Here is a 72089-nt window from a genome sequence, read left to right as displayed (position 1 = left end):
ATTACGTGCATAGGAGCAAATATATGCAAATAATTGTTCCTTTATTCTTGATATTTCATTAAAAATATTGTTCGTCAATTCTTACAATATTTCGCTTTTACATGTTAGTAGGACTTTTTTTTTTTTTTTTTTTTTTTTTTAGCTAGTTGCTTTACGTCGCACCGACACAGACAGGTCCTATGGCGACGATTGGACAGGAAAGGACTAGGAGTGGGAAGGAAGCGGCCGTGGCCTTAATTAAGGTACATCCCCAGCATTTGCCTGGTGTAAAAATGGGAAACCACGGAAAACCATTTACAGGGCTGCCGACAGTGGGATTCGAACCTACTATCTTCCGAATACTGGATACTGGCCGCACTTAAGCGACTGCAGCTATCGAGCTCGGTGGTAGGACTTTGTAATAGGTCCTTCTCGATAATAAAGTATGGATATAAAAAGGGAAAGGTCGCTATTGTTTATATTAAAGGTAAATTCTGATAGAGGTCTCTCAGACGGGACCCGGGTATTTATGTCCTTATTGTAGTACCCGGGTAGTTAAGGGTTAATCGAATTATGTGCAGCAGGAATTCATTAGAGATTCCAAAGCTAACAACATGTAGTTGCCCTAATAAACAGATAAAAATGCACCAACGTCAATCGGGATCGGATCGAACTTGACAATTTGTAAATAGAATACCTATGTGTAACTGATCGTCCCAATAACATTAGTTAAGGGACACTACAAATTTCAAATGTTGGTAGTATAAGAGTGGCTCATTTCAGTGAAGTAAATTTTGAATTTCTCCATGAATGTCTTCATCGCTTGACAATCTTCGAGCATTAGGATCACCCCATTATTGGAGGGAGAATGTTTTTGTCACTCCTAAGAAACAGAGTTTCCTGAAGTTAAGTCTGGCAGAAGATGTTTTCTGAAGCTGATGGAAGAAGGTTAGTTTGACGCTCCGGTTTCTCACCTAAATCATTTTCCCAACGAGTCGGCTACGGTTCGATTGTCGGCAACAGATTTGGATTTTTGAAAATTTCCTCACATTTCTGTGGTTTCAATTCGTCGTAAAAGTTGAGGTCGGATCGCGTTGATCACTATATCAACAGTCACTTAAAACTTCAAGCTTGTTCGAGTCCCTCGCCAAGCGCGTTTTGTACTTTCACAACATTATAGCTCTTTTGTGGAGAATTGTAGGAATATTTTTTCGTAATTTTATTAGACTACATGTTTAGAATATTTTACAGATTTAATTTTCGTTTCTAGTTAAAGGACATGAATGCCGTAGGACAAGCATTTTTAGAAGTAGGCAGGTTTAAGAGAAGTTGTCTTCAAATGATTAGAAATTCTGAAAGTCCGGTGAACGTACGTTCTGCTTTCTACGAGAACGTGAATTCACCTCCTGTGTTCACTACTGCAAAAAGGTCTCGGAGTAAATATTTACAAAGAGTACACACCAGTAAACACTTAGGTGCGAGATCATACCGGTCTGTCTTGTAACTAGTGGAGAGAGGTTATAAAGATGACTGCTAACGTTTCTGCGGTGCCCTCGGTGCCAGGCAGATCCCTGGAGAACAGTCTCTGTCGGCATTACCACGGAGAGAAAGAAACTCTTAGTCATATCCTGGGATTCTGCAGACGCGGGGCGCTCCAAAGAAACACGCGGCACCACCAGATCAAATCCTTCATTGCCGAAGAAGTTCGAAGAAGGGATTCAATGTACATGAGGAGTACACGGATTGGCCATAAACGGCAGTTTTCACAGAATTGACATTGACACCATAGCCTTTAAAGACAACAGTTCTCAAGAATTCATCTTAGATCGGACAGTCAGAATCGAGCACCATAACGGTCAGCCAGAGGAGGTCAATCCAGAAAAGATTAAAATATACAAACTCACTATCCCCTACGACAAATCAGGAAACTGAAATAATAGGTACCGAACCTCGTCACTTTGTCGCACGTGGAAGCGCTCCCAACTTCCAATGAAGCTCATTCCCGAAATTGCTACACTCGTCCTCCGAGGCTCCTGAGACAACACCTCTACAGCACTGAAATGCCGCATTAATTATACTGTCTACCATATCTCCTTTATAATTTATAGTTTTTTTCATTAAGAGAACTGCATTTTTGATACTGTTTTATATGTTTCACCTTTTTAATGACAGCCTGAAAACACAGGAAAATGTGCCTAAATTAATGGAAATGTATAAGTTAACATATAACATATGCCAGATGTAGGATTCCCGGATACAATCTGCTCAATGCAACGTTTCATAAACAGTACGGAACAGCAACATATGTAAAAAATGATATAGAGGAAGCTGAAATAATAAGCACAAATACTGATAACAACATGTTTTGCTCTAAAACAAAGATTGCAAATACAGAAATTGTAAACATCTACAAACCACCTTGTCAACCTTGGAGCCTAAACGAGACCATCCTGAATATACAGCACCCAGCCGTAATCCTTGGAGATTTTAACAGTCAGAACACTAAATGGGGTTATAACTATACCAACAAAGAGGGACAAGATGTGTCTGAATGGGCTGATGCCGAAGATCTTTTTCTATTGTTTGATGCCAAAGAAAAGGGCTCCTTCCACTCTACCAGATGGAATAAGAACTATAACCCTGATCTTTGTTTTGTATCAAAAGACTCTCTTGGAAGACCTCTACACTGTACTAGGAAAATTCTGAACAACTTTCCCCGAAGCCAACACAGACCAGTGCTTGTCAAAGTCGGCCTGGAAATACCTGCCATCAGATCAGTCCCACTTCCCCGCTGGAATTTTTCCAAAGCCAACTGGTCTAAATTCACCAGCGAACTGGAACATAATGTACAGTGGATTCCTCCTACAACAGGAAATTACGAGCGCTTTGTCAAACTAACATCCGCCATCGCGAAAAAGCATATCCCAAGAGGATACAGGAAGGATTATATTCCTGGATGGAACCCAAAATGCAAAGAGCTATACGAGGAATATATGCTCAGCAGTGACCCTGAAATTGCAGATGAACTGATCCAGTCTCTAGATTCATCTAGAAAAGAAAAATGGTTCAATCTCATGGAAAATATGAGTTTTCAACATTCCAGTCGAAAAGCATGGTCACTTCTAAGGAAACTTGGCAACAGCACTCCCAAATTCGGTCCCAAGAGCTCTAAGATAAAACCAAACGAGGTGGCAAACAGATTAGTTAACCTGACAAGAAAACCAGTCGGCACAAATAAGAAAGAGTCAAAAAGAATTCAACAAGAGCTAAAATCGAGGATAACCCAGGCCAAAGCAGTCTCTCAGTTTTCCTCTGATTTCACAGCTGCTGAGATCTCAACTGCGCTAAAAGAAATAAAGTCAGGAAAAGCAGCCGGATTGGATGGAATATACCCAGAATTCCTTATACATTGTGGCCCCCGAACAACCGAATGGCTTGCCAAATTTTACAGCAATATCCTACATGTTGGACAACTACCATCAATACTCAAAAGAACAAAAATAGTAGCACTCCTTAAACCAGGGAAAAGTGGAGACAATGCAGAAGATTACAGACCCATAGCCCTTTTAAGTGTCTGCTACAAACTACTGGAGAGAGTAATATACAATAGAATCTCAACCAAAATCCTAGAGCACATACCACTTGAACAAGCTGGCTTCAGACCAAGCCGCAGCTGTACCGACCAGGTGTTAGCCCTAACCACCCATATTGAGAGGGGATTTCAAGATCGAAAGAAGACCGTAGCAGTGTTCGTAGATCTGTCATCAGCATATGACACAGTCTGGCGAAAAGGAATGATCCTCAAATTCCAGAAGTTAATCCCTTGTAAGACGCTTGCCACCCTGCTGAATAATATGTTGGCTAATAGAATGTTTGAAGTACACCTACATGGCAACATAAGTAAAACTTACAAACTGAGTGACGGATTACCACAGGGATCGGTATTGGCCCCATTACTTTTCAACGTATATACAGCAGATCTACCTTCAACTAATGCTAGGAAGTTTATATACGCTGACGACATCTGTTTGGCAGCCCAGTCTAGTGATTTTGCTGGAGCAGAAACCATACTCACTAAAGATCTCTGCAGAATTGATAATTATTTTAAAACCTGGCGACTGAAACCAAACATAACAAAAACAGAGGTCAGCTGCTTTCATTTGAGCAACAGACAAGCTAATTATGCCCCTCAGGTTCAATTCAGAGGTCATATACTGAAGTTCAATCCTCATCCAAAATATCTAGGCGTTACCTTGGATCGATCTTTGACTTACAGCGAACATGTACGCAAAACATCTGCCAAGATCAAAACCCGCAATAACATCCTGCACAAACTCACAGGAACAAGCTGGGGCCCATCTGCATCCACCCTCCGAACTACAGCACTTGCGTTAGTATACCCAGTAGCCGAATACTGCTGCCCAGTATGGCTCAACAGTGCCCATACAAAGAAGATAGACACTCAGTTAAACGATACAATGAGGGCTATATCAGGAACCATCCAATCCACACCTTTGGAGTGGTTACCAGTTCTTTCAAATATTCCACCTCCTCATCTCCGAAGATAAATGGCACTGAAGAAAGAATGGGTTAAATGCTGTGACAATCCTCTTCTACCAATACATCAAGACTGCCTAACTGAAGATCTCAGGCTGAAATCTAGGAAACCTTCTTGGTTACTAGGAAAGAGGCTAGTCCAAGATGAATTTCATACTAACACTGCCTGGCGCTATGGGTGGGCAGCTTCAAACCCTGACAGATTAGGTCTAATTTCGGATCCAGTTATGCAACCTCCTGGTTTCAACTTACCCAGAAAAATCTGGTCATCACTTAATCGGATCAGAACTCAACATGGCAGATGCAACTTCTGGAAACACAAGTGGAAGATTACCAGCGATCCTTATTGCGACTGCTCGGATGTGCCTCAGACCGTTCAACATATCGTCACAGAGTGCCCACTCCGAAGATTCAGTGGGACAATAAAGGATATCCACGAGGCCAGTGATGAAGCTGTGAGTTGGCTAACAAAACTGGACATTCAGCTTTAGCAGCAATGCAGATATTGATGAGCCCAAATGTATAAATATAGTTAATAACCAATCCTCATGCCATACGAAATAAATAAATAAAAACTCATTGATTACAAAAGTATCGCGAAATCCTTGAGTAATAACGTAATACAATTCATTTGACTCTTGTGTTAAAATATTTGCCCTGGAAGTAGAACCTGGTACCTTGGTACACATAACTAGTCCGAACGTCAGCGATATATGACCAGTCTACACAACAATGTGTGCTGGGGATATATCAGCAAATAGTGTTATAAAATCAGGCCCCAAGTATACGGTCAGAGTTCCCAGCTTGGCAATTTAATTGCGGACTGATGGCTGGAATGAAGTTCACTAAGAATTGTGACACCAACTTAGGAACTGATGTGAAAGGCGGTGGACCCGTCTGAGGATATCACTACGCTAACCATGTAGCATTCTAATATCTGCTGGCTGTATGCCCGAGCAGCAGTCGTCTTGGGTGTGCCACATGTTTTATTAGTCCTATAAAGTTTAACAAAATGTGCAGAAATATGTACAATTTTTCTTTTCCAAAGATTTCCCATTGGAAATACGTTCTTAGTCAAATTGATTTGGATAAAGAGAATAGTTCTAAAATTTAGTTTCTTTGATATCAATGGCTAGGGTAAAAGTTTGGTGAGCCCAGGTGGATGTATAACTATTTAACAGACAACACATCTGTGGTGGTCTCTTAGTAATAACTCTGTTCTACAAAATAACTACTTCTGGAGAAAAGATATGTGGTTCTTATAGATATTTTAACGTTGAATTCAAATTTGGTTTTAGTTTTCATATATCAGGGACAGTTTAAAGAGAAATCCTATTTTTAAACTTTTTATATCATAGACACACTGACAGAAATCCAATTAAGGGGCCCTAGAAATATTCGGAGAGTAACAGATTGAAGTGCTCATATAATGTTTTCACTGTTTAAACTCATTCACAGGAACGTTTATTAAAAGTGGAAAATATGAACAGAAATTTTCCGCCACAAAGTTTCATGCCTTATTTCTTCGTTTTGTATCGAGCATCCTTCTTTTCCCAAATTATACTCCTGCAATAATCGGCTAATATTATGGGCATCCATTTCCCTTCATTCCATTTCTCCACGGTAGGTATGTCTTTATGTAATCTTTCTCCATGCTCATCTGATACATCACTACAATTCTCTGGAAAGAAGTCTAGATGCTAGTCCATGTAACGTACATTAAAGGACATATTGCATCCTAAGTCTTTATAAGCTTTGTTCATTTCTTTCACAAACTCTTTATATTTAGGGTCTCTTCTACTTCCAAGAAAGTTTTGTCTTACTTTCATGGAACATACCCAGGCTCGCTTTTCTTTGTCAGACATACAGACGTATCGAATAGAAATACAAAAGAATAGAATATTCACAGAAATATTCGCTTGGTATATCTGAAGAAGCCAAATAAATAAGTTTTAAATGGGTAGAAATCGTTGCAATCCGACTGTGATTTTAGGTTAACATTCCACGCTATCTGAACAATAACATCAATGTCTGAAAAAGAATGAGAAACAGTAAAGTTAATATTGCCGGCTATTTAATGTTATTTTTTTTAAATGAAAGTACTATATTTGCCTCAAACAGTGGAACCACATATGATACATATGTTCAGCACCGGAGACACCTCATGGGTATGTGTTTTCACAGGAAACAGCAAGGCTATCGCAGAGGCAGTTGTTTGGAAATGGTGAAAGGACACGGAAAGGAATGAGTGATTATGCCTTGTCTGATCTTACAGGAGACAGAGGATGCCGTGGATATATTCTACCGCTCACCCCCAGCCACCCACAGAAGGTCGGATGCTGTCGGCAAGTTAAGAACATCTGGAAAGACATGTATTCTTTTTTCTATTGCAGCATTTTGCCCTACGCGAGTGTACCATACCAAGGGAAACACTACACTTGGCGCACCTCCTAACAGAGCGAGGAATCGAACCTTGATTCTTAGAACGGAGAAATTTCCTGAATTATCACGGAGGCAGATTCAACTGGTGAAGCTGTGCGCTTCTGAGTGAGGTATTTGATAAGAGTATGAGAGGTCAGTAATTTGTGATTATGCTGAGTGAAAAAATAATTAGTTCTGTTTTCGTTTGCAGCTGAGATCTGTAAAGTTTATATTAATCCAGCATAATTGATATTTCTCCATCGGAGCCAGCCTTTTGTTCCTTCTGGCTGTAATCAGTGGAAAGTTCGACCATTTCCCCTAATTACACTCTGTTAGATAACACAATATATATTAGAGGAAATTAATTTGGCGAAAAGAGATATAGACGATGCGGTCAGACATCCTGGCTGGCCGAGATATCTCCCCCAACTCCGGCCACCACGCTGTCCTAGAGTTATCTGGCACGGATACAAAGATATAACGGCACCCTGCGTGCAGAGGGCGGCCTACGGAGAAGGGGATTGGGAGCTCACAATACCATAAAACATCTGTAATGTAGTGGTAGTGACTGCGGTCCAGTATTTAGTGCTTTTGGGTGATGCTGTTTAGAAGGCGTGATGCGATTATATACTGCAATTGTCGAGAGAAGTGATCCAAATAATTTCTTGACACAAGAACTGAGAGGATTATTTCTTGTAACAAAAAGTCAATGTCAACATGTATTGTACCATTCTGTTGGTTATAAGAATGGATATTTAACGCTGATAAAAGAATGCGCAACAGGACGCTAACTGTGAGGGCGTGATGCCATATGGAGAGCGGGAATCGAGAAGGGGATTCCCGAGGCAAGGCGTGGTCGTGTGCGATAAAGAAAGAATATAGGAGGAAGAAAGAAAGAGAGAAGGGTGCTGTCTGGGGGAGAGACGTGCCACCTTAACAGAGAATTTCAGCGGGAACTGACAGGCTCACCACGCTATGGAAATTGAGTCATAACTCCTATATTTGAAGGTTTTACAAGAAAATAATAGGTTGGGAATCGGTGACAGAATTTTCTGAAGCCAGAGACACCTCAAAGTCTATCAATATATAGTTGAATAAAGAACTACGTGGGAGGCCGACTGCCGTGAGAAAATGTTTCGAGGCCACATGCCAATCTCAAGTTGTTACCCGGGACTTCCCAGCGAGTCGCGTGGGTTCCTGGATTCTATAAGAGCAAGGAAGGTGGAAGGAGGTGATCAGTCCATGATAAGGCCGCTGTCCGTGTGTGTCGCGTTCTGCTGATGCTCGCGCCAGAAACCTTTGTTTATGACAAAGATGGTGATTACTTTAATACGGTTGTGCTAAGGTTTATTCAGTGAATCGGTGATTCATAAACTTTCCAGTAACTATTCAATCGCATGATTGTATTTAGACGCTTTACAAGTGAGGTCGCAAGTGCCTAATTAACCGACTGTAGACAATGCAGTACGTGTAGACTTCATCATGAAGAGGTACGGGTAACCACGTAAATATATTGTGAGGTGTGGAAGAAGTGCAAATATAAACTAAAGTCATTTGTGCTATTCCTGATATACGTATGGGTATGAATCAGTCAACCATGAGATAGGGACAATTTGTTCGACTGAGTAGGCTGCTGATTTCAGATAATAGATATTGCCTATATACCTTCGTGCGCGGTTAAGTAGTTGAAGGGGAACGATGACTGAAACGTCGCAGATCGCCAGTACTGATTTTTGCATCGAAAATTAAATAAAAGTGCCGGGAATGCTGTGCTGTTAATAAATTAGGCATTTCATTCCAGTGAAGACGCGTGCTGTGTTTCAAGAGACGTGTGATACGAGACCTGCCGACCACAACCTCAAGAAGAAGGCCTCATGAACGAGTCATCCCTCATGAAGACGGCTTCATGAACGAGCAACCCATGGAGACTGGACGCAGAGGATCGACCCAGGACCACATTGCTACCATGATGGGCTGAGCAGGGCTGCTTAACCCCGACGGAGGGAGGAAAGAGGTCTCCAAGATGATAGATAAGTGAACAATAATTAATATATATGTGTAGGGTTGGGGGGTTGTTATGCAGAAATACGGTGATTAGTTTGTAAAAATAGTAAGGAGTAGGATTACGGCCCATTAGGCCATTTATTAAGATATTTCCTTTATATAATTTAGGCTAGGTATACACAATTGTATTTTTTATTGTCTATAGGTAAGCAAGGAATAAGGTAGCATATGATAGTAGTCGTAGGGAAGCTTAGGCATGAGCTTAGATCAATGTTTCTTAGTGCCCGGCATCTGTCGATATCTGCTTGTATTTATAGGTTAATCATGATAGAGTACCCATATGCTGGGAGGGGAATACGTATGCACAATGTAGAGCACGTATGCAAGAACAGAAGAACAGGTAGGTATCATCCTGCAGTATTAATGTGCCCTATAGGGTACATATAAAATGGCCCCCAAAGGCGTGTGGCGAGAGTATCATGAGGGAGGTTAACAATATCGCTGGTAACGTACTAATTTGATTTGTTGTGTGTGACGAGAGTATAAGATGCAGACGCTACGAATATCCAAGTTAGGATACAAAACGCGGCTGAATGAGTGTGGATCATTAATTATGAGTTTTCTTTGATAAATGAGGAACCAGGACAGAGAAGCTAGAGTTTGGCATTGAGTCTGTCCGAATCTTAGCGCATATTTAGTAATGGCGAATATAGGTACAGGTGATGGTTGTCAAAAATAATGATAGGTTTTATTGATCTTTGTGAGGATGATTTCTTTCAGATAAACCATTTTTACCAGATTACACCTTTATTTCGGTCAAATTAAACAACATATTATTTGCATTTATTCAAAATTTGTCAATTTGTGGTTCATATGTATAGTGACAGAGCATAAGTTGATGGATAGAAATATAATGAAATTTGGAGCTATGGTGTCGTGCGGAGAAAGACCTCAGATTTCTCTCCGGAAGGGTTGGCGTATTCTCAATGTAATAGAAATGTCTCTGACGTTAGAAAGTTTTCGGGAGTTATTGATGGAGGAGTTAGGACAAGTCAAAGCGCAGATCGCTGAAGTCAGGGAAGAGCAGAAAGTGGAGTTAAAGGCTCAGATGGCCGAAGTAGAAATACAGATAGCCGCTGTAAAATCGCAGGTTATTGACGTAAGTGAAAAACAGATGAGTAAAATTGAGGAGCAGAAAGTCGAGTTAGAGACTCAGGTAGCTGCGATAAAATCACAGGTTACTGACGTAAGTGAAAAACAGATAAATAAAACTGAGGAGCAGTTAATAGGACTAGAAGCCCGTACGAAAGAACAATTAACGGCTTTAGAAGAGCACACGAATGCTAAATTAGACAGGTTAATGGCGGACAATCAGCAGACGCAGACGCGGCTCGGAAAATTGAATGAGAAATTAGAGAATGTACGCATTTGCTGTCGGAAAAATACAGAGGAGTTGAAAAGGCAAGTGTCAAACTTGAAAGAGGAAACTGAAGAGCAAGTCGTTGCACTGAAGAAGGCAGTTGAAGTGCTAGAAGAAAGGACGATGAATAATGAGAGTGCAAGTGAAGGGACTAAAGCAGAGGTGGATAGTTTGAAAGCTCGGGTAGAACAATTAGACTCGATAACGGTCGGTAATCAGCAGACACTCGTTAGTGTGGTAGAAGCAGGTCAGAAAGTTGAAAATACACACCCCAGCTACATAGCAAGTATGAGGAATGTTGAGGACACAGTTAATGTAGAAAGGCAAGGCGAAGCGACCCTAGCTTCTCAGATAACCAACGAGGGGGAGAACAGCGCCAGTATGTCTGAGGCGACTAATGCTGCCACGATGACAGATGAAGGTGACAGCCTACACGGAGCAGAAGTGAAAGGGAAGTTCAAGGCCGACAGAGCTAATTTAAGGCGTGAAAGAAGTCCAGCTGAACAGCGTACCAAACAAATGACGGCAGACTTGAAAGCGAATCCAAATCGACCCACACTACACAAAAATGCCAGCCGACGGAAGAAAAGGAAGAAAGGTTTGCAACTTACGTTGAACGGACGTTACTCTAAATCGTACCGAGGGTCGAGTAAGAAGAGGAGACGGCAAAGAAGAGAAAGGCGGCTCCATAGAAGAAGAAGGAGATGGATACTGGTACCGCGCGCGAGACGTAGGACCAAATTACGGAGCAAGAAAGACCGGTATTATTATGGGAATTCCGGTAGAAAGCGGAAGAAGAGAATGGAAACTTTAAACTCTAAGCTCAAGAAAAGGAAGCCACGGATGTTAAATTATAGCCCTTGTCATGAAGTGCCACGAGTTGAATCAGAGACGGATTAGACCAAGAGTACTGGGATCGAGGCTAACGTGTATCATATGTGAATGTAATGTTACCATAGATATAATTACCTGTAAATACTTTATAAGAGGATGCAAGAAACTTAGAAATTACTCCAACACGAGATTGCTAGTAGGGATGAAGAAGAAGATGAAGAAGAAGAAGAAGAAGAAGAAGACATGGTAAATGCAGACGAAGTACCGGAGACGCAAGACGGTGAAAATGAAACCCTTGACCACAATCCAAATGAAGTATCCCTAAATGTAGGAATGGTAGAAGAAGTCTCGCCGCAGAGCAGCGCAATATTAGAAATGGCTGCAGTGGAGTGCACTGAATGTTCGGGAAATAATAGAAAATTCTTGGCTTTGTTGGATACATACTATAGAATTCGAAAGGAGCGTGAGGAGCTACTGGAACAAGTTCGGAAAATGCCACAGGATGGCTCTGAATGAAAGAAATACCCACGCGAGCGTTAAATATCTGACGCAAAGAAAAATACAAAAAAATATGATTTTTTCATATTTTTCTTTAGTGTGTGGGGAAGCAAATGTACCATTCTGTTGGTTATAAGAATGGATATTTAACGCTGATAAAAGAATGCGCAACAGGACGCTAACTGTGAGGGCGTGATGCCATATGGAGAGCGGGAATCGAGAAGGGGATTCCCGAGGCAAGGCGTGGTCGTGTGCGATAAAGAAAGAATATAGGAGGAAGAAAGAAAGAGAGAAGGGTGCTGTCTGGGGGAGAGACGTGCCACCTTAACAGAGAATTTCAGCGGGAACTGACAGGCTCACCACGCTATGGAAATTGAGTCATAACTCCTATATTTGAAGGTTTTACAAGAAAATAATAGGTTGGGAATCGGTGACAGAATTTTCTGAAGCCAGAGACACCTCAAAGTCTATCAATATATAGTTGAATAAAGAACTACGTGGGAGGCCGACTGCCGTGAGAAAATGTTTCGAGGCCACATGCCAATCTCAAGTTGTTACCCGGGACTTCCCAGCGAGTCGCGTGGGTTCCTGGATTCTATAAGAGCAAGGAAGGTGGAAGGAGGTGATCAGTCCATGATAAGGCCGCTGTCCGTGTGTGTCGCGTTCTGCTGATGCTCGCGCCAGAAACCTTTGTTTATGACAAAGATGGTGATTACTTTAATACGGTTGTGCTAAGGTTTATTCAGTGAATCGGTGATTCATAAACTTTCCAGTAACTATTCAATCGCATGATTGTATTTAGACGCTTTACAAGTGAGGTCGCAAGTGCCTAATTAACCGACTGTAGACAATGCAGTACGTGTAGACTTCATCATGAAGAGGTACGGGTAACCACGTAAATATATTGTGAGGTGTGGAAGAAGTGCAAATATAAACTAAAGTCATTTGTGCTATTCCTGATATACGTATGGGTATGAATCAGTCAACCATGAGATAGGGACAATTTGTTCGACTGAGTAGGCTGCTGATTTCAGATAATAGATATTGCCTATATACCTTCGTGCGCGGTTAAGTAGTTGAAGGGGAACGATGACTGAAACGTCGCAGATCGCCAGTACTGATTTTTGCATCGAAAATTAAATAAAAGTGCCGGGAATGCTGTGCTGTTAATAAATTAGGCATTTCATTCCAGTGAAGACGCGTGCTGTGTTTCAAGAGACGTGTGATACGAGACCTGCCGACCACAACCTCAAGAAGAAGGCCTCATGAACGAGTCATCCCTCATGAAGACGGCTTCATGAACGAGCAACCCATGGAGACTGGACGCAGAGGATCGACCCAGGACCACATTGCTACCATGATGGGCTGAGCAGGGCTGCTTAACCCCGACGGAGGGAGGAAAGAGGTCTCCAAGATGATAGATAAGTGAACAATAATTAATATATATGTGTAGGGTTGGGGGGTTGTTATGCAGAAATACGGTGATTAGTTTGTAAAAATAGTAAGGAGTAGGATTACGGCCCATTAGGCCATTTATTAAGATATTTCCTTTATATAATTTAGGCTAGGTATACACAATTGTATTTTTTATTGTCTATAGGTAAGCAAGGAATAAGGTAGCATATGATAGTAGTCGTAGGGAAGCTTAGGCATGAGCTTAGATCAATGTTTCTTAGTGCCCGGCATCTGTCGATATCTGCTTGTATTTATAGGTTAATCATGATAGAGTACCCATATGCTGGGAGGGGAATACGTATGCACAATGTAGAGCACGTATGCAAGAACAGAAGAACAGGTAGGTATCATCCTGCAGTATTAATGTGCCCTATAGGGTACAGTATATACCCTCTTCAGACACAAGGCCAGGGAAAATGAAACAAAAATTCATTTACTTCCATATTCCCAATACTTCTTCTTCTGTTTCTTCTTTTTTGAATCTGTTTTGAGATAGGTATCAACTGGACATCCTCCATGATTTTCTGCCCTGAGCATCTTGTTTCGGTTTTTCATAGCTTCCACCTTGGTTGACATTTTTAACATTCCACACCTTCTTCTTCCTCTTTCTCTTTCCCTTCTTCCATCTTTCTCTCCGTCACGCTCTGTTGAAGACAATTTCTACGTAGTATGTGACCCAACCAGGATATTTTCCTCTTCCTTATCGTTTTCTCTTCTCTCCTACTCTCCTTAGCACTTCATCATTTCTCACTTTATCTGTCCACTTCACTTTCTCCGTTCTTCTCCACAACCATATTTAATAATAATAATAATAATAATAATAATAATAATAATAATAATAATAATAATAATAATAATAATAATGTTATTTGTTTTACGTCCCACTAACTACTTTTTTAAGGTCTTCGGAGACGCCGAGGTGCCGGAATTTAGTCCCGCAGGAGTTCTTTTACGTGCCAGTAAATCTACCGACACGGGGCTGTCGTATTTGAGCACCTTCAAATACCACCGGACTGAGCTAGGATCGAACCTGCCAAGTTGGGGTTAGAAGGCCAGCGCCTTAACCGTCTGAGCCACTCAGCCCGGCAACCATATTTCAAAACTTTCTATATACTTTGTTTTTTTTCTTTCTTAACGTCCATGTTTCAGCTCCATATGACAAAAAAAAGACCTTTGCTAACCTCTTTCTTAAATTAATAGGGATTGCTTTAGATGTCAAAAGCCCTCTCACCTTTACCTTTTCCTCTTCTGTACAGCTTGCATGTTAACAAAGTCCCCTAATATGTGAATGACTTCACTCGTTCCAATTTATTTCCCTCTAGTGTTATATTAAGGCGGCACTCCGGAGATAAAAATATATTTTTACCTAAGGCATGAACTTTCACGAAACTAAGTCGGAATGTCACCTACATAAAAGTAGAGATATCACAAACATTTCTTTCTTATGCAATTAATAGTTTTCCAAAATAAATGTTTGTTTATGAAATTGTTTAAATCCATGTTCTCCATGAAATTTAATTAACATGTTAATGTAATGTAAATTTGTAATTAGGTAGATAATACTTATTTGAAAAGCACTACGTTATCGATTTTTATGTACATAATTTATATTTGTGTAATTTTTACATTCTAAAATTTTGGACTTAAAAATTCCTACTACTTGAAAAAGTTCTCCAATCAAAAATTCCATATGCAGGTATCTTAATATAGCTGTGATGCATATGTTATACAAATTTTGTTACATTTGGCAGAATATTATAGAATAAAATGGGATTTAAATGTAAAATTACAATTGGCAAACAAAGCATTATTAAAGTGATAAATTGTTTGAATTCAACGGCATAACTTCGTGACAAGAAGAAAAGAAACTTAACCCCTTCAATTTCAGTCATAAAAAGTCACCAAAATGATCACAATGTAGATATTTCTCTCCAGAGTGTCGCCTTAACAGCAGTTTCCTCCTTTTCTACTCACATCACCTTAGTCTTGCCAAGGGTCTTAATTACTCAGATTGATAATTAGAAGATGTATACATTTTACCCGGTCTAGAAAGCCAAGAATAACGGCCGAGAGGATTCGTAGTGTTGACCATACGACACCTCGTAATCTGCAGGCCTGCGGGCTGAGCAGCGGTCACTTGGTAGGCCAAGGCCCTTCAAGGGCTATAGTGCCATGGGGTTTGGTTTATACATTCTACAGGACTATTGTGACTGTTATCATTCAGTTTTCAAGAGAGAGGGTGCTGACTGGCTGAAGTAGGCGACGTTTGAGGTGTTTAAATGCGATAACTCCCTGATGATGGCGTTCAATTCGTTAAAGAGTTCCTGTGAAACATAATTTAGCCAATCTGGCGTCAGTTGAGACTATTTAAGTTAGAGTGGTTGTTAAAAAACTCCAGAGTGTAACTCCCGATCTCTCTTAAATTCTATAGTGAGTGAAGTTGTTTCAAATTATTTCTTTAATTATTATTATTATCATTTTAGTTTTTATATCCAGATAATTTTACATATAATCGTCGTATCTAATGAATAAATAAATTAAATAAATTATGGCCTTATACTGCCACTATGGAAGAGTAGCAGTTGAAGGAAAATATTATTGTCAGATGAAATGAAATGGCGTATGGCTTTAAGTGCCGGGAGTCCAAGGACATGTTCGGTTCGCCAGGTGCAGGTCTTTTGATTTGACGCCAGTAGATAACCCCCGCGTCGTGATGAGGATGAATGATGATGACGATGACGATAAATACACCCAGCCCCGTGCCAGCAGAATTAACCAGTAATGGTTAAAATTCTTGACCCTGTCGGGACCCCTGTGACCAAACGCCAGGGTGCTAACCATTTAGCCATGGATCCCGGTATTGCAAGATGATGATTTTGTATTTAAAGCTCGAGTGGTGTGAGAGATTCGAGCCATGGTTCGAATCACGGCCAGTGTATGTTCGATTTGTACTAAACTTCAACTGGAAGTCTAATGGATCTGATTACTGGATATAGGGTAAAGTTAAATGCATAATTTACAAGAAAATAAAACGGATTATCTTATCGTGTTAATATTCATCTAGTCTACTTTAAATACTATGTATTATCCAAACTTCCTGTTACAAAATATGAAATATTATTGTACATCATAAAAAATCCCCCAGTAACAAACACTCCTACTACTCCTCTCTACTTAGAATCAACGTCCAACTGCAGGTATGCTGCCTACAACTGACCTCTGTGGACTCTAGTGCACTCATGTCTCATGTGCCTTAACATTCTTTCTTTTTACTCTATAATCTCTTGGAGAGTGTACAAATTCCTAACCGATGTGGTTAGTTTATCTGTCACCTCTAAAAATAGCCAACTCTTTAATGGATTTATTGGATGCATAATCATATTCTGTTTTCCGAAGACTCTACTTCGCCTGACTGTAGTTTATAGATGAATCTTTTCCGTTTGTTTCCAACATATCTTGAACCACACGTGCAGTAGCGGTGATTGGGAGTTTGAAGTGAGGGGGGGGGGGGGGGGGGGAGGTGAGGTGGACACCAAAAAAATGAAAAACTCCTCTCTCGTAACGGATTTCTATAGATACGTAAGGTAAGATACGTAAAGGTTGAGTCTATCAACTGTGGCGCGGTAAGAATAATAATTTCGTTCGGCTATTTCTAGCCGAGTGCGGCCCTTGTAAGGCAGACCCTCCGATGAGGGTGGGCGGCATCTGCAATGTGTAGGTAACTGCGTGTTATTGTGGTGGAGGATAGTGTTATGTGTGGTGTGTGAGTTGGGGGGATGTTGAGGACAGCACAAACACCCAGCCTCCGAGCCATTGGAATTAACCAATGAAGGTTAAAATCCCCAACCCGGCCGGGAATCAAACCCGGCACCCTCTGAACCAAAAGCCATTCAGCCAACGAGTCGGACAGTGCGGTAATAATCGTGCTACACAATAAAACTTCCCCCAAAGGAACAATAATTACGCATGTATTACAATTAAATAGATGGTTGGCGTGATTATACAATTAAAATGTTATTTGGTATTTTATTGCCGGCCCCCCGGTGTAGGGGTAGCGCGTCTGCCTTTTACCCGAAGGTCTCCGGTTCGATTTCCGGCCATGTCAGGAATTTTTACCGGCATCTGAGGGCTGGTTCCGGGTCCACTCAGCCTACGTGATTACAATTGAGGAGCTATCTGACGGTGAGATAGCGGCCCCGGTCTAGAAAGCCAAGAATAACGGCCGAGAGGATTCGTCATGCTGACCACACGGCACATCGTAATCTGCAGGCCTTCGGGCTGAGCAGCGGTCGCTTGGTAGGCCAAGGCCCATCAAGGGCTGTAGTGCCACAGGGTTTGGGTTTTAGTACTTGATTACACACTAACAAACTAACAGACACATTTACTGAGTGAGACTGTCAGACTGACGAATGCGCGCGGCAAGCGGGTGAATTTTACCAAATACAAGTGTCCGTGACCTTAGCAAAAATACCCTGCTACCCTTCCTCATAGCTGCGCGAGTATCCACTGATTGCTGGGTCGCTGTACGAGTCGGTTAGCCGTGACGAACGCGACATTTTGTGCGTATTTCCGCTAAGTATCTTTCTTAACAATTAAAGAAATTAAAGTAAGGAATTACCTGAAAAACAATAGGGATTGTACAAATTGCCTTGTTTATTATTCCTCGTTTCAGGAGGTTTGTTAAATTGTTACGTTTGTTACATTGTTACATTTTTCAGTCTGCCGAAGTTAAAAAATATCAGGTGGCTAAAATGGAATAAAAATTACTTTTTCTCCAAAAGTGTGTGGGGGGGAGGAGGGAGGTTGACTGCCCCCCTCTCCCGCTAATCATCGCTACTGCACACGTGAACTAAATAGTTTTATCGCAGCTCATACTGTATATTCATTTCAGTACTTCAATAAAAGGAAATTCTAATTCATTTACTTCATTTCTTTCTTCCTTAATCCGTTTACCCTCCCACCTCTACCACCTCAGGGCAGTGTCCTAGAGTGTGAGACATTGGGTCGGGAGATACAACTGGGAACGATGACCAGTACCTCGCCCAGGCGGCCTCACCTACTATGCTGAACAGGGACCTTGTGGGGGGAAAGAAAAATCGGAAGTCATAGACAAGGAAGTGGGAAGGAAGTGGCCGTTAAGTACCATCCCGCACTTGCCTGGAGAACTGGAAAACCACGGTTAACCACTTCGAGGATGACTGAGTTGGGAATCGAACCCACCTCTATTCAGTTGACCTCCCGAGGCTGAGTGGACCCGGTTCCAGCACTCGTACAACTTTACAAATTTTGTGGCAGAGCCGACAATCAAAGCCGGACCTCCGCGGGTGGCAGCTAATCACATAGCATTCATTAGTGAAGATATCGTCCATCATCTAGTGAGGAGTGAAGATAGCACTACTCATTAACCACTACACCACGGAGGCGGGTCATTTACTTGTTTACAGTTCAGTAAAGGTAGAACCAACGGTTCCTTAGCTGTAAGTATCTGCCATTATAATTTAAATTATTGAATTACTATGCGATAGTATGAAAGCTAAGCTGATTGGAAAGCGTCGCAGCCTTCAGTTTACAGAGTCCTAGGTTCGATCCCTGGCCGATAGGGGATTTTACAACTGTCTGCTTAATTCCTCTTGTTCAAGGAGTGAGCTTTTGTGTTTATTTCAGTACACCTCTTCATATATACACGTCACACCACACTACCATCCACTATAGAACCACACAGTAGTGAATATATTTTCCATGTAGGTTTCGCATCGGGAACTGTAAAGCGTGAACAAGTGTAAATGTGCAACATTGAGGGAAGAAGTGGCAGATGGAGAAGGAAATTAAAATTATACAGGGCAATTCAAAATGATGGACCCGATTTCATAAATTTATTCTCTAAAATCTAATAAACATATCGTAATGTGAGACATGTGCTATGAACGGTAAACTCTCAAAGTTTTTTCAGTCATATCATAAATGTTCTACGTGACCACCTCGCGTAACACGGCATGCATCAAGCCGATAATCTGTCTCCTGCCAAACCTTGTGTAGTGTGTCGCGGCCAGTCTCTGCAATGGCTGCTGTGATGCGGGCACGAAGGTTTCCAATGTTAGTGGAAGAGGTGACGTGTAAACATGATCCATTACGAAACCCTACAAGAAGATATCACATGGGATTAAGTCGGGGGAACGCGGTGGCCAACGAATGAGAGTTCGATCATCCTGAGATGCACGACCTATCCAGCGTTGTGGCAGTGTCTCGTTTAGATGACTCCGAACGTGGTCATGGTAATGAGGAGGGTCACCATCCAGTTGAAGGATGAAATCTGCACAATCCTCTTCGAGCTGTGGAGGGAGCCATTGTTGCAACATATCAAGAAAAACATTTCCCGTCACAGTAGTTCAATGAAGAAAAAGGGTCCATGAACCTTCTCACGGGAAATGTCACAAAACACATTCACCTTGGGAGAATCGCGTTGTTGTTCCACACCTTGGTGGGAATTAGAAGTTCCCCAGATCCTTACGTTGTGTCTATTCACAGTCCCGAAAAGGTGAAAAGTCGCTTCATCACTGAAAATTACCCTTTGCGAGAACCCATCCGCTTCCATTATTGCGTGAAAATCAGCACACAAGGAGCAGCATAATCAGTGTCTTTTAAGGCGTGCGCCAGTTGCACGCGGTAGGGTTTCATTCATAAACGTTTCCGCAGAATGCGCCAAACCGTTGGCTGTGGAAGTTCAAGTTGCCTCGCTGCCCGGTAGGTGGACTCCGCACGAAACTGGCGCGAACACGTTCCACTGTCTCTTCCCCGGTCGAAGTACGGCCAGTCGACTTTCGCTTACAGATGCAGCCCGTGTCTTTGAATTTTGCATACCACGCATGAATGGCTTATCCAGTACGTGGGTCTCTTCCATACCTGGCACGGAAATGCCGTTGAACACTAATCACAGACTTGTTTACGTGGTAATCAAGCACACAGAACGACTTCTCCAGGCACAGCTATTTTCTTTACTCGCTTCCTGCGCGCTCGTAACGGCTGAAAATGAAACCACGTGGGGTGAAATCTAAACTCAACTAAACTTTGAGAGGTTGCCTTTCTTTGCGCATATCTCACAGTACGATATCTTCATTAGATGTCATAGAATAAATTTATGAAATCGGCTCCAGAATTTTGAATTGCCCTGTATAATATGAACATTAATTTAGAGCAGTGAGCCGCAAAGTGGGGGGGTGGTGGGGAAGTTGCGGCGCCCCACCAGGGGAGCGTAGAGCATAATAGAAGTGAGCGCGGTTATGATATGACTCTTAATCCACATGAAAATGTTGTTAATGATTACATTTTCATATTGTATATACACTGCCTAACAAAAAAAGGTTAAGCGCCCAGAAGGAGTTGTTGAAAGTGAATGAAACTACATATGCTGAAAGATCATGTGCCTTTATTGAACTTATTACAATATGGGGTGAAGGCCGTTGGCAGGTACAGGTGTAATGTTGGCACCAGGTCAGTAGGGTGTCGCAGCCCCCCTGGCCACAGTGCTTGCCTTTGTGCGGTTCGGAATGGTGTCAAACAGCTGTTGACAAATTCATTCAGAGTTGTTGCAGTTGTCTCTCCGGATCCCGCAGGTTCGTACTGGAACCTTCCAATGTCATCCCACACGTGTTAAAGGATGGTGAGGTCCGGCGATCTTGTTGGTCACGGGAGGACCTCAACATGCTCTAAGCAGTCCATAGACTCACGTGCTGTGTGTAGACGTGCATTATCTTGTTGGAACACTGCCCCAGGGTGCTGTGCCGTAAGGGGTAGTACGTGCGGGCGCAGAATGTCTGTGCCGTATCGCTGTGCCATCAAAGTCTGCCGAAGCACTATTAGAGGTGACCTGCAGGCATAACCTATGGCTGCCCACACCATGATGCCAGGGACTACGCCTGTGTGTCTTTCCACAATATAGGCAGGATCTGCCCTCTGTCCTCAACGCCGCCAAACCCGCACACGTTGGTCATCAGAGGTTATGGAGGAGCAGGACTCATCACTGAACATTATGCGACGCCAGACGTCTTCAGTCCATACCTTCCGGGCAAGGCACCACTCCAAACGCAGGCGTTGATGTTTTGGTGTCATTGGTAACCGACGCATGGGGAGGTAAGACCCCAATCCGGCGGATGCAAGTCGTCGAGACACTGTCCGGAATCTCACAGTATGTTGTAGAGTCTCCAGTACATGTTCGCGGATGGCAGGTGCCGAAGTTATGCAATCCCGCAATGCTTAGCGCACCATACGACCGTCCTTTCTTGGTCGACGCGAACCTGCACGACGTGATTGGGTGCCTTCGTGTACCCACTGAGTACAACATCGGGCCACTGTGGCATCTGAATGGCCCACATGCCTGACTATTGCACAATACGACCAACCAATCTCGTGCAGTCCGACAATGCGGCCTCTGTCCAATGCTGTGAATTGGTGGATAGGCTGTCTAACGCGTCTGCGAGGCATCGCGGGTGCTTCATGCTGTACGTAGTCCTCTCTGCACGTCTTGCTTAACTGTCTGACTCACAGCTGTTGGCTGGTACCTAACAACTTAACAACAGGACGGTGCCATCATTAATGCCCTCTTGTGGGCGGTCTACACGTTACAGATCCTTGTAAATCTATTAATTAACTCACACATCAATCGTATGCACGTATACCGAAATGGGATGATATTGGACCATTCCTTCTGAGCATATAACATTTTTTGTCAGGCAGTGTATTGTTATTTGTGTATTGCCAATATTAATACGCCATTAGTTTCAAATGATAAAAACATTCTAATTGAACAAAGCAATATAGATGTGAACTAGTGAAGAGCAAATTAGTGACAATGTTTCTGAAGTGAAGTAAATAATTTGTTCATCCTCAGATTACAGTACATGCATCCATTAACATTTCCGAGTTAGTTATAATATTAAATCTTCGATATCTTTGAGTACGAGTAATACAAATTACTTACAGGTTTTGGTGGGACTTTAGGGTAATATTTAGTTTTAGTGTAATTGAAAGTTCTGAATTTGGTATTTTCTTTGACGAACCCATAGCTTTGTTTCAAGGTCATACATAAAAACACACTCGCGTGCCCTTCCTGAAACCACATAATTTTTCACGCGAAAATTTTAATCCCGTGTCTCAAGTACTCGAAGCCCAGCCGTTCGAATGAGAAGCTAGAAACAAAGCGATGCGTTGCCACGTCTTCCATATTATTATTATTATTATTATTATTATTATTATTATTATTATTATTATTATTATTATTATTATTATTATTATTTAGACAGGCCCAAAGTAAAGATCTCAAGAGCTCAAGTAATTTTATGCTCCAGAATGGGGGCGCCACATAAAAAGTTTGCGGAGCACTGACTTAGAGGAATACCACTTCAACATTAACTTACAAAACATTTCATTATTAAGATCACATAACTTAAAATTGAGCATAGATAATTAACAATATTCTTTATTGGAGCAATCTGTGGATCCTTGTTGATGGCAGAGTACAGGAATTCTTATTTACCGTGCAAAAATCGAAGGCATAATGTCTGACAAAGGATGAAGTCTGTAATGCAACATTCTCATCCGCTCGGTAGCAGTGAAAGAAGATGTCGAGTCATAGCATTCATTAGTGAAGGTATCGGGAGGCCATTGTCCATCATCTGGTGAGGAGTGAAGAAGGGAGATTATGTCAGCTTGGAGCACGACTCATTAGAGCGCTGATCATCAGGAGGTCTCTGGATAGAATTATTCTTAAGATGTTGTATACGGTAAATAATAATAATAATAATAATAATAATAATAATAATAATAATAATAATAATAATAATAATAATAATAATAATAATAATAATATCTATCAGATGTTCCATGTATGTGTACCCAAATATTTACACAGAGTTGCAATATTGTGGGCATATTATCCTGCGAGAAGAAATATACGTTGCAGGGTCATACATAACCAGAAATTTTTAACATAATGAACCCATCTGAAGGCATCTCGTGCATGTTCACCATCTTGAGAGTATTGAATATTTATTTTCCTCAGCGATTGTAGAACGCTGGTTTCCTGGGCCTAAGTTGGTGGGTTCGATTCCAAGTCAGTCAAGTGGTATTTGAAGGTGCTCAAATACGCCAGCCTCGCATCGGTAAATTTATTAGCGGGGAAAAATAATGTAGCACCTCGGCGTCTTCGAAAATCATAAAAGACATTAGTGTGGCATGTACAATATAGATATATACAGGGTGAAGCGAAATTCGCGCACTCGGGCGTCGCAGCGCGACTCCTCATATGCAAAAAAAAATATTTCACAAACGTTCGTCCTGCGAGTATATCCGGGAGAAAAAGGACGTTGGAGAGTGGCAATTTGGCAACACTGTAACCACTTGTAGGGTAACTACCTCTGTCAGCACGTAGTAGTTGTGTTGTACAATTGGTGCAGTGGATAGAGTTTAGGGTTAGCATGCAGGAGGTCGAGGGGTCGATCCTGGTTTGAGGCGTATGTCTTTTATTTCGTAAATGTAGTCCAGGTGGTACGGTATCTGGCATCTTAATCGACAACAGCGATTGCAGTGCCTCCTCTAGAAACAATTTGCACTTACATACTACGATCCTAGAAATGGACGAACATTCGTTTTCATTGGTCAGCTTTGAAAGACGCCCTTTCCACGTCGTGGGCGAGAATTTGTTCGCATCTCTTCATCTACTAGATGCGTTACAACGTGTTCAGCTTAACCATATTTTGTAAATGTAGGATACATGTGACCTAAGAAACGTTGTCTTACGGCAGTACAGTATGTAGTGTCCGATGGAAATTAGCAAATAAAAAGTGCGCCTCAACCAAGGATCGAACCCTCGAGCTCCTGCATGCTAACCCAAAACTCTATCCACTGCACCAATTGTACAACACAACTACTACGTGCTGACAGAGGTAGTTACCCTACATGTGGTTACAGTGTTGCCAGATTGCTACTTTTCAACGTTCTTTTTCTGCCGGATATACTCGCAGGACGAACTTTAGTGAGAGAGATTTTTTTTATTGCTGGCATGTGAGGAGTCGCGCTGCGACGCCCGAGTGCGCGAATTTCGCTTCACCCTGTATATAAGAGTTTCGTCTATACATTGTTCAAAGCAAAGCAAAGCAAAGTCATCTCCATACAGGCCATAAAGGCCCATGGAGGAGTGGAAGGTAAAGGCTTCCACCATTGTTAACCTCGGCACGTGATGGGGTAGAGTGGTTAGCTCTACGCCCGGCCGCCTTTACACCCAGGAATTAACCTGTACTCATTTTTTGGTGTAGGCTGAGTGAGACTCAGGGCCATACGCACCTCCGGAATTGGAAATCTCGTTTCTTGAATTTTACGACTTCCTGACGGGGATTCGAACCCACGTCCTTCCGGGCGAACCGAGCACGCCTTTACCGCCTCGGCCAAGCAGCCCCTATACATTGCTCAGAATTTAAAGAAGAATGGTATTTCAGTATCGGTCATGTCCACAGTAACAAGGAAATGGACTTCTTAATTTTCCGTCATTTCTGTCTGTCTCTATGTATGCACGGGTATAACTAGAAAATGACTGAAGCGAATTTAATGAAAATCTGTATGCAAAGTCGGGGAATGAGACAATACAATCTAGGCTATAAATAATTTCATTCACGCTGGGTGAAATTGTAGTATAGGGGAAGGCCTAAAATTTAATTTTTGAATATTTCTCTCATCAGTAGTCCTGTCGATAAATACTACATAACTACAGTTATATAGTATTAAATTTACGATGATTTATGTGTACCTTTTTACCGCACCGGCTACGATAACAGATATATTCATGAATCTCGATTTCTGTCTTTAAGTCCATATCAACGCCGAACCTCGAAAAATTTGGTGAACAGAATTTAAGGAAAATCGGTATGTACAGTCTGGCAATAAGGTACCACAGTCTAGGCTGTAAATAAGTTTTGTTCGTATCGTATCGTATCGTAATCTGTTTACCCTCCAGGGTCGGTTTTTCCCTCGGACTCTGCGAGTGATCCCGCCTCTGCCGCCTCAAATGCAGTGTCCTGGAGCTCCAGACTCTGGGTCGGGGGATACAACTGGGTAGGATGACCAGCACCTCGCCCAGGCGGCCTCACCTGCGATGCTGAACAGGGGCCTGGGTGGGGGATGGGACGATTGGAAGGGATAGACAAGGAGGAGGGAAGGAAGCGGCCGTGACCTTAAGAGTCAGGTACCATCCCGGCATTTGCCTGGAAGAGAAGTGGGAAGCCGCCTCTGTGGTGTAGTGGTTAGCGTGATTAGCTGCCACCCCCGGAGGCCCGGGTTCGATTCCCAGCTCTGCCACGAAATTTGAAAAGTGGTACGAGGGCTGGAACGGGGTCCACTCAGCCTCGGAAGGTCAACTGACTAGAGGTGGGTTCGATTCCCATCTCAGCCATCCTGGAAGTGGTTTTCCGTGGTTTCCCACTTCTCCTCCAGGTGAATGCCGGGATGGTACCTAACTTACGGCCACGGCCGCTTCCTTCCCTATCCCTTCCAATCTTCCCATCCCTCCACAAGGCCCCTGTTCAGCACAGCAGGTGAGGCCGCCTGGGCGAGGTACTGGTCATACTCCCCAGTTGTATCCCCCGACCAAGAGTCTGAAGCTCCAGGACACTGCCCTTGAGGCGGTAGAGGTGGGATCCCTCGCGAAGTCCGAGGGAAAAACCGACCCTGGAGGGTAAACAGATGATGATGATGATGGTGATGAGAAGTGAGAAACCACGGAAAACCACTTCCAGATGGCTGAGGTGGGAATCGAACCCACCTCTACTCAGTTGACCTCCCGAGGCTGAATGGACCCCGTTCCAGCCCTCGTACCACTTTTCGAATTTCGTGGCAGAGCCAGGAATCGAACCCGGGCCTCCGGGGGTGACAGCTAATCACACTAACCACTACACTTCAGAGGCGGAGTTTTGTTCGTGCTGGATGAAATTGTAGTTTAGGAGAAGGTGCCTAAAATGTAATTTTTTTCAATGCCTATGTTATTGGTTCTATCGAAACGTATTTTATAACAAGAGTTTTAGAGAATACAAGTTCCATTCATTTGTCTTAATACCTACAGATTTACTATACCAAATATAATAGAATTCATGAATTTATAATTTTGTTGCTTTGTCCATATCAACGTCGATCATTGTTAAAATGGATGTTTCTTTAATCGTGTTAACTGGCGATAGTTTTTTTTCATGATTGTCTTAAGGTGTAAAACCGTGTGGTCATTGGTTCGTATCGACATGGAAAATCTTTTTCTTTTTAAATATCGTGTGTCTATTTCTAGCCGAGTGCAGCCCTTGTAAGGCAGACCCTCTGATGAGGGTGGGCGGCATCTGCCATGTGTAGGTAACTGCGTGTTATTGTGGTGGAGGATTGTGTTATGTGTGGTATGTGAGTTGCAGGGATGTTGGGGACAGCACAAACACCCAGCCCCCGGCCCATTGGAATTAACCAATTAAGGTTAAAATCCCCGACCGGGCCGGGAATCGAACCCGGGACCCTCTGAACCGAAGGCCAGTACGCTGACCATTCAGCCAACGAGTCGGACAAGAAAAATAGTGAAAAAATATAAAGGAACGGTCCTTGACTAAAAATACAAGAGCGGGTCATGGATGAATGTTAGATCACATTAGATGCTCAAATATCCCAGAGTCGGAAGAAAACTAGATGTGAAGGCCTACAATATCGGAAGCTCACAAAATGTACAACAGTAACATTATATTGACCATTGTTGTGATTTGGTTTGTCTCTTTTGCTGTCACTCATCTCCGATGGATGGAATTACTGTTGCGTCCCGAGTAAAACACGATGTCTGAATATTGGAGGAAAGTAGCTGGGAAGTTACATCATCATCATCATCATCATCATCTGTTTACCCTCAAGGGTCGGCTTTTCCCTCGGACACAGCGAGGGATCCCACCTCTACCGCCTCAAAGGCAGTGTCCTGGAGCTTCAGACTCTTGGTCGGGGATACAACTGGGGAGAATGACCAGTACCTCGCCCAGGCGGCCTCACCTGCTATGCTGAACATGGGCCTTGTGGAGGGATGGGAAGATTGGAAGGGATAGGCAAGGAAGAGGGAAGGATGTTAGGTACCATCCCGGCATTCGCCTAGAGGAGAAGTGGGAAACCACGGAAAACCACTTCCAGGATGGCTGAGGTGGGAAGCGAACCCACCTCTACTCAGTTGACTTCCCGAGGCTGAGTGGACCCCGTTCCAGCCCTCATACCACTTTTCAAATTTTCGTGGCAGAGCCGGGAATCGAACCCGGGCCTCCGGGGGTGGCAGCTAATCACGCTAACCACTACACCACAGAGACGGCTGGGAAGTTACATAACTTTGCACATTCTATATGACTGTGCCGTCAACTGCGAGTAATGCAGCTAGTCAATAACATTATCACTATGATAATTCCTTTGCAGACACACATACCCCTGCAGGATCTTTCGGAACTATAATATATCCTCATAATATACCATACAGCATACGCTGTTTTGAAAGTATCTAGGCGATGCAAAGACGCCTTCCGAAAGTTTAATAGTCGCCGACAATAAAATGATAACACTCATGATTCAGGAGATCACTTATATGTATTCAAAGTGAACACCAACACTAGTTTAGAGGTGTCTCAGGTAGCTATGTTGGGTTCATTTATGAAGAAGACAGGATTCCTTATAGCACTGCAATGAGTTCTGTCAGAAAGCCAATATCAATAAACCTTAAACCCTTAACGCTACTCTGCGCGCTACCTTTTATTTTCTTTACCTTATACTCCATGAGTACATTTGTAATTCATGACCTCATTATCGAATACCAATGGTCCCATATTAGTCTTCGGAATGATGTGTTTTGCTTTATAAGAATTGAGAGTAAATAAGCTAGTGAAATAAAAGGTACATTCTGTAAGAGCTTCGCATTATATTTCACTGTTCTCTGGTCGAGTGCTCTACACTGCAAACAGAAGGTAAGGTTTCTGATTCCGCTTGTTGTATTGAGGACGATTCACTTTATTTGACATTAAGACCAATGTTTCCAGTCCCGATAGTATTCATTTCTATATTATTTTCTCATTAATAATAATAATAATAATAATAATAATAATAATAATAATAATAATAATAATAATAATAATAATAATACTCGTCCTGATATGACTCACGTATTGTTTTTCCTGCCCTTTACAATAGTTTTATGAATCTATTAATAAGAAGCCGGATTTCGTAGTCAGAATACATCCATTCTGACATCATGTCGTCTATTTCTTAAAAGTATATCCATACTAGCTGATGCACCCGTGCTTCGCTACGGGATTCTCAGAAAGACTGTCTTTGTGGTTTTCCTAACTGAAGTCAATATAGGTCATTACAAAAACGTCAGTAGGAATGCAGCGATTAAAAACAACGTTATCATATAAAATACTCGATCAAATGAAGAACCTCACATTTTCTCACTTTTAACAAACAGTACTACGGTGCAGATCTAACAGTCCAAAGTTCCAGAACTGGAGTGACCAGGCCGCAGATAGCCGTGAACACTCCTCTGCCATTATTCCGTTAAATATGCACACTGCTCATTCCAATCAGTGCCTCAGAGTAGGGATTGAATAGCTCGAATGCTATGATGAATCATTATGTTACGTACCAGTAGTATCAGAAAATTTGTGAACCAGAGGAATGGCATGCTAAAGAAGAAATTTATCTAACTCCTTATCTACTTCCTGCCAATATTCAGGCAGCCTGTTACACTCGGTACGACTGGGCGAGTTTGCCGTATGATTAGGGACGAGCAGCTGTAAGCTTGCATCCGGGAGATAGTGGATTCGAACCCCACTGTCAGCAGCCCTGAAGATGGTGTTCCGTGGCTTCCCATTTTCAAACCAGGCAAATGTTGGGGCTGTACCTTAATTACGGCCAAGGCCGCTTCGTTCACACTACTAGTCCTTTCCTATCCCATCGTCGCCGTAAGACCTATCTGTGTCGGTGCGATGTAAAGCAAATTTAAAAAAAATATTCGGTACGCAGCAGTAAACTTATCTATCGTAGATCAGTGGCAACAGAAGAAACAAAGCAAATCATAACAAACAATGGTCAATGTAATGCTATTGTTGATCAATTTTACGAGCTTTATTGTTGACCTTCATATTTAGTTTTTCTTCGACTCTGTGACATTAGGGCGTCTTATAAAATTATTTATAGCGTAGACTGTAGTTCCTTTTCCTCCGACTTTACATACCGGTTTTCATTAAATTATGTTTACCCATTTTCTCATGATTTTGTAATAAAAATCCAAATTCATAAATATCTCTGTGATCACAACCAGCACGGTAAGATGTATAAGATAAATGATCGGAAATTTAATACTATATAACTTTAGCTATATAGTATTTATGGATACGACCGCTAATAACAAATACAGTACTTGAAAATTAAATTTAAGGCCTTCCTCTAAACTACCATTTCACTAAGCGTGAATAAAATAATTTACGGCTTAGACTGTAGCGACTTATTCCCCGACTTTACATACCGATTTTCATACTAATAACGTAAATATTTGAGTATGAAATTTTAGGCCTTCCCCTAAAATACCATTTCTCTCAGCGTGAATAAAATGTTTTATGATCTAGATTACAGCGACTTATTCCCCGACTTTGCATACCGATTTTCATTAAGATAGGACCACTAATAACGTAAATATTTGAGAATGAATTTTTAGGCCTTCCCCTAAACTACCATTTCTCTCAGCGTGAATAAAATTATTTATAGCCTAGATTGTAGCGACTTATTCCCCGACTTTGCATACCGATTTTCATTAAGTTCTCTTCAGCCATTTTCTCGTGATGCGTGTACATACATACAGACAGACAGACGGACAGAAATTATGGAAAATTAAAAAGTGCATTTCCTTGCTACTGTGGACACGACCGGTACACAAATACCATTCTTTTTTAAATTCTGAGCAATGTACAGACAACACTCTTCTTCTTCTTCTTCTTCTTCTTCTTCTTCTTCTTCTTCTTCTTCTTCTTCTTCTTCTTCTTGCGTTACGGCCTCTGTAGGACCACGGACAGCTCCTTCATGGATTGCATTTTCTTCTTCTCCTCCCAGAACCTCTTCATCCTTTCTCTTCTTTCTTCCCATTCGCACATTCTGGCAGGTCCCCCAGAATCCGAAGGCCTGCTTGCGTCAACTTTGTTTGAGGGGGGATTGTCCCCCTGGGGTAATCTCAATTCTACAGTGCGATCCATTCCATGAGCTAAATTGAATGTTTGTTGGGACAGCTCGGGACTGTCCAGTTATACGACTGAGGTTGTTAGCCCCAGCTTGATGTTCAGCTCAGGCTGGCATTTCCTCCAAACCTCACGCTTCGGTTTTCCAGCCGGTACTCGGGTGGCTGACTGCAGTGGTTTCCCACTGGGCGAAGGGTGCGACACGTCCCTACGCCTAACTCTTATTTTATATATATAGATATTCGCTTTCTTATCCTGCAATTCTTGATGTAAAGCTTGGTATTGTGTCACAGAAGGTAATTTTAATCCCAGTTCTTTTATAACATATAGGACGGTTGTCGTGTGAGCTCATAGGTTAGTCTCGAAGGAGCGTTTTTTGCAAGACAGAGAACTTTTTTAAGATACTTGGCCACTATTCTTTCTAGTGTAGCTAGGTTATCCTTCAATAGAAGTTGCCAGGTAATGTCTAAGGCGTATGTCTTGATGTGGGGTCTGTTTGTACGTAGACTTTTTTCTCTTAGCAAAATGAATGGTATTAGGAACGTTCTGCCATCTGTTGAATATATTCGTATTTGGAAACTGGGAAAGGTTAGAGAATCAAGGAGTATCTAGCAGGGAATATTATTCTTCCGTGACCAGAGGTAGTGTATACTCTCTGGCTTGACAGGTAGTAATCAAACATCGCTGCATGCAGTGACATTACTAAGGATGAAAAGCACATAAATCAGAATGTTAATGAAAGTGTTAGTCGCTTAGCAACCTGCTAAGTAGAGAATGTATTGCGGGTTAGGATAAGCCTTCGCCTGCAATGTTTGGAATGATCATTTAATGATTTGATTTTATGATTATTCAATGTTGGATGATCTTAGAGACCTATCAATGTCTCATGATTCACCGACAGGTAATTCCGGAGAGAATAAACTAAAAATGAAGCAAATCGGTCCAGTAGAACGGACGGATGGATTTGCCAAAGCTCTTTTAATATATAGATAATAATAATAATAATAATAATAATAATAATAATAATAATAATAATAATAATAATAATAATAATAATAATAATAATTGTTACCGTGTTTTAGCGGTAGGTAGAGGTGAAAGAAGGTGCGGGTGTGAATGGATCTCAAGCTACGAAATTATAGAGCATGTAAACTAAATTTAAAATTTAATAAGGTTATATTTTCCTTTCAAAATAAATAAGTAACAAGCATGGCAGATACAGAGTAGCAAGTCAAATAAGGTAGTTACAATATTTACAGAATTTGGGCTTCGCGCCCCGAATTCACAATGTTTGGGCAATCAGCTCAGTTTTACCCCAAACACAAGTTTTAACAGAGGGGCAGAAAACCCCATTCATACCTAGGAGCCCTTGCTCCGAATTACACTGAAAAGCCTCCTCGAGGCATACCACACTCAAAAGAGCCACTCGCTCTCAATTTTAAGCCTCTCCCAGGCCACACCAAACTTCACCTTCAAGCTGTCCTCAACGGACATAAACACAGGGGTAAAATACCCAATCTACTGAGGTCTATAAAACGAAAAGAATGTTAATTAAATGACCTCTAAAATAACAATTAGAGAGGAGGCGAACTTGCACTCCTAATACACTTTGATTAAGACCTACTTGGCGCTAGGCCGTTAATACAAGGGCTGATCCCATACTAAAGAGGTGACTTAAGAAGAGAACGATTTGTTTTACATTAACGAAGAATAGGTTGAGAAAAGTAAGTTCACCTCAAAACAATATCAGTGGGAGCTCGAGAGGGTTAGCACTCTCTATCCCGGAATGTAGCTTTACAAGAGAATAGATGAAAAGAGTAGTTACATTTTAGGAAAAGGTTACATAGTGGAACGCTTCGAACCCGCCCCGAAAGTTAAACTGCTGAGCTAGCAAAGAAAGAATTTATTAATCGGCCATTACCTTATTGCTGACCGCTGCCGAGGAAAGAGGCGCTTCCCGCCTCCTGCTATGTACTTTATACACTGAAAGATGGAACAGAAGTGGCCCGGAGACCCTAAAATCAGCAGTTTAAATACTCTCGCGGAAGTTTCTAGGCGTTAGGGGAATGAAAACACCCTCCCGCAAACTTTTATTGGCTCGGGTACAGAAACATATCCAAGTTGGGGGAAGATACATCGGATTGGTCGGAAATAACTCAAAGAAATTCAGGATTGGTTAAATGCAAAACAAGGGGAAAGAGAGGGGTATACAGCCAACTTAAACAATAACTGAAAATTTTTTTAGCAAAGACAAACATTTGAAATAAAAATTTCTCCAACAAAATAGTTCTTTGACTTCGCACTAGGTTGCACTATTGTTGATCTTCAGTAGTGTCCTCTAGAAGAGAAAGTTCACACTTCTTACTTCAAGCGAAACAAAACCACATCAAAAATGACACAGTTCAAAAACTCAAAATTTTCCACGTGGTGACATCTTCTGAGAAAGTAGAGAATTAATAGCGTAGATAAAGTTCAGACTTCCTCCAGCAGAGGAGTTTCAACTGGCGCACATTTTAAATTAGCGGAGTGGAGGTGTACCGCCCGGTACAATAATAATAATAATAATAATAATAATAATAATAATAGAATCACAATCCAAGGAGAAAAAATCAAAACCCTGAGATTTTCCGATGGCAATTTTTTTTTTCTGACACTGCAGAAGATTTGGAGAAACTGCTCAATGGTATTGGCGGACACTTGGGTAAGGAGTATAAGATGAAAATAAATAAGTCCAAAACAAAAATAATGGAGTGCAGTCGAACCAAGTCAGGAGATGCGGGTAAAATTAGATTAGGAAAAGTCTTAAAGGAAGTAGATGAATATTGTTGTTACTTTTGCAGTAAAATAACAAACGATGGCAGAAGTAAGGCGGACATAAAATTCAGGCTAGTACAAGCAAGGAAGACCTTTCTTAAGAAAAGAAATTTGCTCACTTCGAACATTGATATAGGAATTAGAAAGATGTTTCTGAAGACTTTCATCTGGAGCCTGGCATTGTATGGAAGTGAAACACATTTTTAAATGTGGTGTTAGGGAAGAATGCTGAAGGTGACATGGCTAGATTGAATCACGAAGAAAGATATACTGAATCAAATTGAGGAGAAGAGTTGATTTGGCTAAATTTCACCAGAAGAAGAGATAGAATGATTGGACACATCTTAAGTCACCCAGGACTTGTTCAGTTGGTTTTTGAGGGAAGTGTAGGTGGTAAGAACGGTAGGGGTAGACCAAGGCGTGAATATGACAAGCAGATTAAAGCAGATGTAGGATGCAGTAGTTACGTAGACATGAAAAGGTTAGCGCATGATAGGGTGGCATGGAGAGCTGCATGAACCAGTCCATGGGCTGTTGACTTCTACAATAATAATAATAATAATAATAATAATAATAATAATAATAATAATAATAATAATAACGGAATTTTCTGTGTCATCGAGGCATGAAAGGATTTGAAAGCGGCGGAAGTGACCGCGGAGTTAATTGAGACATAACTCAAGTATTTGCCTGATATAAAAAATGAGAAATCATGGAAAACCATCTTCGGGACTCCCGAATGCATGCTATATTCAAAAATCTTGCACTTGAGAAAAATAAGTGTGGAAATTTTCACAGTATTTCATTGCTAACATCTGCTCTCGCAATAAGATTATATTTCTTTATTAGAGAATCTCAGTCTTCGCTGAGCTGACTAGTGAGCAGACGTGTGTGGTAACGATTCGGAAGTGTAGAGAAAGAGTATGGATGTATCAGCAATATAGGAGTGCGGTAAGGCGATGGCACAGCTGAGCCAAGTTGATCAAGACGGAGTGGAAAATAGGAAATAGGCCTGGCAGAATTGTTGTTGGAGGAAACTGTAGTGACTACTCTATTAGTCGTTGTAGGCGTCGAGATGAGCCCAGACCCATTTTCTTGGGAGGACATGGAGAAAATCAAGGAAGCTCTGCGTGAAGATTCTCAGGCTGACCAGACCAAAGAAATGTTCGAGGTGCATTCTCAACAAATTAACGAGAGGAAAGCTTAACCAAAGAAGTAACAGAAATAAAGGAGAAGATAATAGAAGAGAAAGAAAAAGAGGGATATTAAATCAGAGGATTAAGGCGCTAGAAGAACAAGTTCAGGTAGTTCAATGGCGGGATAGCAGAAGAACGGAGGAAGACACGGAAAGATGAAATATTATTACTTACGGCTCAGAGAAAACTGGAGAGTCCATGATGGAATTGATGAACTCAGTCTTAAAGCTAATAAGAGAGAGTATAGGCATTGACTGTACTGCCAAGTTTTGTACAGGATGGGAAAGAATAGGGGAAGAAACCTGTTAGAATTAAGTTTGTTTCTTTACTAATGGCAAGCGGAATTTTGGATAGTGCGTAGAAGTTGAAGGGCAGCAAGGTTTGGATAAAAAGAGAGATAATTAGGAAAGGTATCCACGAGCAAAAGTTCCACAATTTCATTTCATTTCTAGAATAGGGCTGCGTAGCTGAAATCGTATTTTTCATAGCTAAGGAAGTTTAACTAATAGTTTTAACGGAATATGTCACTGAATGACTTAATATGTTTTACCAGTCGCAGTCCGGCTCCATGGCTAACTGGTTAGCGTGCTGGCCTTTAGTCACAGGGGTCCCGGCTTCGATTCCCGGCGAGGTCGGGGATTTAACCATCATCGGTTAATTTCGCTGCATGGGGGCTGGGTGTATGTATCGTCTTAATCATCATGTCATCCTCATCAAGACGCACAGGTCGCCTACGGGTGCATCTGGCGAGCCGAACATATCCTCGGACACTCCCGGCTCTATAAACCATACACCACTTCATTGACCAGTCGCAAATAGATTTTTGAAAAGAAACTTGATTCGATGTAGACTCAGTGCATTTGACCTGTTTATTTTCATCTGCATGCATCTCTTAGAGCGCTTAAGACAAAATTGTTCAGTGGGCGAAGGCGATTTTAAAATTTAAACTTTCTAATCATGAATGCGAAAAAGCGTATGGTTACGTGGTTTGCTTGCTCTTAAAACAAAAGTCACCACCACCACCTGAATGTGAATAATGACGCGAAAAGGCACTAACAATTACCAACAATGTTTAAATACGTTCAAACAAGAAAACATCCACCACATCAAGGCAACTCAGACATATCAAGCCCATGAGATAATCTACCACTACTACTACTACTACTACTACGCCATGAAGATGGGAAAGACGCAGGGAGATGGTTGTTGGTACTGTTCTGAAAGGGATACAGTAGAACACACTGTTTTCTACTGTGTTCGATGGGAAGAAGGACGAAGGAAAGCCTGCCACCAACTTGGACGATGACTCACGCCAGGGAATCTGGTTCAGATCATGTTGGAGAGCCCACTTGCCAGGAACACAGTAAAGGCAATGGCAACATCCATTGTGGGGACGTAAGAGAAAGAAGGGAAAGAAAGAGGAAAATAATATAAATCACTCCATTCTGGTGTCATGCCGTCAAGCAGTTCCAGAAGCGGCTGAGTGAAGAGGGCAGGGGTTTTTATTTGGTGGAAATCCAACTCCCACACAGAGTGGTGTCTTTAAAAGATTTTCCCCTGCCACAACAAAAACTACTACTACTAAATACACTATAGACAATACTTCCATATTCTCCCGTACTAAAGAATCAATCAATCAATCAATCAATCAATCAATCAATCAATCAATCAATCAATCAATCAATCAATCAATCAATCAATCAATCAATACATACTGATCTGCATTTATGGCAGTCACCCAGGTGGCAGATTCCCTATCTGTTGTTTTCCTAGTCTTTTCTTAAATGATTGCAAGGAAATTGGAAATTTATTGAACGTATCCCTTGGTAAGTTATTCCAATCCCTAACTAATCCCTAATATTTGCGCCAATATGTCCACTTGAATTCCAACATTATCTTCATAATGTGATCTTTCCTACTTTTAAAGACACCACTCAAACTTATTCGTCTACTAATGTCATTCCACGCCATTTCTCCGCTGACAGCTCGGAACATACCACTTAGTCGAGCAGCTCGTCTCCTTTCTCCCAAGTCTTCCCAGCCCAAACTTTACAACATTTTTGTAACGCTACTCCTTTGTCGGAAATCACCCAGAACAAATCGAACTGCTTTTCTTTGGACTTTTTCCAGTTCTTGAATCAAGTAATCCTGGTGAGGGTCCCATACACTGGAACCATACTCTAGTTGGGGTCTTACCAGAGACTTAAATGCCCTCTCCTTTACATACCTACTGCAACCCCTAAATACCCTCATAACCACGTGCAGAGATCTATACCCTTTATGTACAATCATATTTATGTGATTACCCTACTGAAGATCTTTCCTTGTATTAACACCTAGGTACTTACAATGATACTTTCACTCCATCAATGCAGTAATTGAAACTGAGAGACTTGTTGACAGTGGCGCACCTGGTGGCCCGTCCTTAAACATCAGGCGTCAAATTTGAAACTACAAATGTTGCATGTTAAAATTGAGAGAAACAATGAAAATCAATAATGATTTTTGCTTTGTTCGACTACGAGAATTGAACGTTAATACCGATAGATATAATGAAACTCACCAAATATTTTCTTGCCCGAATCCTTTGCTGAATGGTTAGCGTTGAGCCCTTCGTTTCAGAGGGTTCCGTCTTCTATTCCCTTCCGGGTCGGGAATTTTAATCGCGTCAAATTACATCTTCAGGTTCGGGGACTGGGTGTTTGTGTTAGTTCCAACACTTTTTTCTTCATATCCAGACAACACAATGCCATACCAACCTCCACAGAGACATGGAATAGTGATTATTTGACCTCGGATTTGTGGGTTCTAAAATGTTATTTTAGAACCTAAAATAGACTCTCAAATATGAGACTTATTGATTACACCTGCAACAAAACCTGCAATCTAATCTATAAATGTAACTTGTAGGTCACTGTGTGCTTTCTTCTTTTTCTTCTTCTTCTTATTCTTGCGTTCCGGCCTTCTAAGGACCACGTTACCATTTCAATTCTTCCTCCTTAGTTGTTCTTCCCTTTCGATTTATATATTAATCTAAGATAAGCATACTTGTTGACAACTAAATGTTAAACCTAATATGGGGTGTACACTAATACGTAGGTCGAGTCATAAGCCATGGCAACTATTTTTTTTTTTTCTCGCGAACAGGAGACAACACGGAAAATCTAAGATATGCATTTGGAAACGTACGCTATGTACTTGCGTATGATGCCACTAGATGGTGTATGTACACAACAGTGTGGGTCTTAACATGCCGTTAAGTTCAGTGTGTGCGTGAGAGCGTCACAAAATGGAAGTCAACAGGCAGGAGCAACGATCGTATATTAAAATAGCAGTTCTCCACGGCAGAAAAGCACGCCAATGCCATGCAGAGCTGCGGGAAGCATTAGGTGTGCATGCCATGCCCTATAGAACAGCGGCGAGGTGGATGGAGACGTTCAAACGGGGTAGAGTATCAACTGCCGATTTGCCTGGCCCAGGCCGACCAGTGTCCATGGACAAAGATGCACGGATAATAGTGATCGATCAGTGTTTACATGAGGACCGGCGCTGGATTCTAGCGGAATTTCAAGAACATATAGCAATACAAGCGGCAACAATACAGCAGCCATCGTTCAGTGTCGTTTACAACGGTGGGGATGGGAGGTTCTTCCACAACCGCCTTATTCGCCTGATCTGAGCCCATGTGACTATGATCTAACAACCAAAGTCAAGAAGCCATTACGTGGACAACGGTTTGCTAACAACGAGGACATTGTAACAGCATTTCGGAGAGAGGTGTCACACGTTAGCGATGCACATTCAGCGAATGGTATTCAGCGCCTGCCCCACCTCTGGCAACCCACAGTGGAAACCATGGGTGATTATTTCGAAGGTCTGTAACCAGTGCAGACTTGTCCTTTGTACGTAATCTTGTGTATTTGCTGTCTATCCCATAATAAAACAATGTTTGCCAATGGCCTGTGTTCTGTCACTTTCCTACGAGAATCTCCTGAAGTCAGAATTTGTCTTCAGGCACTATGCATAAGTACATGCCCTATATTTCCAAATGCAATCTTACAATATTATGTCTCGAGGAAAGCGGAAGAAAGTTTTCGATAGCTTCACAAGTTCGAAGTTACTGCAGCGCAAACCTTACCAGACATTGTTCAAATTGTCTCAGTGTAATTCTAAAAACCTTTTGTCTGTGGATAAATTAAATTTTGACGAAAATAGTCTTCGTCGCGCAAATCCAAGAACAAAATTTGACACTACGTCAGCTGATCGATATGACTACTACACTCCCTCTTCAAGGCCAGGCCGCTAGGTACGCTAACAGCCAACGTCTTGCGATATGTTGCGAAGTGGGACGCATTATCTATTGTGTATTTGCTGCTGATACTACTACTACTACTAATACTACTACTACTACTGTGCAAGTTTCGTTCCGTCCCCTTCTCTCAGGACTCAACCGTCAGAGACACTCAGCCCGGCGAAAACACACTTTGAAAATGCTATCAATAAGTCGCATAAAAATATGATGCATTTATAAAAGTAGGCAAAAAATGCAGTTATATGCAACTTAAAAAGTATTTTTTAACAAACTCAAAAAAGTGGAAATTCCTATAGATAATGCTTAGGCTTAAGCATAGGGATTTAAGTCCGAGGAAGAGTATGCAAATACATGAAAATTGTTTCCATAATTATGAGCTACAGGCGGTTGTGAAACGCAGTACTCGATATTATTTTGTTGCTTTGCTTTATTAAAGTAATTCTCACCGACAACTCTGTGAACCTCCCGTATAAGTGGTATAAAGTGGTTGGCTGTTTATCTTCCGCCTTTGAGCGCAGAAATTTACCTGCTACTTATTTCTGGTCTAAGACCGGTTCCTTGGCTTAATGATCAACAAAATTGTCTTAGGTTCCGAGAGACCTTGGTTCGATACACGGCCGGGCCAGCGACTTTTAATTAATTAGTCTGACTTGGGAATTGGTTGTTTGCAATCATCTTAATATACACTGACTTAGCAAATGTCATGGGATAGTCACCTAATAGCGTGTGGAGCCTCCTCTGGCCCTGAGAACTGCAGTGAGACGTTGTGGAAGTGAGTCGACAAGTCCCTGGTAGTCCTCTGGACCCAGCTGACACCAAATCGTTTGCAGAGCGGCCGCCAATGCTGGTCTGTTCGTGGGTGCAGGATCCATGGCACAGAGCCTGCGTTCCAGGACATCCCAGATATGCTCGATAGGGTTCATATCGGGGCTCCTGGGTGGCCATGGCAGTCATTGGAGCTCCGCTGTATGTTCCTGGAACCATTCCCGGGCGACGTGGGAGCGATGTGGCAGCGCGTTATCATCTTGAAACACCGCAGAACCGTCTGGGCGCTGGAAGGCCAAAAATGGGAGAGATGGTCTCCGAGCAGCTCAACATACCGCGTACCATTCAAAGTCTCTTCCAGAACAACTAGGGGGCCCATTCCATACCAGCAAAATGCACCCCAGACCATAACAGAGACACCAGCGCCCTGGAGCACACCTTCAAGGCAGGCGGGATCCATCGCTGCATGTGGTCTGCGCCATACACGGTGCCTCCCATCGGCATGGTGCAGTTGAAATCGTGATTCGTCCGACCATATCACGTTACGCCATTGTTCCAGTGTCCATCCCTGGTGACTGGCGACAAATACGCGTCATTGTGCCCGATGACGTTGGATTAATAGTGGCACCCGTGTGCGGCGCCGGCTCCCATACCCCATAGAACCCATGTTCCTACGGATTGTCCACTGGGAGACGTGTCTAGCACGGCCTGTGTTGAACTGAGCCGTGATTTGTTGCAGGGTTGCCCGTCTGTCACTATTGACAATCCGTCTCAGATGTCGCCGGTCACGGTCATCGAGGGTGGTGGATGGCCGGTCGTTCGTCTATTGTGGACGGCGACACCAGCATTCAGCCATTCACGATACACCCTGGACACGGTTGATCGTGTGAATCCGAATTCCCGCACCACTTCCGAAATCGCACTTCCCATCCGTCGGGCACCGACCACCATACCCCATTCGAACGGTGTCAGCTCACGACGACGTTCCATGTTACACCTGTCACATGCACAGCCACTGCTCACAAGGTTTCCTATACAACTGCCACTGGCACAGGGGGAGTGTGGTGTGCAGACAACACATCTGCGCATCAGTGCTCCGCTATCCCATGACATTTGCTCAGTCAGTGTACATCCACATACAACAGATCACACTACCAGCCACAACAGAAAATATGTAATAGTTAGTTCTTCCCTCAGCAGTGGGTTGGTGCGAGGGAAGGCATCATCATCATTTACTAAAGGCAATGTCACATCTGACGATCTTCTGCTAGCCTCTTCATGTTGCTATATGAACCACACACCAGTTCACTGACGGAGCTCCTGATGTATGACATACTTGGTCGTCCCCTGGGGCCCTGGGACTTTACCTTCAGTGTTGGTTTGGAGAAGAGAGGCATGTTTCAGTACGTGTCCAAAAACTTCGTTTTCCTCTTCTTTATCGTATTTAATAAACATCGATCCTCTTTTACGTACTTTGAAAGAAGGTGGTTTGTTTTTTTATCCATCAAACTTGCTTTTGTAATTCTTCTCCAAACACAAACTTCAGCAGCCTCAAGTTTTGTTTCTTCCTGTTTCCCTAATGTTCAGGCTTCGCATCCATTGAGTAGCACACTCCAAACAAAGGTCTTGAGAAATGATTTTCTGGTCTCCGAACTGAGATGGTTGTTATCTTATTTTGGAGGCTTGTTTTGCTACCACTATTGTTTCTTCATGTTTTCTGAAAGGGACCTGTTATCCGAGGTAATTACACTACCCAAATAGGAGAATTTTGTGACTTCTTCTATCGGTGCATTATTTAATTTTAACTGTTTTATACCTGTAGGCTTCCTTTTGTCTACTATAATGAATTTTGCTTTCTTTAAATTTAGTTCAAATTTTTCTGAGGATTTCTTGAATGTTTTTAGCATCCTACTCGTATCATTTTCAGAATTTGCTAAGAGAGCAATATCATCTGCAAAATGGATGCTGTGCACCTGAATACCATGAAAAAGAAATGAAATGGCGTATGGCTTTTAGTGCCGGGAGTGTCCGAGGACAAGTTCTGCTCGCCAGATGCAGGCCTTTCGATTTGACTCCCGTAGGCGACCTGCGCGTCGTGATGAAGATGAAATGATGATGAAGACGACACATACACCCAGCCCCCGTGCCAGCGAAATTAACCAATTAATGATAAAATTCCCGACACTGCCTAGAATCGAACCCGAGATCCCTGTGACCAAAGGCCATCACCCTAACCATTTAGTCATGGAGCCGGACACCTGAATACCATTAACATTCATAACACATGTAGTGGCCACTCCATGTAACTGTGGAAAGACCAGGAAGAAAATTAATTCCTGTTTTATACTGAGTGCATCGTAGGGCAATGAAATTCTCCAGATGTAGTAAAATGTGAATCTGGTTTCTATTTACTTACGAATGGTATAAATAGAAATTACTACCACTTACAATTATGAATCTATAAGCCTTTGCTGGCGGAATCTAGTGTTTGCACTGTGGCTTCTGGTATGGGCTAGAGTAATCTTGTTACTTTCATTGATCTGTCTCAGCTTTATCCTTGGCTTTGAAAATATGAAAGTGACTGAGGTATGAGTGATGCTAGTAATGCCATTCCTTATGCAGCCAGTCCCTGCTATGAATGGCGTGAAAATATTGCTCATAGGGTCGGTTGGTGTGTGCATTTCGGTAGGCCTGCCAGATTGGCATGTAACAGCAACTTCTGGCATGGTGAGGAAAACAACGGAAAACTACCTCACTCCTCATTTCCCTAGTATGCCTCTTCAGTGATGCTTAGGCCATCTAAGACAGCTGACGGCGAAGCTGTTAAGGATCCAACCAGCCTTCGGGCTGAGGACTAAACATACATACATACATACATACATACATACACACATACATACATACATACATACATTCTTTTGTATTGGTTCCATTGCTCGGGAATATGTGCTAATAAAGAAATGTTCATGGCAGAATACCGGTTAAATGCCAAGTTCAGGAAATAACTATTATCGTTACACTGACCGGGGGCTCATAAAATCTCTCGATTGCACCCGAATAAAACAATTGTGTTGTTTGTCTATTGCAGTCGATTTTATGAGTTCCTCAGAAACCCCTAATGACTTTAGCCTGAAGGTGCACATCTTATTGTCACAAAGAAGGAAGTAATTTACGATGAATCTGAACGTTTTTAAGACCACTTACATTGTAATTTTTGGTTTTCAGCTATTAGGCCGTGCAGAGTACATTGAGTTTTGTATGAGGTTGGAAGTATGAAAATTGTACTAGAAAAAATACATATTTTAGAATTGTATCTGAATGTTATGGTTCTTCTGAACAGCTGAAGAGGAGTTTGGTAGTAATGTTCAAGTGTTCGTCACCAACACATCTGTTTGTTTCCCCGTAAAAAACAACGAACAAGGCTCTCTTAAGGGCTCTGGCCTGCCAAGACATCTGCTGCCCATCAAGATGATCTGCAGATATTTGAGTAGTACGAGGTCATCGTGACGGTATCTATAAGCCATATTGGTTGGCGTTCATGACCACATCCATGCCTCTCAGCTCCTTGGTTGGTGTTATGAGACTGAGTGAACTGCGTTCAAGTGTTTCGTCATCATGATCATCATCATCATCTAAAGGCTAAGCCTTGTCATTGCAACCATTCTCTTCTCTTCTCTTCTCTTCTCTTCTCTTCTCTTCTCTTCTCTTCTCTTCTCTTCTCTTCTCTTCTCTTCTCTTCTCTTCTCTTCTCTTCATTTCCATCAAGTTTCTGAAATCCTCGAAGTATGTCTTCCTTGGTCTTCCTCTTCATTTCTTTCCTAGTATTTTTCCTGCAATGACTTTCACTAGGAAGTCATTATGTCTCAGGGTATGACACAAGTTTTATCTTCATTCTTTCCATGTCGTTTATCAGTCTCCGTTGCTCATTGATTTCCTTTAGAAAATCTTGTTTAGTCCTTTTTTCCAGTAGTCCGTAAAGTAGTACACTCCAGACAAAGGATTTCACAAGTGTCTTTCTTTTGTTTTTAAACTTCTTTTTAGTACAATATGAAATTCCTTGGACAGACAAAGAATAGAACCCGGGCCTCCGGGTATAGCCTTTTCATAGTTACTTGGGGTCGGCAATTGATATAAATTACCGGGGCTGTATTTTTTACTGCGTGTTTTCGTGATGCAAGGTAGTATGTATACAGGGTGAAGCGTAATTCGCGCACTCGGGCGTCGCAGCGCGACTCCTCACATGATAGCAATAAAAAAATGTATCTTACAAAATTCATCTTGCGAGTATATCCGGCAGAAAAACGACGTTGAAGATTAGCAATCTGCCAACACTGTAACGACATGTAGGGTAACTACCTCTGTCAGCAGGCAGTACTCGTATAGTACAGTTGGTGCAGTGGATAGAGTTTTGGGTTAGCATGCAGGAGGTCGAGTGGTCGATCCTGGGTTTAGGCGTATGTTTTTTATTTCGTGTAGTCCAGGTGGTATGGTACCTGGCATCTTAATCGTCAACAGCGATTGCAGTGGGTCCTCTAGAAACCATTTGCACTTACATACTACTATCCTAGAAATGGAAGAACAATCGTTTTCATTGGTCAGCTTTGAAAGGCGCCCTTTCCACGTCGTGGGCGTGAATTTATTCGCACCACTTCATCTACTAGATGTGAAACCTGTTTTCTTTGTACCCTCCTACAATGGTCCCATAGATTAGTACCAAATATTATTCTTGCCTCGTTCAGGTCCATTACATTTCGTTAGGGCCTTACGTTACCAGTAGGCCTAGCAACGTGCTCTGCGAATAATGTCCAAACTCAGTTACAATTTGTACGTGTTATCACCACGGTCCCAATAATTCTGCCTTTCAACATTGCGTGTTGCGTCTGGTAACCGCATGCTGTTTAGTACGTATCTCAATGTATTATTATTATTATTATTATTATTATTATTATTATTATTATCATCATCATCATCATCATCATCTGTTTACCCTCCAGGGTCGGCTTTTCCCTCGGACACAGCGAGGGATCCCACCTCTACCGCCTCAAGGGCAGTGTCCTGGAGCTTCAGACTCTTGGTCGGGGATACAACTGGGAAGAATGACCAGTAACTCGCCCAGGCGGCCTCACCTGCTATGCTGAACAGGGGCCTTGTGGAGGGATGGGAAGATTGGGAGGGATAGGCAAGGAAGAGGGAAGGAGGCGGCCGTGGCCTTATGGTAGGTACCATCCCGGCATTCGCCTGGAGGAGAAGTGGGAAACCACGGAAAACCACTTCCAAGATGGCTGAGGTGGGAATCGAACCCACCTCTACTCAGTTGACCTCCCGAGGCTGAGTGGACCCCGTTCCAGCCCTCGTACCACTTTTCAAATTTCGTGGCAGAGCCGGGAATCGAACCCGGACCTCCGGGGGTGGCAGCTAATCACGCTAACCACTACACCACAGAGGCGGAATATTATTATTATTATTATTATTATTATTATTATTATTATTATTATTATTATTATTATTATTATTATTATTATTATTATTATGTGATGTAGTGTTTAGCATGATTAGCTGCCACCCCCGAAGGTCCGGGTTCGATTCCCGGCTCTGCCTCGAAAATTTGAAAAGTGGTACGAGGGCTAGAACGGGGTCCACTCAGCCTCGGGAGGTCAACTGAGTAGAGGTGGGTTCGATTCCCACCTCAGCCATCCTGGAAGTGGTTTTCCGTGGTTTCCCACTTCTCCTCCAGGCGAATGCCGGGATGGTACCGGTACCTAACTTAAGGCCACGGCCGCTTCCTTCCCTCTTCCTTGTCTATCCCTTCCACTCTTCCCATCCCTCCACAAGGCCCCTGTTCAGCATAGCAGGTGAGGCCGCCTGGGCGAGGTACTGGTCATTCTCCCCAGTTGTATCCCCCGACCAAGAGTCTGAAGCTCCAGGACACTGCCCTTGAGGCGGTAGAGGTGGGATCCCTCGCTATGTCCGAGGGAAAAACCGAACCTGGAGGGTAAACAGATAATGATGATGATGATATACTCGTAAGACGAAATTTTGTAAGATACATTTTTTTATTGCTGGCTTGTGAGGAATCGCGCTGCGACGCCCGAGTGCGCGAATTACGCTTCACCCTGTATATGGCAGAGTTAAATGTAACGACATGACCTGTAATCGTATCAGTAACCTCTTCCATTACAAAAGGCAAAACATGTTTGTAGTTTTCCGTGACTGTAGATAGGGCGATCATGGTCAAGAAAATTCGAGTTCAAAATTCGAACCACAGAGACGTGAACTCTCATTTTAAAAATCCCACATTCATTAGCCCCATACCATGTTGTAACCGCAGCTGCCCTGGAAAGATGGTAACGCCGCTGTCACTCTGCTATCACGCCTCTGTGTTGGTTATTGTACTTGCTATGTAGCTCAGACTACCGTCATTATAGCTATGGAGTTCTGCACCAAGCCCGCTGAAGGATCTTCCGATGAATACTGGAGCTAACTCTACGTCCATATTAACACATATGGTTGTGTTGCGTCAGCTACATAGTGTGTAATTACCTTAACCGGCAGAGCAAGGTAGCATGACGCGGTAACTCACTGCACTGTTCCACACGGGTTTCTGTATGTGTATGTTTAGTCATCAGCCCGAAGGCTGGTTGGATCCTCAACAGTTCCACCATGAGCTGTCATAGATGGCCTAGGCATCACTGAAGAGGTGTACAAGGGAAATGAGGAGTGAGGTAGTTTCCCGTTGCTTTCCTCACCGAGCCAAAAGTTGCTGTTACCTATCAGTCTGCCAAGCCCACTGAAATGCATGCACCAACCGACCCTATGAGCAACAGTTTCACACCATTCATAGCAGGGACTGGCTGCGTAAAGAATGGCATTACTAGCATCGCTCATACCTCAGTCACTTTCATATTGTCAAAGCCAAGGATAAGACAGAGACAGATCAATGAAAGTAAGAAAATTACTCTAACCTATACCAGAAGACATAGTGCAGTGTAAACACTAGGTACCGCCACCAAAGGCATCACGGGTTTGTAAAATGCAATTTTTGCGGAGAATAAAAAAATGCAGGTCGTTTATTCCTATCACAACACATTTTCCGCTAACAAATATTTGATTGCAATAATACGGATTTTGTCTCCATACACAGAAGACGTGGAGTTCCTCAGTGACTGGTTTCTTTTAAATTACTGACAGTTTGTAACTAATTTGTAAGCAAGAGTATGATTTAAAACATTTGATCTATTAAAAAGGTTCGTAAAAGCCAAAAATGTATGGTCATATTTTCAGAGAAATGTGACAAAACTGTGAAGAACTCATACAATATTCCGTTTCAGCACCTCAAAATTTTAACAAAACATTAATAAAAACTAAAACCTTAGGAAGATTATTTCAGATGCAAAGCTCTGTATTGTTAGTTGTCTCTTATGTCATTGGGGACGAAGGAGATTACCTGTACGATTCTTTTGCTGAATTTTTCTATAACATGTATTCAATAAGCATTTCTTGTTGAAGGTGTTTTAGTCAGTCTATAAGCTCTCTCCATTTTTGATATACGATCGTCTAGAGCAGCTTTTTCTGGTCCGTTCTCTTGTATGATTTCACCAACGTATTTGAAGTTTTAATCCCCTGAATCGGTCCAATCTCTCTTTCAAGTAATTGTGGTCCATGTTTGCCGTTCATCATGAGCTTAGTATTCTCTTTTGAGGTCCTAGGTCCCGTCTTGCTAGCGATCTTTTCTAGGACGTTGATCTGTATGGCCACTTCCTCAAGGTTTCCAGAAAGTATCGCAAAAATATCAGTGAAAGCCAAGCAGTTGACTGATTCACCACGATTTTCTTCCTAAGCAGATCGGGGTTATCCCTTGATTTTCAAGTTCGGAATTCCAAATTCTCACAATCTTCTCCAGGACAAAGTTGAATAACAGTGGTGATAATCCATCAACCTGTCGCACACCTGACTTAATTTCAAATTGCTGAGACAATTCTCCCATGAGTTTCACCTTAGAAATTGTGCCTGTTAAGGTTTTTCTGATAATGTTTACCAGTTTGGTTTTGCTCTTCTCTGTCCAGCGAGTCAAAGGCTTTTTGAAGTCAATGAAATAATTAGTTTTTGTATTTCCAAATGTTGATGCTGTAGACTGTGCACTGTGTTATTAATTGTCCAAATTTAATTTTGATACTTTGTTGTATAATTAGGGGCCGTCTGGCTGAGGCGGTAAAGGCGTGCTCGGTTCGCCGGGAAGGACGTGGGTTCGAATCCCCGTCAGGAAGTCTTAAAATTTAAGAAACGAGATTTCCACTTCCGGAGGTGCATATGGCCCTGAGGTTCTCTCAGCCTATACCAAAAATGAGTACCAGGTTAACTCCTGAGGGCAAAAGCGGCCGGGCGTAGAGCTAACCACTCCACCCCATCACGTGCCGTGGTTAAAATTGGTGGAAGCCTTTACCTTCCACTCCTCCACGGGTCTTCATGGCCTGCACGGACGTGCCTTTGTCTTTGTTGTATAATTAAACTTTGCCCTTGTGGCCATCCATAATGTCTGGAAAGTCACCGAGTTTTTCAACAAATATATAGGATTAGATAAAGATTAGTTTAGAAGTTAAGCTCGTTAATATTAAGTAATTTTTATTTGTAATTTCACTGTGTATCACAGATAATGCTGCTGTAACTGGGATAAAAATCCTGTAGCACGCAATAAATTAACAACATAGTAAAATAAAGGAAGGATATTTCAGACACTGCTAAGAAAGACATAGTCTGTCCGCAGTTGTCGAGCGCACATTAATACATTAACTACCCTTCATAAATAATACGCACACCACCGTACATTAATATGCATTTACTAATAAAGTACAATCTGAAAATAATTCTTGAAATTTACACTTGGGTTGATCCATCAGAATGTTTCTCTTTCCCTCCTAAGGGGACAGACTGGTGATAAAAAATCAATATTTTGGTCATTTTGGCGAAATATTTTATGGCTGAAATTAAATGGATTAAGTTTCTTCTTTGTCACGAACTTATATCGTTAAATTCAAGCAATTTATCACTTTGACAATGCTCTGTTCGCCAGTCTGCAAAGAGCAGAAATAGGCCAATTATAGTTTTTCATATTGTTCCCATTTTATACCATAATATTCTGCCAAATGTAAGAAAATTTGTATGGTATATGCATCACACCTATATGAGGAAACCTGTCAATGGGAGGTTTGATTGCAAAATTTTTTCTAGTATTAGGGATCTTCAAATCCAAAATTTTGGAACTTAAAAAATACACAAACGTTAGTACAATGGAATTCATCTCCTTAAATAAATTATGTACACAAAAATCAATACGCAGTGCTTTTTAGAGGAGTATTATCTTTTTTTTTTTTTTGGTTGCTGTTTTGCTTCACGTCGCACCTACACAGATAGGTCTTATGGCGACGATGGAAGAAGAAAGGCCTAGGAAGTGGAAGGAAGCGGCCGTGGCCTTAATTAAGGTACAGCCCCGGCATTTGCCTGGTGTGAAAATGGGAAACCACGGAAAACCATCTTCAGGGCTGCCGACAATGGGGCTCGAACCCACTATCTCCCGATTACTGGACACTGGCCGCACTTAAGCGACTGCAGGAGTATTATCTACCTAATTCCAAACGTTCATTAACATCTTAATTACATTTTATAGACAAAACGGATTTGAAAATTTCAAAAAAAATATTAAAAAATACTCTTTTGGAAAAGCTATCAATTGTTTATGAAATACATTTTCTTTCATATCCACTTTTATATACTGTCGGTGACATTCCCACAACGTTTCGTGAAAATCCATGCATTAGGTAAAAATATCTGTTTATCTCCAGACTGTCCCCTTAAAATATGATGGTCTGCGACGGCAGAAAGCTGCAGCGCTGCACCTCTAGGACATCCATTCTCCTTCTTTCTACATCACTTACCGTTCACGTTTCACTTTCACTTCCTTTTTCTGTACGAACCCGTCAATGAAGAGAGGCATATAAAATGAACGTTTGTTTTATGCCTCAAATTAATTGCATTGCTAGCGGAATAATCGTTTGTAAATTATCTCATTCTAAAATTAGAGTTCATTTTCATGTGTACGATGGACAGAAGACAAGGTAAAAATTCTTGCCGTATCATAGCGAAGATCAAATTCTGATCTATCAGCAGTTAATGTCGATTACAAGAGGAAAGCAACCGGGCGAGTTGGCCGTGCGGTTAGAGGTACGCAGCTGTGAGCTTGCACCGGGACATAGTGGGTTCGAACCACACTGTCGACAACCCTGAAGATGGTTTTCCGTGACTTCACATTTTCACACCACGCAAATGATGTGGCTGTACCTTAATTAAGGACACGACCGCTTCCTTCCCACTCCCAGCCTTTCCTATTCCATCGTCGCCGTAAGACTTATCTGTGTTGGTGCGACGTAAAACAACTTGCAAAAAAGAAGAAGAAGGAAGGTAAGGAACCAACCTAATCCTTAATGTGCTACATTGAATAAATGTAACCGCCTCCTACGTAGTCTCGAGGTACGTATTAGAATCCAGTCCCGAACAATACGGATTCGATTGTTGGATCTGGCAGATATTTGCAGTCTAGAGTAAGAATTGAGACATGGTAAACTGTGCCTCGTGATATGATTTGTAGTAGGTTTCTAACTTCATATAAATGCCATATTTGAATGAAGGAAGGGTTCGATTCCCTCCTCAGCCATCCTGGAAGTGGTTTTCCGTGGTTTACCACTTCTCCTCTAGGGATATTTGAATGAAGGACACGCCCACCTCGTAATAAATACAGCGAATTTCACTGAATTCCTGAAATCCTCCGTTCGACCTAACGGTAGCCGGCTCGTGTGTGAAGCATCGAATTGCTCCATTACAGTTATAGCCTAGACCAGGGATGGCGAACCTATGCCACGCGTGTCACTAGGTGACACGCGAACACGATTTCGGTGGCACACCACATGAACATAATAATATTTTATATATACGTCTTGCACTGCAGACAATACATATAAAGTTCCACGTGTAAGAAATAAATATCGAAAATCTAAATACTAGTTCCATTCGGACGTGCAATATGGCAACACTGCTACACTGATAGGTCCGAAAGTCAAGTGAGATAGTGTCGTTTTCTGGTGGTTTTGTATACGGACATCGCAAACATGTTTCGGGTGCCAAAAAGAACAGGAACTTAACAAAGGTGGTGACCATATTTTTCAAGAACTCTGGCCAAGGGAATTCGGACTGATAAAAAGATGTGTTGCCTGTGCTCGAAAACAATTGTATCCCCCACATTTAATGTAAAGCGCAACTTCGAGACTGATCATTCGAATATTTGTTCCATTTCAAATGAAGAAAGAAGAGAGTTCGTTTAACAAAATATCGAACATTGCACAAAACAAACTAATTCTTTTGTATCCTCTTTCCGGCATCAGTGCGGCTGTTTCCATATCGAACATTGCACAAAACAAACTAATTCTTTTGTATCATCTTTTCGGACAAGGAAAAATTTCAGTGCGTTGTTTCCATCTGTCTCACTGCATAGTACAGCATGCAAGGGGAACCGATTTCTGACGGTGAGTTGTTGAAGGAAACTTTCTTATTGACGTCCGACACATTATTTGAAAACTTCCGTAACAAACAACTAATAATTAACATAATTAAAGGAATGCCAGTCAGCTGAACTGCTGTCAAGGATAGAATATTAAAAATGAGTGAAGAAGTTTCGGAGCAGTTGAAAGCTAATTTGGATAACTCCCACATGCATGCTGTATGTTTTGATGAAAGCAGAATGTGACCTTACAGAAAAGGATAGCTATATATTTTTTAATTTTAGATTTCGTTATTGAAATGTGATGAGGGAGAAATTAGTTTAATTGTTGAGCATACAAACTACAACATGGAATGATAATGAAGCTAATGGAGGAAGTTACGTCCATTCGCAATATTAGTACTTTTGAATTCTGTATCTAATAACTATTTTTTTACAATTTGTTTTACGTCGCACCGACATAGATAGGTCTTGTGGCGACAATGGGATTGGCGTACAAGTGGGAAGGAAACCGCCGTGGCCATAATTGAGGCACAGCCCCACGGAACATGCAGTCAAATGTATTTACCAGATATATGTACAATAAATAAATAAGTAAATAAATGAATCTGTAAATTAATAAATAAATGAGATATTATGAAACATAATCGGGAATTTATAAAGGAAGTCACGGTGGGGGGTGGGGGGTAGGGGGGTTGTAGGTTGTAGACATCCCTTAGTGGAAAATAACAAGTGGCACAGTCAGCAGATGATAGTAATAAACCATACTTAAAATGGCACACTAGTTGGAAAAGGTTCGCTATCCCTGGCCTAGACTGAGTGTATGTAGTTCCAGCTCACTGACGGCGGTATTGAGGTGTAACTTCCCGCTGAGTCGGACACCTCAGAAGACAGCGAAACGAATAAATGTACCATGAAACCTACAATTTTGATGCTACACATAACACCAAGCACTTAGGGGAAGAGAAATGTCTAGAAAGTGATTCGTCTTGCTGATAATTGGTGTCCAGTAGACTTCATCTCGCGAAGGTGTGACCAACTTCATCAACACGATCTAATATCTCGAGATAACATCGGGTAAAATGTAGTTCAACGTCATAATTCTAACAATTAAACACTGTATATCGAGATTCGGTGAGCACGCACGCTGTAAATTGTATAATTATTGGAGGTCATGTCAGTTCGGGTCACTAATGTTGAATAATATCAGCTGGATTGTGGAATATAACAGTTATACCAGCGCTACCTTTGTTCTGTGTAAAGGATGCCGCACACGGTAGCATGTATCACGTTTTCTAGATGAACTAATGGTCATTGTTCTGCTTATTAGCCATCAGATAAAGTTCGGCGCAGTGCTATATGGAATCCTGTCCTATCCATAACAGAACCCACCGGTACAGTAGGTGCTGTCTTTGATCACTGGTTCCAGGTCGCTGCAGTTCAATTACAGCGCCATAAAGTATCTTATCTACTCCACTTCCATGTTATCAACAAAGATAAATAAATGGCTTTTGAATAGAGTTCATACATTAGTTGTGGAAACTATAATTGACCAGATTAATTCTTTAATCGAGTGGCTTAGTTTCGTGATACGGGTCGTGCCGCTGCAAGGTTGATTTCAGGTGCTCGAATAAGACAGTCGGCAGACCTAAAAGTACTGTATCTTCCCATAGTATTACCATCTTCACACTAGACAAATGCAATGATTATGTGTCAGTTTTAGTGCATAGCGTCCGAAAAATCGGACGTCTTAAAAATGATAAAAAGTACGAACTTTATTCGTGGTTTTAAGCCCACAATACTTTCTTTCATTTCAGAAAGGCTGTAGTTAACAGGAAACAAGAATACATTATTCTCCATTCTTAGCGTTCATTGTTGAATCACATTTGTAGCCAGGATGGTGGCAAGACAAAAAATAACTTCATGCACTAATGTCTTTTTTTTTTTTTTTTTTTGCTATTTGCTTTACGTCGCACCGACACAGATAAGCGACGATGGGATAGGAAAGGCAGAGGAAGTGGAAGGAAGCGGCCGTGGTCTTAATTAAGGTACAGCCCCGGCATTTGCCTGGTGTGAAAATGGGAAACCACGGAAACCATCTTCAGGGCTGCTGACAGTGGGGCTCGAACCCACTATCTCCCGATTACTGGATACTGGCCACACTTAATCGACTGCAGCTATCGAGCTCGGTCTAATGGGTTTTAATCAGTGAGTTCGTAGAACAGTCGTCTCCATCAACACGAATTTCGTAAGAGTGAAAAGTGGACATTTTTGAATATACAACAGACATAACAGCAGTTTTTATTTATTTCTAAACTCAATGAAGTTTAGTCACTCAAGAAGCCCTCAACACTACTGTTATTTATTTATTTATTTATTTATTTATTTATTTATTTATTTATTTATTTATTTATTATCCTATCCAAATACACTGCTAAACAATGATTTTTTTCCAAAATTCGGTTACAAGGACAGCTTTATCATTGTGCACGGTGCTGGTAAATGCTGACAAACCAGAAGGTGTTCTTTATCCTGTAGTAGTCCACAATCACAGGTCCTCCTTGTACTTAACTAGGTTAGACCTGCACTTTGAAACACCTGTCCGTAGTCGATTGAGGGTCTTCCAGGCAGGATATGGAAGGCGAAAACCAACAAAAGGTTCTTCCTTTAAACTCGGGGGTGGATTACGTAATTGCTTTTGCCACAGTTCGTACATCTGTTTTTCTGGCGTATCAACAAGTGGTATGGTTGGTGTAAAAAAAAAAACTCTTCCTTGACCTGAAGTTTAACAGGCTGCATCTTATGGCCATAAAGGGGATGACGTGGATCTGTTGATAACAATATTCTTAATTTCTTACATTTGGAATTTTCTTTTCGGAATTTCGAGATTAATATATTTACTGCAAGAAATTCTTGATATTTACACTTGGGTTGATCCCTCATAATGTTTCCCTTTCACTCTTGAAATGTGGTTGTCTGCGATAGTAGAAACCTGTAGCAGTGCACCTCGAAGAAATCCATTCTCATTTTTTCTACATCCGTAACCGGAAGTCGAAAAATTTAAGAAACGAAATTTCTACTTTCCGAGGTGCATATCCATGGTTCTGAAGTTCATTCAGCCTACACCAAAAATGAGTACCAGGTTAATTTCTGAGGGAAAAGGCAGTCGGGCGTGAAGTTGAATACTGTACCCCACAAAGTCCTAGGTCACAGGAGGTGGAAGCCTTTCCCTTCCGCCCCTCCAAGGGTCTTCATGGCGTGACTTTGCCTTCCTACCGATTGATAAATAACTAACAAAACATTTGTACCTAGTAAATGTCTGTTTCATTGGCTAAATGGTCAGCGTCTTGGCCTCGGTTCAGAGGGGCTTGGTTTCGATTCCCGGCCAGATGGGTATTTTAGCCACATCTGGTTAATTCCTCTGACTGGGAAAATGGGTGTTTGTGTTTGTCTCATTACACAGCTCTTCACACACTCGCAACAAAACACTCTACCTACCGTTACAGAAACACACTAAAGTGAATATAACCTTGTTATCAGGACGGGCATCCATCTTTAAAACGAGGCCAAATCCACATATGCAACACAGTTCACACCCACGAACTTACCAGGCTGTGGGAGGAGGAGGTACAGGTACTGAATACAAGACTCAGTACAATTTTTAATACGCACATAGCGTGATCAACATACCAGGTGTATGCATAAGTCTTTTCTGGTCTCACTAAGAGATGGCGCCTGTGAACAGTACGCAGCATATGAATTTGACACATACGTCAGTTTCTTCGCCTGACATTAACCTACTAACACACACAAGTTGAGTCCGACAAACAATAGCATCTGTGTTGTATCGTTCAGTGATCATGTGTCTGAAAGAGAACGTTTGCGACACGCCTTGCTTTCCTTATTTAATCAAACGAAAAAGACTGTGGAAAGTCATCGTTTGCTGATAGAAACATATGGCGAACACGCTCCGCCAATTAGAACATGTGAGACATGGTTTTGACAAATCGTTTCGGCAAGAAGACCATGCTTTGTGTCGGGTGGGACCAGGGCGGTATTGTGCATTATGAACTCTTGAGGCCCGGAGAAACCGTTAATGCAGAATGCTATCCCCAACAAATGGTTAATGAACCGTGTGTTTGGTCTCCTCCCGCCTTAAAGGACTTGGTACCTGTGCTAGCGAGCTCATTGAAAATTTACTACCATCATTGTGCGTATTTCTGAATGTCCTAGGCATTGATTGTGTAATAAATGTGTCTCTCCCTGTTCCTCACTTATGGCTCCATGGACAAGGAATTCTTTCCGTCCTGGGGCGTCCCCCCCGTATTTGCATTTCTTTCGTATGTCGATCGTCTGCCATGCTCCCTCGCGTGTACTTACCCCCTCCCGGCTTCTCCGAGAGAGGGGCGTGATGACGTTGGTATCGGGACCTACCCCTCCCGGCGAGCGAGTGTGCCTCGCCGGGCGGTGGTCCGTCTCACTTACCTGCTGCTCTTGGTGGAGAGCACTACTCTTGGGTCGAACCGAGGACCGTGAGAGGGGCATGGGAGGTAAGATCTACTGGCTTGCTATGTGTTGGTAGGATGATGGGAGGAACTAGGAACTTGTACAGTTATGTAACGCCATGTGTCTGGTTGTAATTGATAAGGAACGGCTTGGTGCCGAGATATTTTGTGAAAGTAACGTAAAGTAACTTAAAGTGTTGTACGTTTCTTGTAACATGAAAGAAAGATTCCAGAATGTTCTGGACGTGTAGTTAGGAAATATGCGTGTCATTGTGAGTTCACTGATAGAAGAGTTTTCCTTACCTTGTAACTGGCGAGCTGTATATACGTTGTAGCGCTGTAGAGATTAGTAAGACATTTATTTGGTACCAAGGTGCGCAGCTTACGTTATGTTAAACCTTTAATTAGAGGAGTGGATTTCCTCTTATATTTTACAAGGATGAGAAATGGAAACGGGTTAAAACCCTTCTTTAGTTATGTTATGTTGATTTTCGTGCGCTTCCGAATTGGTTTGTTTTACATTGTCTATGAATAAAGTTGTTGTCAAGCTGTTTGAATTGGGACTTGACATTATCCTCTGGGTTGGACCTTACATTTATATCCAGATCCCTGGCCCGCTCTCCTTTGGGTCATCCTGCCGGGGGTTCGGCACAGTGGTGGCAGCCAGGAGCGTGGTTCGATCTGGATTTCCTTTTTTTTTTTCATTTACTTGCGAAATTTGAGCTCCCAGAGCTCTCTCGTCTCGGTGCTTGTAATTTTGCCTTGTGTGTTGTATCATTTACACGATGTCTGCTCGCGACATTATTTATCCGGGAGCTTTGCGGAAGGAGGAATTGCTGTATGAGTTAGCAATACGTAATTTGGAATCGAAAGGGACAATTAAGGCCGATGAACTCTTGTTGAGGAACAATTTACATCGGAATGTCTCAGCGCCCTGTTATACCGAAAGCGAGGTCACGAGTTCGGTATCCCTTATTGAGACTAACCTCTCTGATATCGCCTCAGTGATGGATTTTCTGGAGAGCGACGTCGCTTCGCCCCATCAACTTAAGAGAGTGCAGGGTCGTTTGATGCATTATGTTCATCGTGTAGGTGATTTGCTGTCATTAGACTTAAAGGAGGAGGTGTTAAATCAGGTTCAGGATTTACAGGTCAAATCTTCTACGCTTTTAGAGAAAGTTGAGACTTGGCTAGCTGACCCGTCCATCAAGACTAAGCCAGTGTTACCTTCCACTGCGGCGGTGGTAGGCGAGTTAAACCAACCCACTCCTGACCTTGGGCCTGACGGGCAGCGAACTTCCCTCGAGCCACATTTCTCATCTTTAGAGCGTTCTTCAAAACAGACTACGAGGCAACAGCCACCTTTGTCGGCGCAGGTTTCACCATTTTCGAGTATTCCTCACCCATTGAATAACATGCTGAAGGACAGCCCGCGCTACTCAGTGAATTCGGCGAGTGATGTGGTTGCATTTCTTCGTTTTCTTGTCGAATTCTTGGATCACGCTCAAGTATTTGGGTTGACGCATGCACAAATTTTACAGGTGATCTATCCGCATACTGTTGGAGTTCTTTCTGATAAGATTGTTAATGCTATATCGGAACAATTATCGTTGCATCAGTTTCATGCCCATATACTAACTCACTTTATCCCCGCTAGGGCTCTTAATTCTTTGGTGCAACAATTCTACTTTCGTGTGCAACGTTTAAATGAGACCTTATCAGAATTTATTTCTGACATTAAATTTTATGCCAGGGTATTCGCACTTGATTATACGGAGGAGCAGGTGGTTTCGACTATCGTGGAAGGAATTACTCCGTCGTATCGTTCTTGCTTGTGTTTTGTGTCTCAGCCTCGTAACTTTGCCGAGTTGGAAGCTATGGTCGTCTCGGCGGAGGGCATTCGACATGCCGACTCGCTTCGCGATCCTGGTCTTTCTTCTGGCCGAGGTGTATCTGAGCGTGCTGTTACTCGTAAACCCGCCCCGTTAAAAATATGTTTTGGCTGCGGCGCGTCTGATCATCTCCGTAATAAGTGCCCTTCTCGATCTCTTCAGGCACAAGGGCCTAGCCGTGGTTCGAGTACCGAGGGGCCGCCTAGGGTTTCGAAGGTTGTATGTTTTCGCTGTGGGACCCCGGGTCATGTAGCGAGGGATTGCACGAAAGGGCCGAAAGGTATCTGACTAGACCGGCAAAAGGCCAGGGACAGGCTCATTAATTCGCCGTCGCCTAGTCAAAATCATCGTACGACTCCAGGTGAACGTTTGTCATCCTGTCCTGCCGAATGTTTGCAGATAACGACCGAGAATAAGGGGGTAGCCCCATTTGTCAAGGCCGAGATTAATAATGAGCCAGTGACGGCACTCTTAGATACTGGAAGTGTTGTTTCCTTTGTAAGCGAGAAGTGGTTTGGTCTGCATAAATCTGCGTGTAAATTTCCCGTCGTCCACCCGGTTTCCTTTTCCTGTGTGGCTGCTAATTCTTCTAGAGTTGAAGTCTTGGGAGTTGTGAAGTGTAAGATTCGTGTTGCTAATTTTTCGTGGAAATTTCCGTTGTATGTGGCCAAAGATTTACCGTGTCCTGTAATCTTTGGATCTGATTTTTTCGCTTACTCAGGCTTGGTTTTGGATATACAGGAAGGGTCCTGCTGGTTCAAATTTTGTCGTGATGTTCGGATTCCTGTATTGCGGTCTAACTCGAGTTCTTCTTTTGCCGTGGTGCCCTCTGAGGACGAAAAGGGCTCCGATCTTAGCCATTTGCCCGAGGATCAGGCCAAGAGCATTAGGGAGTTGTGTGATGCCTTTCCCGAGGTTCTGACGGAAAAATTGGGGATGACTAACTTGTTGGAGTACAAGATAGAGGTCTCAGATTCTATTCCTGTTAGGAGTCCGCCCTATCGTCTTTCTCCCCCAAAAATGCGAGCATTGAAGGAGATCATCGATAACATGTTGCAGGAGGGAATAATTCGGCCTTCCACGTCCGCTTACTCCTCACCCATATTTCTCGTGCCTAAGCCTCAGGGAGGTTACCGTCCAGTTTTGGATTATAGGTCGTTGAATAAGAAGGTGATATTGCAATCTGTTCCGCTCCCAGACTTGCATTCCTGTTTTTCGTGGTTCAGAAAGGCTAGGTATTTTACCGTCCTGGATTTAAACCAGGCATATTATCAAATCCCTTTGGCAGAGGAGTCCCGTCATTTGACAGCCTTCGCAACCGACTGGAACCTCTACGAATTTTGTCGATTGCCCTTTGGCATTTCCACTGGCGCTGCGGTGCTTAGTAGGCTTCTAGATCAGTTGTTTTCGGATATTACATTCAGTTATCTTTATCATTACCTCGACGATGTCGTCATCTATTCGGAAACCTTTGAGGAGCACCTTGACCACCTGCGCGAAGTGTTGTCTAGACTGCGTAACGCTGGCCTGACGGTTAAATTGTCGAAGGTTTCCTTTGCAAAGCCGCAGATGTCCTTTTTAGGCCATATAGTGTCATCTAATGGAGTTTCAGTCGACCAGTCTCGCACCCGGGCCATTGATGAGTTCAGACCCCCACAGGACGTTAAAGGCGTCGCCCGCTTCATCGGGATGGTAAACTTCTTCCGTAAGTTTATCCCTAACCTTGCTAAGCGTGCTGGGCCTCTTAACGCCCTCCGGCGTAAAGGGGTGAAGTTTGAATGGGGTACTTCACAACAAGCAGCCTTCGAGGATCTGAAGTTGGCTATAACTAATGCTCCCATACTTGCGATGCCCGATTTTTCCAAAACCTTCATTGTTCAGACCGATGCTTCAGCCTCGGCGGTTGCAGCTGTCTTAATGCAGGAATCCGACCTGGGCCGGCGACCTGTTGCTTACGCTTCCAGGACCTTGACTCCTCTTGAAAGTAAATATTCAGTCTATGAGTTAGAGGGTTTGGCTGTGTTGTTTGCCCTAGAGAGGTTTCGAATGTATTTAGAACATGTAAAATTCGAGCTTGAAACCGATAACCAAGCGTTGAGCTGGGTCCTGGGTAAACCTAGGAAAACGGGCCGTCTAGCTCGGTGGGCCATAAGAATATCGGCGTTTCAGTTCGATGTACGGCACATTCGAGGCTCGGACAATGTTGTGGCCGATTCGCTTAGCCGCATGTTCACTGGTCAGCCTATTCAGGATGATGACTCTTCTGACCCTGAGGTCCTAACTTCTTTACCCCTGGCTGGAGCGATCTTGACTGATGCCCCGTTGTTATACCATGATCTTGCAAAATTCCAAGTGGAAGATCCTATCTTAGGGCCTATTGTCCAGCAGTTGAAAGAAGGCAAGATTGTTAACCCATATGTGTTAAGAAATGGTGTCCTTTGCTGTCCCTCCCGCTCTGATCACAAGATGAAAGTTGTTGTTCCATCGGTATTAGTACCTATGATATTTAAATATTTCCATGAAACTCCTTTGGCTGGTCATCTGGGAGTGTTTAAGACCAGGGAGAAAATTCGCGAAACCTTTATTTGGAAGGGGCTGGATGCTGAAGTCCGTGAGATGGTCAAAGCGTGTAAGATTTGTAGGATGAGCAAGCCTGCCCTTAATACTCGGGTCGGCCTGTTGTCTTCTACCCAGGCTACGCGACCCATGCAACGTCTATTTATAGATTATGTGGGACCCCTCCCCAAGTCAAGGACGGATGGCAATAGATTTATATTTGTTTGTGTCGACGGCTTCACTCGTTTTTCTTGGTTTTTTCCGACGAGGTTAGCCACGGCAGAGTCCACCATAAGGTGTTTAAAAACCATATTTTCTTCTTTTGGTCCGAGCCAGTACTTGGTGTCCGATAATGCGAGGGCGTTCACGTCGAATTTGTTCAGAAAGTTTTGCTTTAGCCTGTCCATTACGCATGTGACAACGTCCCCGTACCACCCCCAACCCTCTTATGCAGAGAGAGTCAACCGCAATTTGCGGGCCGCTCTCATCGCCTTCCATCATGACGATGTTTTGAGATGGGACACTTCGTTGCCATGGCTGGCTTTCGCATTTAATTCTGCTGTACATGAAGCGCATCAGTTTTCTCCTGTGTCTCTTATGTTCTCCTTCGTTCCCAACTCTCCACTCAGTAATCTCTGGAACATTGATGAACTGTTACCAGAGAGGATTGACCCCCTTAACATCAGGGCAATTTGGAAAAAGGCTAAGGAAAACCTCAAGGTGTCCTATGAGAAGAAGAGAGAACGTTACAATGAGGGGCGCCGACCGACCGATCTCGCTGTAGGAGATAATGTTTTTGTTAAGAATTTCGTGCCTTCCGGGAAGCTCGCTCCTAGATTCCGTGGACCGTATGAAATTATTGATTTCTTAACGCCGGTCACCTTGTTGGTAAAGGATCCGGAGACGGAGAGAGTCTTCCGAGTTCATCTTTCGCAAGTAAAGCCTGCTTAGCGTTTCAGCTACGGGTACCTTGGTTTCATGTGGTATGAAGCTTTAACTTGGTTATCCGGAGAGTTTTGACTCATTTCCATTCTTGTCGGAGATATGCTCTTCCCTTAGTTAGTTTAAGTTTGTTCTTCCCCTTTTAAGAAAAACAAATCTGGATGTATTATTTATTTATTATGAATGATTTAATGTGAGTCCTCCCGGAGTCCTATCGCACCCGTACTGCTCCCATGCCCCCCGGTCCGGTCCCCTACACTGCATTGGCCCCCTGTACCCTGTACCGGTGGATGGATATCTTTCGACATCTTTGCTGGCCTTCTGCTTTATTTTACAGTGGACTGGAGTATCCACCTACGCCCACTGCTCCATGAGAAGGGCCCCTCGTGGCTGCGATTCCTGGCGATCATTGACTCCAGCCGCCGTGTCTTACGGCTACCGAGTTCAGAAGGATTGGGATTTCCAGCGTCTGAGTTGCCTAAGGAGGCTCCGAGACGGTCCGCTACTGTGGCCGTTGTCCTGCATGCATGCCGCTCAATGTTTGGTTGGGTTGTATCCCAGCTATGATGGTTGCCGGCCCTGATGGCCCACCTTTCCCCTGGCGATTGCTGGGGACATCTTCATTGAACTGAATGTTGCCATATCCCGGGATATACTTGTCAAAGACTCGCTACTTCATTGTGGTGTACAGTAAGAAACTAATTTTTGATACAGCAAGAATGTAAGGTCAGGGATAGGCTTGGCAAAGACTCGCTACTTCATTATGGTGTATAGTAAGAAAGTAATTTCAGTGCTAATCTTGGCAAGAACTCGCTATTTCATTTAATGTACAGCAAGAATGTAAATTCAGAGATAATCTTGGACTCACTACGTCATTTTGGTGACCAGCAAGAGTATTAATTTTATATATTATCTGGGCAAAGACTTGTTTCTTCATTTTTATGTGCAGCAAGATGTTACTTTTGTATATAGTTATTTATTGTAAAGCAAGAACACTATTGTATATCCAGCAAGTATTCAAGATAATGAACTTTATGCGGCTGATCTTTATGGAAGGAAAACACTTTGGTCAACCCTGGGTTGGTGTTTTGGGGGGGAGGTCTGAACCGTGTGTTTGGTCTCCTCCCGCCTTAAAGGACTTGGTACCTGTGCTAGCGAGCTCATTGAAAATTTACTACCATCATTGTGCGTATTTCTGAATGTCCTAGGCATTGATTGTGTAATAAATGTGTCTCTCCCTGTTCCTCACTTATGGCTCCATGGACAAGGAATTCTTTCCGTCCTGGGGCGTCCCCCCCGTATTTGCATTTCTTTCGTATGTCGATCGTCTGCCATGCTCCCTCGCGTGTACTTACCCCCTCCCGGCTTCTCCGAGAGAGGGGCGTGATGACGTTGGTATCGGGACCTACCCCTCCCGGCGAGCGAGTGTGCCTCGCCGGGCGGTGGTCCGTCTCACTTACCTGCTGCTCTTGGTGGAGAGCACTACTCTTGGGTCGAACCGAGGACCGTGAGAGGGGCATGGGAGGTAAGATCTACTGGCTTGCTATGTGTTGGTAGGATGATGGGAGGAACTAGGAACTTGTACAGTTATGTAACGCCATGTGTCTGGTTGTAATTGATAAGGAACGGCTTGGTGCCGAGATATTTTGTGAAAGTAACGTAAAGTAACTTAAAGTGTTGTACGTTTCTTGTAACATGAAAGAAAGATTCCAGAATGTTCTGGACGTGTAGTTAGGAAATATGCGTGTCATTGTGAGTTCACTGATAGAAGAGTTTTCCTTACCTTGTAACTGGCGAGCTGTATATACGTTGTAGCGCTGTAGAGATTAGTAAGACATTTATTTGGTACCAAGGTGCGCAGCTTACGTTATGTTAAACCTTTAATTAGAGGAGTGGATTTCCTCTTATATTTTACAAGGATGAGAAATGGAAACGGGTTAAAACCCTTCTTTAGTTATGTTATGTTGATTTTCGTGCGCTTCCGAATTGGTTTGTTTTACATTGTCTATGAATAAAGTTGTTGTCAAGCTGTTTGAATTGGGACTTGACATTATCCTCTGGGTTGGACCTTACATTTATATCCAGATCCCTGGCCCGCTCTCCTTTGGGTCATCCTGCCGGGGGTTCGGCACAGTTAATATAAATCACACATTGATAGAAAGACAACCGGAATGGGCCAGAAGATATGGCAAAGTGATTTTGTTACAAGACAATGCGCCGTCTCACATAGCCAAATAAGTGAACGACATCTTGAAATCGCTTGGATGGGACATCCTTCAGCACCCGCGGTACTGCCCCGACCTGGCGCCATCTAACTATCACCTCTTCGCATCAATGGGGCACGCGCTCGCAGAGCAGCACTCCAGCAATTTCGAGGAAGTTGGAAAATGGCTCGACGAATAGTTTGCCGCAAAAGATAAGCAGTTTTTATGTTATGGTATTCATAACTTACTTGAAATATGGGCGAAGTGTGTAGAAGCCGGTGGCCAATATTTTGAATAAAGATAAAATGATCTGCCGCCTCTGTGGTGTAGTGGTTAACGTGATTAGCTGCCACCCTCGGAGGTCCGGGTTAGATTCCCGGCTCTGCCACGAAATTTGAAAAGTGGTACGAGGGCTGGAACGGGGTCCACTCAGCCTCGGGAGGTCAACTGAGTAGAGGTGGGTTCGATTCCCACCTCAGCCATCCTCGAAGTGGTTTTCCGTGGTTTCCCACTTCACCTCCAGGCGAATGCCGGGATGGTACCTAACTTAAGGGCACGGCCGCTTCCTTCCCTCTTCCTTGCCTAACCCTTCCAATCTTCCCATCCCTCCACAAGGCCCCTGTTCAGCATAGCAGGTGAGGCCGCCTGGGCGAGGTACTGGTCATACTCCCCAGTTGTATCCCCCGACCAAGAGTCTGAAGCTCCAGGACACTGCCCTTGAGGCGGTAGAGGTGGGATCCCTCGCTGAGTCCGAGGGAAAAGCCGAACCTGGAGGGTAAGCAGATGATGATGATGATGATGATGATGATGATGATGATGATAAAATGATCTTCGCTTGAAAATTTAGTGATTCCTTTACCACAAAAAACTGGCAAAAATTTATGCATACACCTGGTAATCCTCTAACTGCGTGGATATTATGTATCTATAAGGGGCTATCAAAAAGTTTCAGTTCGACGGCCGTACAGTTCTGAATCGGGATGCCAATCAGGCAAATCCCCGTGAGCATTGAGACACTCATCTCACCGCCGTAGCAGGTTGAAGATCCCCGTGTGGTAAAACACAGTGCCCTGCTGCACATCCTCGTCCGACAGGTAGTATTGACGCTTTAAGGCCTTTCTGAAGGGACCGATGGCGTTATAATCCAGCGAAGACTGCCTTCAGACGTGGTCGAACAGCCACTGCGAAGTGAGCCGGCGGCCAAACAACGTCTACGATTCCCGCATTTTGCAGCTGCGGGATGAGCCATGCATTAATCATCTGGAAGTAACCGTTCGGATTAACTTCATCATCATCATCATCATCTGTTTACCCTCCAGGTTCGGTTTTTTCCCTCGGACTTAGCGAGGGATCCCACCTCTACCGCCTCAAAGGCAGTGTCCTGGAGCTTCAGACTCTTGGTCGGGGGATACAACTGGGGAGTATGACCAGTACCTCGCCCAGGCGGCCTCACCTGCTATGCTGAACAGGGGCCTTGTGGAGGGATGGGAAGATTGGAAGGGATAGGCAAGGAAGAGGGAAGGAAGCGGCCGTGGCCTTAAGTTACGTACCATCCCGGCATTCGCCTGGAGGAGAAGTGGGAAACCACGGAAAACCACTTCCAGGATGGCTTAGGTGGGAATCGAACCCACCTCTACTCAGTTGACCTCCCGAGGCTGAGTGGACCCCGTTCCAGCCCTCGTACCACTTTTCAAATTTCGTGGCAGAGCCGGGAATCGAACCCGGACCTCCGGGGGTGGCAGCTAATCACGCTAACCACTACACCACAGAGGCGGCTTCTGATTAACTTAACGATTAAAACAATATGGGCAAAGCAGATGCGTCTGTGTCATTACGGCCCAACTCAGCGGTAGAGTGTTGGCCTCCGGATCCCAAGATAGCTGGTTCAAACCCGGCAGAGGTAGTCAGAGTTTTGAAGGGCGGAAAAAAGTCCATTCGACACTCCATGTCGTGCAATGTCGGCATGTAAAAGATCTCTGGTGACACATTTGGTGTTTACCCGACAAAAATAATTAAATCTCAGCCATAGACGCCCAAGAGAGTTTCGGTTTACTCGGTCTGCCATCTAGTGGGGGCCTAGAGTAAAACGGAACGTCGAAATTGACGAGCAGACAGCCAGATGGCGTCAAATTGAAATACCTGCACACGGTAGCTGAGGCCATACTATTATTATTATTATTATTATTATTATTATTATTATTATTATTATTATTATTATTATTATTATTATTATTATTATTATTATTATTGCTAGGGGCTTTACGTCGCACCGACACAGATAGGTCTTATGGCGACGATGGGATAGGAAAGGCCTAGGAGTTGGAAGGAAGCGGCCGTGGCCTTAATTAAGGTACAGCCCCAGCATTTGCCTGGTGTGAAAGTGGGAAACCACGGAAAAACTCCTTCAGGGCTGCCGATAGTGGGATTCGAACCTACTATCTTCCGGATGCAAGCTCACAGCCGCGCGCCTCTACGCTCACGGCCAACTCGCCCGGTATTATTATTATTATTATTATTATTATTATTATAAACTCATGACGCGAGGTGGGTTTCGCTCGATTTCTTGAAAAAAAAGGAGGTGATTTTCTTTTCCCCGGAAGTAAAAATTTGAACTACGGGTGCTGCGATAAATCGCACATTCCTCAGTGAGCATGATGTTTTCCTTCTGAGCCATTGTTTGGAATTGTAGCAGCATCCGATCACAATCAACACGTCTCTCCAAATCATCATCTGATAACTCATTGACATTCGATGGAGGCCAACATCTCATTTTCAGATCCACTTTGATGTGTATCCCCAATTCTGACGCAGGTTTTCGTTTGGATAATTAGTAGGCGTATACGGACTTTGTGCGCACTCTGTTATATACTAGTTATCTACATACCAGGCATTTCTAACTTTCAAACAATAATTTGCCCTAACGTCATTTATTCATTTGTCTCTATTGAACAGCATTACACTCTGACACTTGCTCTATTGAGATGTCCTTCTGCAGCAATAAATGTGGTCACAACATCCAGTTGACTGAACAATAATCATAACGAGTACACACAATTGCCACAATTGAAATGTCACCTTTACATATGTGAAGTTCACATACTGCCTCATTATTAATCAGTACTTTGTTAGATACTTTCTTGTTCTTCTCAATGTTAGCTTCCAGCGAATTGGCCGTGCGGTCAGGGGCACGGAGCTGGGAGCTTGCATTCGGGAGATAGTATGTTCGAACCCTACTGTCGGCAGCCCTGAAGATGGTTTTCAATGGTTTGCCATTTTCACACCAGGCGAATGAAGGCCACGGCCCCTCTCTTCCCACTCCTAGCCCTTTCCTATCCCATCGTCTCCATAAGACCTATCTGTGTCGGTGCGACGTAAAGCCAACTGCGAAAGGAAATCTCGTTGTAGCAGTATCCAACCCCAGTGAAGATGGTTGGAATTGAAGATATTCACTTTTTCTTTTTCTATTTGCTTTACGTCGCACCGACACAGGAAGGTCTTGTTTCGACGATGGGACAGGAACGCCCTAGGAATGGGAAAGAAACGGCCGTGGCCTTAATTCAAGTACAGCCCCAGCATTTGAAACCACGGAAAACCATCTTCAGGGCTGCCTACAGTGGGGTTCGAGCCCACTATCTCCCGGATGCGAGCTCACAGCTGCGCGCCCCTAACCGCACTGCCAACTCTCCGGTATATTCATTCGTTTTCTTTAGTGGTTTAACGTTATCGTCACCCTCTGCGGCGTAATGGTCAGTGTGATTAAATGCCAATCCCGGAGGCCCGGGTTCGATTCCAGGCTCTGCCACGAAATTTTGAAAAAAAATGGTACGAGGGTTGGAACGGGCTCCACTCAGCCTCGGGAGATTAACTGAGTAGAGGGGGGTTCGATTCCCTCCTCAGCCATCCTGGAAGTGGTTTTCCATGGTTTACCACTAGAACGTAAGGCCATGACCGCCTATTTCTTCGCTGTCTATCCTTTCCAATCTTCCTAGCAACCCCCTCCCCATACCAGGCCTCTGTTCAGCATAGCAGATGAGGTCGCCTGGGCAAGGTGCTGGTCCGCCTCCCTAGTTGTATTCCCCGACCCAAAGTGTCACACTTCAAGAGAAGTTAGAGAAGTTAGAGGTGGGATCCCTCTCTGACTCCGAGCGAAAAACCAACACAAACACAGAAGGACTCAACATTTCTTGGCAGACATACCATGGAAAACGTAAAATTATATAATTTCATCAATTCTGTCGAACGTTGAAGGGCTAAAGGGCCTAGCAAGCTTTCATATTGTGAGTCTTGGATAGCTCTATCAAACTACGAAAACAAATTTCGAAAATCACTTCCTGTCTAAATGCTTGTTTCTTTATTCGTTTTCTTATTGTTCAAATCCTAGTCAAATTATTTACATAATCATCATCAACATCATCATCATCATCATCATCATCATCATCTGTTTACCCTCCAGGTTCGGTTTTTCCCTCGGACTTAGCGAGAGATCCCACCTCTACCGCCTCAAGGGCAGTGTCCTGGAGCTTCAGACTCTTGGTCGGGGATACAACTGGGGAGTATGACCAGTACCTCGCCCGGGCGGCCTCACCTGCTAAGCTGAACAGGGGCCTTGTGGAGGGATGGGAAGATCGGATGGGATGGGCAAGGAAGAGGGAAGGAAGCGGCCGTGGCCTTAAGTTAGGTACCATCCCGGCATTCGCCTGAAGGAGAAGTGGGAAACCACGGAAAACCACTTCCAGGATGGCTGAGGTGGGAATCGAACCCACCTCTACTCAGTTGACCTCCCGAGGCTGAGTGTACCCCGTTCCAGCCCTCGTACCACTTTTCAAATTTCGTGGCAGAGCCGGGAATCGAACCCGGGCATCCGGGGGTGGCAGCTAATCACGCTAACCACTACACCACAGAGGCGGACTTATTTACATAATTATTTCTGTAATTTGTTCCTTACCGGGCGAGTTGGCCGTGCGCGTAGAGGCGCGCGGCTGTGAGCTTGCATCCGGGAGATAGTAGGTTCGAATCCCACTATCGGCAGCCCTGAAAATGGTTTTCCGTGGTTTCCCATTTTCACACCAGGCAAATGCTGGGGCTGTACCTTAATTAAAGCCACGGCCGCTTCCTTCCAACTCCTACGCCTTTCCTATCCCATCGTCGCCATAAGACCTATCTGTGTCGGTGCGACGTAAAGCCCATAGCAAAAAAAAAAAAAAAAATTGTTCCTTGGTTCAATATCCTCAATATTTTCTTCGATTTTTACAAAATGTCCACTCCGAATTCAGTTATAAGGGCTTAAGTGAAACTCTACATTGACTCACACTAGCGCTAGTACCCTGTAGTGGTAGGGGCTGCCTGGCCGAGGCGGTAAAGGCGTGCTCGGTTCACCTGGAAGGACGTGGGTTCGAATCCCCGTCAGGAAGTCGTAAAATTTAAGAAATGAGATTTCCACTTCCGGAGGTGTATATGGCCCTGAGGTTCACTCAGCCTACACCAAAAATGAGTACCAGGTTAATTCCTGGGGGCAAAGGCGGCCGGGCGTAGAGCTAACCACTCTATCCCAGCACGTGCCGCGGTTAACAATGGTGGAAGCCTTTACCTTCCACTCATCCAAGGGCCTCCATGGCCTGTACGGAGGTGTCTTTGTCTTTGACCCTGTAGTGGTAGATAAAAGGCAAACTGCTAATCCACTCAGCCGGATAACGATGATTAAGGAAAGGATTGTAATTTTTAGGAATACTAAAATTCGTAGCTCATATCCCTAGGATGTTTTCAACACTGAGTTGCTTGTCTGAAGGGCTAGAACTCAGGATTTTTAAAAATGAAGATCATCGTTTCCTTATTATTTGTTGCCCTGTAGCATGGCTGACAGTACAGTACTAACTTCTGGAAACAGCTTTGTCAAATTTGAAGGAAAGGGCTGATAATGGATAGATATATTTTAGGTTATAACATTGGTGATGAAGGTTTCCTTGATGACTCTTGTGATGAATGGTTTGATTCCATTGTTGGACAAAGTGAACGTGTTTTACGTACAGTACTTACAATTCAGAATTCAAAAATGTGTGTTGGCATTCGTGGATAATTATCTTCGTTTTTATGGGGTAGAATTGAAAGTGACTGAGGTTTGAGGGAAGCTACAGTAGTTGTACCATTTCCTAAACAACCGCTGGCTTTCTGAGTCCAAGTTGACAGATTCGATCCTGGCTCAGTCCGGTGGTATTTGAAGGTGCTCAAATACGTCAGCCCCTTGGCTGTAGATTTACTGGCACGTAAAAGAACTCCTGCGGGACAAAATTCCGGTACCTCGGTGCCTCCGAAAACCGTAAATGTAGTTAGTGGCTCGTAAAAACAATAACATTATTATTATCTTCAACAGCCTGTCCCTTTGACGAATGATGTGAAAGTGAAGCTTGTATAGACCATTGATGTAGGTATACGAAAAGATTAGCGAGGTAGACTAATATGTATTAGAACTTTCTATTAGTCTGATCGAATTCCCAGCAAAGATCCAGACTATTTTATAAAAAAGGACTGAGACCAGTCACTAGTTCTATTCCTGCTAAATGTCAATGCAAAAAAGAAAAAGGTTGATAGTATCCTTCTTTTCCGGAAAACAAAAATCATTTCCACATAATCGAACAAAAACTAGGAAGACCACAATTTAAGTAAAAATTAATTATTCTTCGCTGATATTGGCGTAAATCCTAGCAAGTTTTAATGGAATTTTCTGTTACCAGTTATAATTTTAATCGAACTACAGTTATTCAGATTATTCAGTGATAGGCTCTTAAATAGGGAGCCTTCGTGGCTCAGACGGCAGCGCGTCGGCCTCTCACCGCTGGATAACGTGGTTCAAATCCCGGTCACTCCATATGAGATTTGTGCTGGACAAAGCGGAGGCGGGACAGTTTTTTCTCCGGGTACTCCGGTTTTCCCTGTCATCTTTCATTCCAGCAACAATCTCCATTCTCATTTCATAGCATCTATCACTCATTAATAAATCACTTTGGGAGTAGCGACCCCATCGTACTAATAGCCTATATCTGCATCATTCATTACATCACTGACCCGGTCATTGACTGGAAAACAGGTGGTAGGTTTCAGACTCTTAAACAGATGCGAACACCTTCCTGGAGAGAAAGCATGTACCTCTCTACGTGGTTCGTCATTACATCCCACCGACGACTTGGATGGGCAGTTTTCATTACAAAGTAACGTGGATCTCCGAATGTCCTTCTTCATTGACGTCCCTATTAAAGCGTGACAAGTTCAGATTTTACATGCTGTCGGACATGGTTGAGCCAGACACGACGAGTTTTATTGCTTCTTTTTTTTTTTTGTAGAACCAAGAATGCAGTCGGTTCGGTTTCGCAGAAATGACATTATCTGAGTAAAAATGCGTCCTGCCAGACGCTGCTGTTCAGAAGCTCGGCGGGATGGCGCGGCGCGTGGCCTACCACCAGTTCATTCGGGGCAGTGGTCAGACCGACGCCTCGTGCCCTTTATGCGGCGTCGCCCCGTCGGCAACTCAAACTGTGTCTGCGTGATCTAGAACAAATACTAACCACTTCAAATATGTTTAACCCTGCCATATTCCTTTTTAAATGTGTGTAATATTAAATTTATTCCTTCTGAAATGCTCATGTGCAGTTTTATACTCATTGTAGAATTTCAATTCCAGTAGCAACGAGAAAGCAGACAAATTAACACCGGGGAATAAATAATACAAAATGGTTAAACAAATAAAAAATTGTCGAAGTATATAACAAAAATGTAATGTTATAAACGTGCATTTTTAACTTAAATAAATTCCGATGTTTAACAAAGGATCAGAAATCGGTTTTGTGATAGAAACGCATATATTTACATACTTTTTTTTTGCTAGGGGCTTTACGTCGCACCGACACAGATAGGTCTTATGGCGACGATGGGATAGGAAAGGCCTAGGAATTGGAAGGAAGCGGCCGTGGCCTTAATTAAGGTACAGCCCCAGCATTTGCCTGGTGTGAAAATGGGAAACCACGGGAAACCATTTTCAGGGCTGCCGATAGTGGGATTCGAACCTACTATCTCCCGGATGCAAGCTCAAAGCCGCGCGCCTCTACATACTTTTTGACGAATGGAAAGAACATTGGAAAATATGGATAGTTGATCATTACTGGAGTTCTGCCACCTAGACGACCACGGTTTGAATCCAGGCCAAAGCATGTAGACTGTTTGAAATGCCACGTCCTTGTTTTTCTTATGGGCTCCATTAGATTCGGCACGACCTAAATAAATAAATTAAATACTCGTGTAAATCCCCTAAGGGCTATGGCCTCCTGCAATGCAGGGACAATGTTCACTTTAATTCATCAGGTGAGTAGGTTCTGAGGAGTATTTTTATATAGGTCATTTCCTAGTTTGTTCCGCGAGAACGTATTGCTGCATGTTGTGCACTTGTGTTTCTTGAGATCAACAATTCGCGAAAACGTATTATTACATTCTTGACACTTGTACAGTTTTTCCCCAGGGAGCGTTGATCTTCCTTCTTTGTTAAAGCGTACCACTGCACTTTTCGTTGTTGCATAGCTTCCCCGGTTACCTGTATGTGCCACCTATCTCCGGAGAGATAGATGGTGTGTGAAGTACCGATACCGGTGCATTTTATCTCGCTCCTCTGTCGGCCTGAGTGTACCATTTGTGTATTTTATCAGTATAAGTAGGTTAATCAGTATATAGGTAGTAAATTATAATTTTTAATCTGTATGTGTTAAGTGTAGGTGTGTTTGTGTACTAAATGTGTGTGTGGCCAGAGAAAGATGGCTGCAGCGTTGGCTGACACAGTAGTTACGTGTGTGTCGGTATGCGATCGTCCTGGGTGGTCGCCCATCCAGATACTGACCAAGCCCGATATGCTTTCGGAAGTATGCAACGGGACTACACCGATGTTATTACG

The sequence above is a fragment of the Anabrus simplex genome, chromosome 4, assembly GCF_040414725.1.
Source record: "Anabrus simplex isolate iqAnaSimp1 chromosome 4, ASM4041472v1, whole genome shotgun sequence".
NCBI classification, from domain to species: domain Eukaryota; kingdom Metazoa; phylum Arthropoda; class Insecta; order Orthoptera; family Tettigoniidae; genus Anabrus; species Anabrus simplex.
The sequence above is the reverse complement of the archived record's forward strand: the minus strand, read 5'-3'. Positions refer to the sequence as shown.